We start from the raw sequence: 72,089 nt of genomic DNA on the forward strand, positions 1-72,089 counted from the left end.
GAGCAGTCATGCTATCACGATGTATACTAATAGCAGTAAAAGGTTTTCTAGGAAGCTTTTAAGCCATTCAACTTCTTCAAAAACTTTTTCTAAAGCAACAGACTGCTTCCATTATAGAACGAGTATTCACAGTTTTCATAGATGATTTCCAAGAGATAACAGCTCCAACAAGAGTGAACACATATCCACTTGTGGATTTTGCCTCAGAAGTATTGGAAATCCAATTTGCATCACAATACCATTTAAGAACAGGAGGATATCTCGTGTAATGCAACCCATAATTCATTGTACGCTTTAAATATCTAAGCACTCTCACTAATGCATACCAATGATCCTTCCCAGGATTGTGGGAGTAGCGGCTCAATTGTAACTGTAACACTTGAATTTGGTAAGTTTTGAATTTAACCTCTTTATTCTAAAAAGTTTGCAAATTTGGTCCTTAAGCTAGTACGTAGGGCGTACAGGGTGGTACGCTTAGCGTACTAGCCCGAAGTTGATTGCGGATTCAATCCATGTATGTTGGGCGTACGTGGAGTACGCATGACGTACATGAAGATTAATGAAACCCAAAATTTTAGGGTTTTCACCATATATAAAACTTATGATAGCCTCATTTGGTCATGTCTAGCCAGCCTCCACTCTCTTTTGTCCAAAAATCAAAACCCTAGTGTGTGTTTGTTAGTTTTGAACCTTGAAGAGTGTTTGTTGGTGATTTGTGAAGGAGAAGAAGAAGAGGACCATTTGGAGAAGTGTATTAAGCTTGAAGATCCGGGGTTAGCTAATCATTTGCAAGCTTTTTGAGGTAAAAAGCTCACATTTTGATTATCAATGATGCTAGATCTAGTTATGTTGTTATTTTATGCTTTTTGAGTCCTTAGAGTGGTTGATGAGCTTCTTGACTCACTCCAGAAGTTATGGTGTTAGATCTAGGCTTCTTTTGGTCCTCGTATTCAGAAAAATGCAAGCTTTTTGATGAATCTTGGACCATGCATGTGTTAAGACCTTGGTTAAGTCCTTTTTGAGATGTTGGGCCTCATTAAGACATGCATGTATGTAAAGTTTCCAACTTTACGTGAAAAGTCACCCTAAGGAATCAGATCTGAGAGTTTGACTTGAAGTCTCAATGGATTAAGTGCTTAATGAAGTAGGGTGGCCAACTGAGGAGTACGTCGGGCGTACCAAGTTGGTACGCTGTGCGTACTAGCCCTAGAGGGAGCACGCTAAGCGTACGAGCTGAGTACGCCCCGCGTACTCAGTAGGAGGGCTTCAGATTTTGGGCTTCTCGGTTTTGGGCCCATATTTGGACATTAGGAGATTAGGGCCTTGTTGGGCCATCAGATTTCTATTTTGGGCTGATGTCATTATGTTGGATTCTTTTGGTTGAAGGCCCACGAAAGGGTTTGGCCCCAATTTGGAAGATTGGGCCATATTTGGGCTTTGGGTTACCATTTTTAGAATTGGGTCTTTTTGAGTAGTTGGTTTGGGCTTTGGCCTTGGGCCAAGTTAGGTAAAGGGTAAAATGGTCTTTTACCCTAGTTTAGACTCTTAGTATGAGTCGGGATCCAATTATTAATTGGATATAATTTTATGATGATAACATTGGGATTTTCGGACCAACAGCCAAAGATTTATCTATGAGATTCAGCAGTCTGAGGTGAGTTTCGTCACTTTGTATTAGCGGGTCGAAGGCACCAATGTTGGCCCATGGTTTATTATGTTAGGATGCTAGATGTATGCTTGTATTCATTGGTATGTATACCGAGTGGGACTTGATGCCGGGCGAGGCCCGATGACTGTATTGTATGCTATTATCTTTGTGATTATCGCATGTGTTAGTATGATTATATGTTTATATTCTTATATGTGTATCGGGTGGGGCCTGGTAATTAACAGATCTGTAAACCGAGCGGGGCTCGATGTCGGGTGGGACTGGAGCCGGGCAGTTGGATGATCAGACGAGGGAGTTCATTTCGTCTGAGATTACACGTTGCATTCTCGAACAGACTCCTGTGGTCTTCGGTACGATCAAGGAGGGTATTGTGGAGCTGTTGGAGGAGCGTTTGGGCTCTTTCCGATCTGACATGGTGGTCTTGATAGGGGGTGTTCATTGACCTTCAAGGAGTTCCATGCATGTGGGGATCCGGTTTATGAAAGAACCCCTTTCTATACTTTCATATTTCTGAAAGACCCAAACTTTCATACTTGACAATATAGTTACTCCAAAACATGCTACATGCATATTTATAAAATAATATTTTTACATTGATAAAGTCATTACAAAAGATTGGATACAAACCGACTATGTTTTAAGATTTTACATAACTACCCAGGATATTGTAAATCTATACAAACCTAAACCAAAATACAAAAATAATATTACAACTATTCTAAGTCTTCCAAGTATACTGGGTGCTTATTGCCTGCATTATGTTAAAACATTGGGAGGGGTAAGCGATAACGCTTAGTGAGTTCAATAATAGATACAATATAACGTTATGCCATATATAAACCAATATGGCAGAAGCAAATAGGAGCAAGGAACAACAAAGGCATAATGTGATAAGCTTTCCCTAACAATCATTGATTCAAAGATATACAATCATTGAGACATAACAATTTCCATACTTGATATACATCAACAACGCTTTGGCCCAAATGGAACAGAAGACATACAACTTCGGATTAACCTTTTGGTAGATTTCAGGTTTTCACGCCCTGTCTAACCCTTTTTGCCAATATCATAGAATAGAAATCATTCTCTTACGGAGACATGTTCTACATGGCCAGAGGCTACATACTAGTACCAATATGAATCTAAGTCCTTTCACTGATCACATGGTCAAAGGTATTACCTTGCTATTAAACGTAGCGAATAAAAATTAACACGGGAAAATACTCAGGAATATCATTCTACCGAAGCCAAAGTGATGCCTATGTCATACACTTCATGGTCAACGGTTCATACCAATACCCAAGTGATGCCTATGTCATACACTTCAAGTCAGAGGTATAACCTTGCTATAAAAATAGCGGAAGCCTTGCTATAAAAATAGCCGAAACAACAACTCGAGATGATAACATGGAAAAGCAAATAGCACATATAACACATAACATACAATTGTTCCTATATATTAAACTCACCGTGAAATAACCAAGGGTCAAAATAGTAATTCGGGCAGCACTTCGGCTCTAAATATGACTTTCTTCGTTGAAAACCGGGCTCTGCAAAGGTAGAGTTTCGAAACCGAAAAGATAAATTTTTCGGGCTTCTCGGGAATCTCGGGGCGCGCTTCGGGGTTTGGAATAAGTACCGGGGCTTCGGGGGAAATCGGAATTTAAGAAAATGTTGAAAAGGGGTGAAAAAGACCAAAATTCAAACATCTAACCGGGAGGTGTCGCACCCCTTATATAGGTGCGAGCCTCGGATCCGAAGCGAGGAGAGGGGGGCATGTGTGCGAGGCTCGGAACACGCGGCAGCAGGGCGAAGCTTCGGTCGGAGAGCTGGCTGCTTCGGATTGGGCCTCCTACTCGGTTGAATCAGGAGCTTACACGCGGGTTGGATCACGTGGGTGCATGCGAGGATCACGTGGCTTCCTTCGGACACCTGTGCGACACGCGTCGCTTCTCGGACCTGCCACGCAGCAGCTTCGGACACGTGGCCAGCTCCGAGCGAGGGTGACGTGGCAATCACTATTCATGCGATTTTTCTCGAAAATTGTGCCAAATCTTCTAAAATCCATAACTTTCTCATACGAGCTCCGTTTTTGACGTTCTTTATATGCACGCGTAGAGAAAATTATGCTCTACAACTTTTGTTTAGACTTCATCGGAAAATTTTGAATTTATTTTTATATTATTATTTTTAACAGACCGGGACTGGTAAATCCGTTAAAAATTCATAACTTCTTCATCCGACGTCCGTTTTCGTCAGACTTTTTACCGTTGTACTACTAATGACGAGACCTTCGATTCTCGTTTAGGTTGTGTCGGCTAAAAATCACTCGATCTAAAATTCGAGTTTTTAGCTGTCTACTGTTAAGCTGAAACTTGTAAAAATCATAACTTCCTCATACGAAGTCAGAATTTGGCGTTCTTTTTATCGAACTTCTCGGTTTAACGAATACTACGACTTTCATTTATATCACTAAGGCTAAAAAGTAGTTTATCAAAAACTCACTTTTTACGTCATTCGGCACCGTGCCGGTTTTATCACGGATCTTCGATTGGTCATAACTTCTTCGTTACAACTCGGATTTCAATGAGGTTTTCGCCTATACGTTTATAATGAGATTATCTACAACTTTCAAAAATAAAATTTTACTGATTTCAAGTTTGTATTTTCGCTAAATTTCACTATTTAGCTTTTAATTGGAATCTCATATGACTTCCAATAATTTATGAGTGATTCTAAACATAGTTTTACCTTATTTCTAGTAAAAACTATCTGTTAGAACTCAATACTCAATATCACATAATATTTCATAATATTTTTAACTTTTTGAATTACATAACACGATTTCAAAACATGTATGTTACAAATACCTCCTCCTTTTGAGGATTTCGTCCCCGAAATCACAACGATTTGGACAAATGAGGATATTTCGCTCTTATCTCATTCTTATTTTCCCTAAGTATAAGTTTATTATCCCGTTTCACCTTGGATAATGGAACCGTTTCATCATATATGTTCAAGCATTTACGCAGATATCTTACATGAAATACATCATGAATACCTGCCAAATTTTTAGGCAATTCCAAGCGGTATACTTGTTAGATAATTTTGAAAAGTCTAATAAATCTAGGACTCAATCTCCTTTTTCTTCTCAAATTTCATAATACCTTTCCACGGGGTCACCTTCAGTATCACCCACTTGGAATTCTATGGATCGTCTCCTCCATTTCTACACAGGTCTTTTGTCGATCCTAGGCTACTTTCATTCTTTCTTGTATAATTTGAATCTTAACAGTGGTGTCTTGAATCATTTCAGGACCACCAAGGATTTTCTATCCTATATTATGCCAACATAATGGTGGTCACAGTTACTACCGAACTCTAAGACATATGCACGAAGCATATCTTCTACTGGTTGGATTGTTCTCTCCGTCTAACCATCTGTCTGGGGATGATAAGTTGTGTTGGGAGTAACTCGAGATCCCAATTCACTCTTCATACTCGCCCAAAAGTGAGAAGTGAAGCGAGTATCACGATCGGAAATAATCTTTAGTGGCACACCATGTCTCGCCACAATTTCGTCTAAGTAAACTTGTGCGTATTTCTCCATTAGAACCGTTGTACGTATGGCGAGAAAATATGCACTCTTAATCAGCCGGTCGATAATTATCCAAAGGCTATCATTCACAGTTTTCTTCTCCTCTTTCAAGGTATTAACTGTATAAGCCGGATAAGTATTCCCTTCGATATAAATTTACGAGTTTTTAAGAAAGAAATTTATTATTTTCACTATAGACATAAATAGAATCCCTCCTTTCGATAGGGATGCATATCATCTCTTCGTAGCACAAGAGATCTGCGTAGTTTTTTGACAATCGATTCATGTCGAGAATAATATCAAAGTTGGGAAAGAAGATAGGAATTAGGTTAGTAGGAAGATTATATCTTTCAATTCCTATGACACTATCTCTATAGACTTTATCAGCAAGTAATGATATATTTCCTATGTTACCTATATGAAATGATTGGACAATTGTGTAATAAGCAATTTGAAAAGAATGTGCGAATTTATAAGGCACGAAAGAATCTGAGGCATCACAATAAAATAAGATGTGAGCAGATCTAAAGTTTACAAGAAAATTACTAGTCACAACATTCGAGTCCTAACTTACTTCCTCTGTGGCAATCTAAATTGTACGATATTTAACTTTTGGTTTGCCAAACGATTGTCAAACTCTTCAAATTTCTTAATTACTAGCGGTGCTCAAACCTGCACCCACTCATCAACCTCTATTGGGCCTTCGATCCTAATCTTTGAGTTAAAACTCAATTCTCATTGCAGACTCCTGCTCCTTCTTAGTTTATAGACTAAACCCAAGATAAGGCCTTTACTTTTGCTATAACAACAACTCGAATGGTCTTATTCTTATGACCTTTAATTTTATAACGCACAAGACACATAACGAACCAAAATCTTGTATTAGAATCAGATCGAATAAATTAAGCTGATGGAATAAAGAAAACAAAAAGGGTTTGAACAACACGTGGATACTTCGGAATAGAAAGAATAGCACCACGTATCTCTAATTCCTGCTTTCGGACATACACATCTTTTAGCTTTTGGCACCTCCTCCTTTTTAGTTGGAGTACTCTTTGATTGTTGAACGGAAACTTGACTCCCTGCCATTTGACTAGTAAGAGTAGGGCGGAAACATTTCTTGTGGCCAGTAACACCACATAGCAAGTCACATCTCTGGCTAATGATTGCTCAATCCTTTAATGAAGATTGTTATATTTCTATCGACTACCTCGACCATTTACTTCTTCAGTATTCCTACTGAAGTTTCGTCACTATGTAAGACATGGTTCTCTTAACCAATCAACTCCTTTCGCGGATTTATACTAATCGGACTCGATTCTTTATGACATTAAGATTTGAACGATAATTATCTTCTTAGTCATTACCGAAACGAAGGTAACGACACACTTGAATAAAACGGAATCATTTACTAGCTTCTTGGTAACCTTGTGACTTTGCCTGATCCAAGTGTGAGTCCTGTGCTTCCAGTAGTATAGGCCTCTACTACTATTCACACCTACTCATACTCGTCCCAAGTATTGTCTCGCAGTTCCCAAGTCACCATTCAAAAGTTTTCACAAAGCAAATTTTTCACACCTAAGTGCATTCAAACAAGTACATACAACAGTTTCTCCTAGACTCAACTAGGGTTTTCACGTTTCTATCAAACATATATTGGATTACCTATACTTGCCTTCTAGGATTCTTCTCATGCATATGCTCGATTTAATATATCCTAATACTTTTCCATAGGTCGATAGAAATTTTACTTCCATTTCTTCATATAAATTCTTTCTCGGGTAGTGTCTACTCTGCAAGACATACTACACCCAAAATTTCCTCTAGCAGTGCAAAGACAAATAGCTTCCAACTACTTACATCATCTTCTAACTCATGCAAACCATCATGCACATTAGTTGGTTTCATTATCCTTTCATGACATCGTCATTCCTATATCCGAGTAAGTCTTCTTCTCGTGGTTGTATCTTTTAAGTCTACTTCATAGGAGTCTATCCTAAGAAGTCTGCATTATAGCTGCATCTCAGCAAGCTCTACTAGCTTCGACTTGATTCTCTGTCATTCCTAACTACCACATTTCTTCTCATACAATAATATGAGTGTATATCTTCTTCAACTAAATACTCTATCTTACTCTAACAAGCAAGCCACTCAGCCTTTTCACAACCAAATAACCTATTTCACTATCCCAATCTTGTATGTTAAAGTCGGCTTAACACACAATGGAACTTCCATAAAGAGGTGATAGAAGTCAATCATCACTCAGTATTATTAAATTCTAAGTCTGAGCATCTTGTATAGGGTTACTACTCGAACTACCTACTACATCACAAGGCCTTGGCCTATTGAGTCTAAAAACTTCATTAGCCTTTCCTTTGATCTTCGTTTAATTCTTCTAAATTTGGTACCACATAAATTTCGATACAGTCGAAGTATTTGTCAGCATCCTCGGTTCTTCCGACTCTATAAACTATCACTGCTTTAATCTGGACAGCGGTGGAACAACTTCATCGGTTATGCCAAAACATTTATCTCATCTAAATGTATTTTAAACGCACATATTTCTTCCAAAGATGTTATTATATTATCTTACATTTTTTAAATGTATAATACCACTCTATTGGTATTAATACACTATTTACGATTTCACTTCATATTTATTATTTTACGATTTCCCGCAATCGTTTATTTATAAACTTATCGATGCCAACTATCATAAGTCTCTTATCATTTAGGTTGGGTGTAGGTAATTTGTTTATGATATATGTTGTGGTTAATATGAAATCACCCTAAAATTCAATTAGTATTGAAGATTGGAAACATAATTCCCTCCCCATTTCTAATAAGTGTATGTGTTTTCTTTCAACCACACCATTTTCTTGTGGTGTATACGGGCACAAAGTTTCTAGAAGTATGCCTTTATCTTTGTAGAATTCAAGCATAAATAAAGATTGGAATTCAGACCCATTATCAGATCTTATTCTTTTGACATTCTTCTTAAATTGTGCTTCAACCATTATATAAATCATGATTAATAGTTGAGTTGTGTCAGACTTGTTTTTCATCAAATACACCCATACCCCACGACTATAGTCATCAACAATTGACAAAAAATAATAGGCACCATCAAGAGAAGCATGCTTGTAATGACCCCATATGTTAACATGAATCAGATCAAAACATTATATTGTTTTTGAAAAACTTATTGGAAATGGAAGTCTACTTTGCTTTGCCCGAACACAAGAATCACAAAATTGGTTACAAGTAACTATATTTCCTAATTTTTGTATCTTGCGCAGTACTCCCTCAGAAGTGTGCGCTAGTATGCCATACATCATACTTCCTTAGATCTGTCATTGCCACTTTCTTTCAATTGGCTCTAGATAATAAAGTCTATCATGCTCTTTACCCATTCCAATCAGGTTCTTCGAACGTAAGTCGTGTATATAACATAGATCAGCTAAAAAGGTTAGTGAACAACCCAAGTCACGAGTTATTTTGTTAATAGAAATCAAACTGCAATTAAAGTCTGGCACATTCAAGACATTTTTCAATTTAAGGTTTGATATTTCAATGTCACTAATGCCCTTAACAAATACTGATTTCCCATTGGGTATAATAATAGAGGTCGTGTTCTTGTCGATCATGGTCTTTGACCACTTCGTGAGATATGTAACATGATCACTAGCCCCTGAGTCAATGATCCAATCACTTTTTTTTTTCAATCTTTCCAATCATATTCATTGTGGGATTTGTCCTTTGTTTATTTGGCTTTGTTGATCTTAATAACTGGATCAATTTTCCATAGTCTTCTTTGGTAAGAGCAGGAGATTGTTGTGGAGAATCTCAACTAACATTAACATCACGTAAAGAGGTTGGATTCCCTTTGTTTGGCTAATTCTTGGCAGTGGTGAGCTTTATAGACCACCATTCAGGGTAACCAATGATTTTGAAGCACCCATCGATCGAATGCCCCGATTTCTGGCAATGAGAGCACCATCTGTCATCGCTCCTCTCGTTCTTGTTCCTTTCTTCTTTCTTGTTGGAGTAATTCGATAGATTGATTTTCGTAGTAGTCCTTGAACCCATCTTATTGGTGATCTGGATAGATGCAGCTTCTCCCATGGAATTCATAGATATGCCGATTTTTTTTGTTCATCTTGACTTAGGAGATGATATGCATTTCTTAGTGTGGCCACTGGGTCCGTGCTTAGAATCTAGGTTCTTAAAGCTTCATATTCTTCATTTAGCGCCATTAGAAAATCATACATACGTTCTTTCTCTCATAGCTTTGTAATTGCTTTCGTGATGTCACATGTGCAGCCCTGACATGAACACAATGGCGATAGGCTGACAGACTGCACTTCATAAGATATTGGGAAATTCTATCTTCCAAATCTTTCTTCTTCCAACCGTATATCTCGGGTTATGGCTATGTATTGAACACTGCTTTTGATTTCCTTTTTATAGCATTCATAAGCCAACCTCTCACAATAGCATTGCATCTTTTGCAATTCATCTAATCAGAAGCCTAAACAAGGTCTCAAAATTAGATAAACACTAGGCTATTTGAAACAAGATAAGTACGAAGATAATTATAATCTATAGGAATTCTTGAGTCAAGATGAACAACAATGCTTTCCTGCATGGAGATCTTCAGGAAGATGTTTACATGAATGTTCCTCAAGGTTTCTGCAAGAAGGATGAAAACAGGTTTGCAAGTTACACAAGTGAATTTATGGTCTTCATCAAGCATCAAGAATTGGTATCAAAATTTCACAAAAGCTGTTATACATATTGGTTTCAAAAAAGCAAAGTTGATCATTCCATGTTTATATTCAGAAGAAACTCGGTGCATCTCATTGCACTCATTTATGTTGATGTTATCTTACTTATGGGAAACGACATCAGCATAATTAACATAGTGAAAAATCATTTACAAAACCGATTTCATATCAAAGATTTGGGACCACTCAAATACGTTATCGGAATTGAAGTAGCTCGTTCAAATGAAGGCTTTATTATTAGTCAAAGAAAGTATACATTGGACATTCTTGAAGACTATTGTGTTACAGCAAGCAAACCCAATGCTTTTCCATTGGAGCAGAACATAAAATTGAGAAAAAATGATGAAACTCCAGAAGTTCATGCTTCACATTATAGATCATTGGGTGGCCGACTTCTTTACTTGGCAGTCACATGACCTGACGTAACATTTGTAGTAAATTAGTTAAGTCAGTTCTTAAGCAAACACTACAAGTCTCATATAGATGCAGCTCATAGAGTACTTTGCTATCTAAAAACTGATGGGTTTTGATACATAAAATAGAAAGTTTTTCATAAAAACCGGCAACAGAAGCTTTAAAAATTTCTAGTAAATTTCTAGTAAATTTCAAGTATATAACAAAATCAAAATCATCAAGGATCCTTTTAAAGATGTTAGACTAATGTAAAACAACCATATGGTGTTTTAGAAAGACAACCTTTGAAGCCTTTGGACCCTCTTGGATTTGGGGTGTTGAAGTAGATGGCAAGAACAAGAAGCTTGATCTTCTCTACAAGAAATCCACCAACAAGAATAAGATACCAAAAATGCTAGTTTTCTTCTTGTATTGATTTGTTCTTTAAGCCTTTAAGGGCTTAACAAATAAGTACTAAAAAAGAAAGACACAAAATCACCAAAATCAAAGAACCAACGTCAAAAGAGAGAGAACTCCAAACTCTTAGATGCTCATGGTTTTGGGAGAGAATGGGAAGAAATTAGAGACCAAAAAACTAGCAACTTTTTCATGCATAAGAGCCCCTTTTTATATCTCATGCAAAGTAAATCCTTTTAAATATAATACTCTAAAGTATTGGCTACTAATAGGAGAATGGGAAACAAGAGAGTGAAGGTTGACAAGCAACCTCCATTCTTCATCATACTTTGGCCATCATGCCCTAAAGAGGACAAAAAGTGTTTACTAGTCTTTTAACTATGGTAGAGTAAGTCATTGATTTAATCATGGTTAACCAAAAAATCCAAAACTTTGTGCATGACTTATTATATAATATCATCTCATATGATAACTAGTTTTTTACTTCTTATAATATTGTTTTCATAAAAAATAATTTTTCTCTAATTAAACACAAGAGTTAAATTTATTTATTAACAAAATATCAGTCAATAATGATTCTTGAGCATATAGATCCAATAATCTCTGACTTGCACAAGATTCATTAAAGACTGACATAGACAGTAGTTGGTATCTAGTAACGGGCTACTGCTCCTAACAACACACGAAGGGGTGCCACCAATCAAAATCCAATTACAGGAGCTCACTAGCTACAGTTGAAGTATGAGGTAAGTGTATCAATATTTTCTTTGTTTCAGGCATCATTTGGATATGAGACGTGGAACGAAATCATTCTCATTTGACATCCAACTTTAAGTAAGGCACCTTAGATGTCTAACTCACAACACATAAGTGGAACAAATCCCATCTTGACTACATACACACGCTCATATAGTTCATGTTATACCTAACGAAAGCTTTTAAGACTGCATAGTTACAAATAGTGTTTAACCATGTCAAAGTATAACAATCTCCATACTTGAGTTCTCTAATATGTATCTCATGTTGAAAGACATAAAGATATTTACCTGTGTTCAAGATTCACTTAAGATAAAGATCCGTGAAGTTACTCTTGATGCTGGTCATATCCAATAGTTGTTCTTTAACAAGTATATATGAATTTGGATGCAACACTTTGCTATTTCAACACTTTCGGCCATAAGGCCCTAAAGAGGACAAAAAAATTATTTACTAGTCTTTTAGCTATGGTAGAGTTAGTAATTTGATTTAATCATGACTTATAATATTTTTTTCATAAAACAATAATTTTTCTCTAATTAAATACAAGAGTTGAATTTATTTCTTAATAACCATTTACTTAATAAATATTTAATAAGTATCAACTTGATTAAGGTGTGACCTTATAGGATTATATGTCATTGGCAATATTAGTCAATAATGATTCTTGAGCATCTAGATCCAACAAAAACCACTCCTGGTTAAGGTTTATTCTTTCCTCAACTTGAACTTTAGATATCACTGTTTATTATGATGCCAGTTAGTTAACTTGCCCTACTACTAGAAGGTCATGCACATGGTACTTTATTAATCTTGGAGGTTCTCCGATTTCATGGAGAACGAAGAAAAAAACAGTGGTGTGTAGGTCCTCAACAGAAGTGTCACACCCCCGAACCGGAACGGCGGAAACGTTCAGGGGCGGAGGACGTCATGTCAAGTATCACAACACATGCATTATAGTAACCAAAGTACAACAACCATTGCATTAATAAGGTATACGTTTTTACATAAGTGTTTAAACATTACATATTCAAACATCAAAAGTAGATATAGTAAAAGAAAAAAGAGGCAGCACGGTACTAGGTTGTCTTATCAAAAGCTTCGGGAGTGTACCTGTCTACTGGATTCCTGAGAATACAAGTTATTTTGAAAGAGAGGATCAACATTTAAGCTGGTGAGCTCATAAGTATTTTTGTTATAAAAGTATACTCTAAGTTCTTTGGAAAAGTTTGCCTGTTCCTCTAGGAAATCCTATATTTTCTGATGTGATGAATGATAAGTAAAAATGACTCTTACAATTCTTTCTATGAGTACATAATGAATACAAGTTATATACAAACCGAATCAAACAGACAATCGATTGTGTGAATCTGCCCCAACCCCACAACCAGACAAGGAACAGGAAGTAAGGTGGAAATCACACATCCCATTGTTTGTTAGATTCACATCGTATATAGCCCTGACGTATTCACTAGGTGCTTACAGAGTTAACTGTAATAGTTCTATGACATTTGATGGAAATGTTCTTTTAAGAAATTCATATATTTTCTTTTGTAAATTGGTAACCACAATAGTTCTTACTATAATTGCTTAGTTTATACTAGCTACATATAATCTAATATCGAACGGATAGTTAATTGTGTGAATCTGCCTTATACCCACAACCAAACAAGGAACAGGAAGTAAGGCGGAAATCACACATTCCACTACCTATCGGATATTAATTATATATATCTCTAATGTATAAACTAAGGAATTATAGCATTAACCATTTAAGGTCCTATATGTTATACTAGTTTAATAAGAAGTATTAAACCTTTTATAAGTTCCTAGTTTCACTAACTCTATTGTAAAACTTTGTTTTCGGTAATAAATGCTATTGTTATCAAAAAGTTCTGTCGGAGACTGTTTACCTTAAGATAACGATATTTACCATAGGAAATCCTATATTTTCCGCTTTACCACTGAAAAGTAGTTTTAATCCCATAAAACCGTTCCGTTTAAGTGTTATTGTACTTATAACATAGTTGGACAAAATTTTAACTCACCATAAAATTATAAGGAGAATGTTTTCCATTTTGTTTGTGGAAAGTGATTGGTGGAGTAGTATTTCTTAAAAATACACTACTGGTGTAATAACAACCCCATTATTAAACTGGTTAATTAGAGTTTAAGATGTGATAAAGTTGTAACCATGCTGATAGACTAGAATAAACACAACGACTTTCTGATGTCGAAACTGAATATGTGACATTTGTCACCCGTAGACCGATAGGTCCCACTGTAGGTAGCAGCGAGGTGTGGGATTGTCAGTCCCGTATAGATCTATACACACAATGCCCGCTCTCCCTCCAGGAGACTCTGGTTACAAGAGTGTGACATAGCAAGTATATTGATATGTCCTGAAAACGTACCATCACATTTTGGTTTAAGTAAAGATCGAATTATATCCTTTTCTTGACAAAGTAGTTTAAACCTCGTATACTTATCTAGAAAATAGGTATCTCGTTTGTTTCATAAATTATACCTATTATAATTTATACGTTCTATCTGATTAGCATGATCTCTCATGAATGAACCCCTTTGCTCAGCGTGATACAAAGGTAATGATACTGACTGAAGTAACCTTTTATATTCGTATATGTATAATTTATATAATTAAGAAGGAAACGACCTTCGGACAAATAATCCCACCTTAAGCCCACATCCAAACAAGGAAAAGGATATAAGGCAACTCATTAGTCCTAAGCCCTTTAAATCTTATTTATATACTTATACATATATGAACATGATTTTGACAATTATAAATTTAAAGAGTTTAACAGTGTTTAAAAAGAGTCTACATAACTTTAAATCATTTTGGAAGTATTGGGTAATCTTTTATTGTTAACATAATATTTATAAACATAAGTAAACCTTTTGTGTGATTGTTATCACAGGTAAATATTAACACAATATTAATTGTGTTCAACTTGTATCCCCCCCCCCCTTAAAAGCATTTAAAATCATTAAAAAGATAGATTATAGGGAGTATGAACTCACCTTATGCTGGTGATTCGATTGAAGATATGATATAGGATGATTGGTATGCCAAGTGAAGTCCCGAGCACAAATGGATCCTATTTAGCATATATTAACATATATATATATATATATATATATATATATATATATATATATATATATATATATATATATATGAAATTAGGGCATATAACAGCTAATATGTACAGGAAACAACCTTAGGAACTAGGAAACACTTACAATGAAGTGTTAGAACCGAAAATGAAGGGCTGAAAGATTATCACGGCCACAAAAGAGGAGTTCACGACCCTTGAAGGGTTCACGGTCCAAGAACACTTGAAGTGTTCACGGCCCAAGTGATGAATATTTGAAGGGTTCACGGCCAATATGAAGGGTTCACGGCCAGAACTTCTTGAGGATCTTGATGATTTTGATGAAAAGTGAAGGATCAATAGATGAAAGCAAGTGGTTTCCAAGGAATAACAAGAAAGGGGTGTGATACTTACATTTTTGAGATGAAAGGAGACCCTTTTGTGGATGATACTTGAGAGATAAGGGGAGAGTTCATGGCTGGAAGATGAGAAATGAAGAGAAAAATGGCTAACACCCATATATATAGGGGAGGGTAGTTCACGGCCCAAGGATCTCTTGCTAACACTTCCTAACGCACAACCCTGACTTATACTTGGCTTAGAAACCTACAAATTTGACCTTTGGTTGCTATTTTCGACTTTACAAGAATAAAATTTTCGGGTTGTCACATCATCCCCCCGTTAGAGGGACTTTCGTCCTGAAATTAAGTCTAAGGTATACACATGGACGTAGGGAAAAGAGGTAGATACTTATGCTTCTGATGATCCTCATGCTCCCAAGTGAATTTGGGTCCTCGCTATGCAGTTAAGCGGACCCTCACTATCGGGATAGGGATTTGATTAGTCCTATTGACTTCACTGTCTAGGATTTCTAGGGATTCTTCCACAAAGTTGAGGTTCTAGATTACCTCGATCTAATCGAGTGGGATAACAAAAGTCTCGTCGGACAAACACTTTTCAAGTTAAAGACATGAAAGGTAAGGTGTATGTTATTGAATTTTCGGGGTAGTCGGGGTCTATAAGCTACTAGATCAAATCTAGTAAGAATCTTGAATGGTTTTTAAGAACCTTGGATTTAGTATTCCACGCTTTCCGAAGCGTATCATGCCCTTCCGAGGTGAGACCTTCGCATGACGAGGTCACCAACCTGGAATTCCAAGGGTTTTCTCTTATCGAAGGCATACCTTTTCTATCTGACCCTGGGAGCTTCACATCGTTCCTGGACTTGTACTCTTTTCTCGGTAGTTTCTCGTATGATTTCCGAACCAGTGAATGTGCTGTTTGGAAATTGGGTCTCTAGCTAGTTGCGTGTCACCTACTTTAGTCCAGTGCAGAGAGGGCCTGCACTTGTGACCACAGAAGGTTTTGATTGGATTAACTTTAGATGCTAGTATGGTAAAAGACTCGACTAGTTGATAAATGGGTATCCATGCTCTACCAAAGTCGATCACATATGCTCTTAGTATGGCTTCTAATGCTTGAATCGTTCTCTCATTTTGTCTGTTGGTTTAAGGATGGTAGGCTACGCATCATGACTAGCCTAGTTCCCAAGATTTCTGAAGTGACTGCCTGAACTGTGAGATGATTCTACTATCTCTAACAGAGATAACAGATATTGGAACACTGTGCAGTCTAACTAATCTCTCGGACATACATTCTAGTTAACTTCTCTATTTTGCTTGTTTCTTAAAACTGTAGGAAGTGCGCGGACTTGGCTAATCTGCCGATGATCACCCAAAATCGCATTAAGTCCACTTGTTGCCTTGGGTAACTTGATTATGAAGCCCATTGTAATCCGCTACCACTTCCACTCAGGTATCTCCGGTTTTTGTAGTAAGCCTGCGGGGTTTTTCTCTGAAGTTCATGATAAGACTCATACTTGGCTCTTCTACCATCACCTCGTGTATACGAGTCATATATAATTTAGATTGATAAAACGTTCGGATGGGTGGCTCTGCCCCAAGTCCCCAACCAGACAAGGAACAGGAGATAGGGTGGAATCACACATCCTAAATCTTGTTGAGTCTAAATTATATACCACTCTTGCATATACACTTAGCAGCGATAGATTAACCTAATCAGTTCTTAGTCTATATTCTTGAACTTAACCTGCGGTACAAGTGATCTTCCTATGAGATCTATTGGGGATACTTCGGTGGTTACTGACTTCTGAGACTTCTTTTGTGATTTTCGCTTCAAGTTTTCTATTTACTGAGCAGGCTAGAATGTGTGGTACCCCTCGCATGGGTACTTCTGATGTTTTAAAGTGAGAGATGATATAAGGGTTTGCGTTATGGATTGGAAGAATTTCATTTGACGGCTGATTAAGGAAAAAGTTCTTTTACACAACATAAGAATTTTGCATGGTAAGGACCAAGCCAAACCATGTCGGATGATGATGTCGGAACTTCTCGAAGAAATAGATATTAAGTCGATCTGGAAGAAATGATTACTAGGACGATGAACTATCCTATGTACATAAGTTTTCAGTGATTTCAGTTTTATTCTGTTATTATTGCTGTGAACCCCTTTTTGATTCGAAAATGGCGAGTAATTAACAATACGAGGGTTCTGATGATTTGAAATTATGAACTTTCATGAAAGATCCCTACTACGTCTCTATATCATCGCGTGGTGTACATAAGTCATGTATAATTAAGATTTGAAAGACAGTTGACTGAACGACCCTGCCCTAAATCCACAACCAAATAAGGAAAAGGAAATGAGGCGGAATCACCCACTCTAAATCTACAAATCTTAATTATAAATGACTCTAATGTATATACTAATCCATCATAGCTTACTTGCTAGGGTTCTCAGTTTTTTTTATATGAATGCTGCAATTTGGTTCGAATGAGAGAGTAATCGTAATTATAATTTATTATTGGGGTTTGGAAGCGTACCAAAAATATATCAGGGTTCTTTGATGCTTCCACATGTTCCGGGGTCAAACTCCTCCCGCTCCCCCGTCATTCTTCTCGGTTGGACAGTCCCTCTTGAAATGTCCCATTTCACCACAAAGATGACATATTGGACTGTTTCCAACATTGGTAGTTGGAGTGATGAAATCGACCGGAGTCCTACAGATTCGGGCGGTGTGCCCCTTCATGTTGCATCTATTGCAATGAAGCACTTGGCAGACTCCATGATGATGGTAGTTGCACTTGCTGCAGTGTGGGAGGTTTCCTAAGTACGGTGTGGTCGGTGTTGGGATAGCAGGGCTGATGGGGGTATTGACTGCCCCAATTTTTTGTCATTCTGTAGGTCCTTAAGTTGAACAACTCCCTTTCTCGTTCTCGAACTTTCATTTCAGGATATTAGGTTTGAGGTCCGGGGTGTCTTTACAAGTAGGCACTTATTGCTGAAATTGGTTATCACCACGATCAGGATTGCCGATTACATTTCCACTAACATTTGCTTTGTTAGCATTAAGGTGAGCCATGACAGCTGCTACGGCTGCTGTGACTGCACCTTGAAACGTAGCCGAATCTATCTGAAGGATTGGTGTTTTACCGGAGGGTTGGTTACGTTTCTTCGGAGGCATGATTATGTTACACGATGAGAAAACGAGCTCGTGAGCAACGATGATTGTCTCTAGATGTATTCTAATTATATATATATATATATATATATATATATATATATATATATATATATATACTTATAATTTTTTTGTTTTGTTATACGGTTCTCAATTATTCGACCTACATCCCTATGATGCAGTCCTGGTAAAGAGTAGAAGTAAGTTTCTAGAATGGTTATAAGACGAGTGTCATCCGAAATAAGTTATCTTTGGTTGGTGGATATCATGTTCCAACTTTCGAAAAGATTTGAAAGTATTTCATAATAGAGTCTACATAAAATATACTTATGAATTTGAGAAATAATTACTCTCAATTGAGATTTCGTGATCTGATTTATTGTTTTTAGCCGTGATAGGAAAAGACGATAAGCTCAATACCTAATGTGAGTAATGTAATCACTAACTCGCTAGGTTGCATTAATTTATTAGTTATTACTGTGACGAAAAGGCACTCAAACACTTAGCATGTAACACGCGTGGTTTTCCTCTGTTCTCCGTTCTATTCTGGGCGGTAATGATTTCTTATCTCCTAGTATCCATATGGTGTCCTTCTCCTCCGTAGGTATATTGAACTTTTATGCCGTCTTACTTCCGATTCTAACAAAGATCCCCATTACTTCATAATGCAGGGTTCGAATCCCAGAAGTTCATGCGAACCTCTCATTGGTGCCCTTAATAAGGTAAGGGCATTTGGTGGTTTCTATAGTTTCTTTACTCCTCATCTGTTTCTTTCTTAGAATTCTCCTAATGAAACTATGTTGGATCCTCGTTGATTCCTCTATTGGTTGTTGTGGTGAGGTGGTTACATCTATCTAAGTGTTTTACACGAGAATGAGAATGTCTAAAGAATCTATGAGATTAATAAAAATTAAATTTTTATGAAGATGATCCTTTCTGGTCTTTCTATAATCACGAAGTGTGTACAGATTATATATAATCCAGATCAAATAGACCTTCGAATAAGTGATTCTACTCTAAAACCACAACCAAACAAGGAACATGAAGTAGAGTGAAAATCACTTATTCTAAGTCTATAAAATCTCAACTATATATAACCTTAAAGTATACACTTAGTAATTATAGATCTACCACAAAAGGTATTTTTAACAATTCCCTAAAGTTATTTATGGTACCTAAAATACTTCTATGGTATTTTAATTATATGTTTGATTCTTGAACTTATAGATATATGAAGTTGATAAGTTTTCAGTTTTGTTGTTATAGCATCCTAAAATACTCCTATAGTATTTTAACATTTATGTTTGGTTCTAGAATTCTTCTAGTACCTAGGCAAGTTTTAGACTTGTTGCAACACTACAATCACTCCCAAACACATGTTGCTCATATCTCAAATAAATATAGTTGATCAAACTATATTGATCCAATATATGATTAGATAACCGTCCAGGTTTAACTATAATGTCCAACATCCAAATACTTTTGTTTTTGTTCTTCTTGTGATACTCGTTCTATTATATATATATATATATATATATATATATATATATATATATATATATATATATTCTACATGCACTTATACTTTTATAAAATATTGTTATATATTAAAGTATAACTCTTGGTTAGAGTGTTTTTATCCCAATGTGTTTATAGTTGTATATATTTTACGAATGAAATACTAAGTTCACTATAAACAATGTTCTGATACCAATGTGTCACACGCCCAAACCAGAACGGCGAAAACGTTCGGGGGCGGAGCACGTCATGTCAAGTATCACAACACATGCATTATAGTAACCAAAGAACAACAACCATTGCATTAATAAGGTATAAGTTTTTACATAAGTGTTTAAACATTACATATTCAAAGATCGAAAGTACATATAGTAAAAGACAAAAGACGCAGCACGGTACTAGGCTGTCTTCTCAAAAGCTCCGGAAGTGTACCTGTCCACTGGATTCCTGAGAATACAAGTTCTTTTGAAAGAGAGGATCAGCATTTAAGCTAGTGAGCTCATAAGTATTTTTGTTATAAAAGTATACTCTATGAGTACATAATGAATACAAGTTATATACAAACCGAATCAAACAAACAATCGATTGTGTGAATCTGCCCTAAGCCCACAACCAGAAAAGGAACAGGAAGTAAGGCGGAAATCACACATCCCATTGTTTGTTAGATTCTCATCGTATATAGCCCCGACGTATTCACTAGGTGCTTACGGAGTTAACTGTAATAGTTCTATTACATTTGATGGAAATGTTCTTTTAAGAAAGTCATATATTTTCTTTCGTAAATTGGTAACCACAATAGTTCTTACTATAATTGCTTAGTTTATACTAGCTACATATAATCTAATATCGAACGGACAGTTAATTGTGTGAATCTGCCGTAACCCCACAACCAAACAAGGAACAGGAAGTAAGGCGGAAATCACACATTCCACTACCTATCGGATATTAATTATATATATCTCTAATGTATAAACTAAGGAATTATAGCAATAACCATTTAAGGTCCTATATGTTATACTAGTTTAATAGGAAGTATTAAACCTTTTATAAGTTCCTAGTTTCACTAACTCTATTGTAAAACTTTGTTTTCGGTAATAAATGTTATTGTTTTCAGAAAGTTCTGTCGGAGACTGTTTACCTTAAGATAACGATATTTACCATAGAAAATCCTATATTTTCCGCTTTACCACTGAAAAGTAGTTTTAATCCCATAAAACCGTTACATTTAAGTGTTGTTGTACTTATAACATAATTTGACATAATTTTAACCCACCATAAATTATAAGGAGAATGTTTTCCATTTTGTTTGTGGAAAGTGATTGGTGGAGTAGTATTTCTTAAACATACACTACTGGTGTAATAACTACCCTATTATTAAACTTGTTAATTAGGGTTTAAAATGTGATAAAGTTGTAACCATGTTGATAGACTAGAATAAACACAACGACTTTCTGATGTCGAAACTGAATATGTGACATTTGTCACCCGTAGACCGATAGGTCCCACTGTAGCTAGTAGCGAGGTGTGGGATTGTCAGTCCCGTATAGATCTATACACACAATGCCCGATCTCCCTCCAGGAGACTCTGGTGACAAGAGTATGACATAACAAGTATATTGCTATGTCCTGAAAACGTACCATCACATTTTGGTTTAAGTAAAGATTGAATTATACCATTTTCTTGACAAAGTAGTTTAAACCTCGTATACTTATCTAGAAAATAGGTATCTCGTTTGTTTCATAAATTATACCTATTATAATTTATACGTTCTATCTGATTAGCATGATCTCTCATGAATGAACCCCTTTGCTCAGCGTGATACAAAGGTAATGATACTGACTGAAGTAACATTTTATATTCCTATATGTATAATTTATATAATTAAGAAGGAAACGACATTCGGGCAAATAATCCCACCTTAAGCCCACATCCAAACAAGGAAAAGGAAATAAGACAACTCATTAGTACTAAGCCCTTTAAATCTTATTTATATACTTATACATATATGAACATGATTTTGACAATTATAAATTTAAAGTGTTTAACAGTTTTCGAAGAGTTTAACAGTGTTTAAAAAGAGTCTACATAACTTTAAATCATTTTGGAAGTATTGGGTAATCATTTATTGTTAACACAATATTTATAAACACAAGAAAACCTTTTGTGTGATTGTTATCGCATGTAATCAATATTAATTGTGTTCAACTTGTATTCCCCCCCCCCCCATAAAAGCATTTAAAATCATTAAAAAGATAGATTATAGGGGGTATGAACTCACCTTATGCTGGTGATTCGATTGAAGATATGATATAGGATGATTGGTATGCCAAGTGAAGTCCCGAGCACAAATGGATCCTATTTAGCATATATTAACATATATATATGTATGAAATTAGGGCCTATAACAGCTAATATGTAAAGGAAACAACCTTAGGAACTAGGAAACACTTACAATGAAGTGTTAGAACCGAAAATGAAGGGCTGAAAGATGATCACGGCCACACAAGAGGAGTTCACGGCCCTTGAAGGGTTCACGGTCCAAGAACACTTGAAGTGTTCACGACCCAAATGATGAATGTTTGAAGGGTTCACGACCAATATGAAGGGTTCACGACCAGAACTTCTTGAAGATCTTGAAGATTTTGATGAAAAGTGAAGGATCAATAGATGAAAGCAAGTGGTTTCCAAGGAATAACAAGAAAAGGGTGTCATACTTACATTTTTTAGATGAAAGGAGACCCTTTTGTGGATGATACTTGAGAGAGAAGGGGAGAGTTCACGGCTGGAAGATGAGAAATGAAGAGAAAAATGGCTAACACCCATATATATAGAGGAGGGTAGTTCACGGCCCAAGGATGGGTTCACGACCGTGAACCTAGTTTGCGGCCGTGAACCTCTTTTGAAGGTGTTTCCGGCTAGAATGCAGTCCACTGATCTCTTGCTAACACTTCCTAACGCACAATCCTAACTTATACTAGGCTTAGAAACATATAAATTTGACCTTTAGTTGCTGTTTTTGACTTTACAAGAATAAAATTTTCGGGTTGTCACAAGAAGCATAATATAGATCCATGGCTAGCACTATATGTGAGGTTTTATGGCTAAGGTGGCTCCTTTAAGACTAGGATGCTGCTAAGTGGGTCCTACACCTCTAATGTATGACATTGAAGCTGCTAGAAACATTGCAGCAAATCCAGTCTATCATGAACGGACAAAATATGTTGAGATGGACTGTTATTTTGTCTGTAAAAGGGTCAATAGTAGGGAGATCAAAACGCTTACTATCCGGTCTGAACTTCAAACAGCCGGCATTTTTACTAAAGCACGTGATTTCAAGTTTCTTTGTGTCAAGTTGGGTGTTCGAGATCTACACACTCCAACTTGAGAGGGAATATTGAGATTATAATCATCTTCGTACTTATCTAGGATTCTGTTTTTCCTAGTATATAATCATCATCCCTGTTAAATTGGTTTTTAAATTCAATAACAAGAAAACTTTTATTAATCTCAAAACTTTTTAGAAAAAATGTGGTGTAAAAAAACAAAAAGTTAAGAATTTCTGTGCCATTTACCCATAAATATAAGCATAAACCTACAAATAAATATAAGTATAAACTTAGTATAAGCAAAATTAATGGCCTAAAAAAATCCTAGTTGGCCAAATCACATACGCACTTTCTAAAATTCTATAACAACAAAATTTAGATAAATTATATTACAAACTTTCATATAATAAATGGCGATTTTTCTTGATTTGGCACCAACGTTGAGTATCTGATAGCTCTACTTCGTTTTCTAGTGAATCGTGTTCGTTACCGAACAACGACTCGATTTGTTCCAATGATTTTCCTTTCGTCTCAGGAACAAATTTGTAAACGAAAATAACCGATAAACCAGATACCATGGTGAAAATAAAAAATGTCCCCGACATCGAAATGGCATGAGAAACACATAAAAACGACATTGCAACAATACCACTACAAACCCTATTCCCTACTGCCCCTAACGAGAATGCTTGTGCCCTTAACCGCAATGGAAATATCTCTGATGTCAAAACTCCGCAAATTGGTCCGATTCCGACCCAAAAGAACGCCACGTTCCCGCAAACCAATAGAATCACCAATTCCACTCCCATATATGTTCCACTAAAAAATGAAAGAACGATCGATAAACCGCACAAACAACAAGTCCTTCCAATGGTGCTCACATATAGTAACGGCTTTCTTCCGACTTTATCAATGACTAAGATTGCCACCATGATAAAGGCGGTTTTCGAGATTCCGACGGCTACGGTGGCGGCTAAAAGTCTTGACTTGTCTTGAAGTCCGGCGGTTTGTAGGATCTCAGGGCTGTAGTACATCGTCGCGTCAATTCCGGTGATCTGTTGGAAACATTGGATTCCGATTCCGGTGAATAGCATTCGCCGGACAGATGGCGTCGGAGAAAGCAATTCCCGCCAGACGGCGGTGTCTCCGGTTCTTGCTCCAGCGGATGCTAGTATCTCCGATAGCCGCTCCTCCGCCTCTGAGTCCATCTCATTTGTTTTCATCAAAACCGATCTTGCTTCATCGACTCGGTTTTTGCATCACTAACCACCTTGGTGATTCCGGGATTATGAATATTGCAAATGCTATGAAAACAGACGGAAGGATTCCAACTGCGAGCATGATTCGCCAATTTGTGTGGGAAGAAAATCCAGAAAACGCATAGTTGGATACATAACCTAGTAAAATCCCCAGGTTTATGAATATTTCGGGAAATGAGGTGAATGAACCTCGAGAGATAGTCGGAGAAATTTCGGCGATGTAGACAGGAGCTATCATGACACCGAATCCAATGCCCACTCCGGCAAGGAGTCGACCTATCATTAGAAATTTGAAAGTAGGAGCGAAGGTCATTATAGCTGCACCAATCTGGAAGATGATTGCAGCAAGACCCATGCTCCATTTCCGGCCAACGGCGTCGGAGACTCTTCCTCCGGCCAAACTACCCAATATGGAGATGACACTTAGGCTACCTATGAGAATCTCTTCCTGAAGCTCTGTGATGTTTAGGTCTTCTTGGATGAATATGATTGCTCCACTCATAACACCGACATCTGCATATCAAGAACATTTTGCATCAAGATTCCAAATCTGTATATTTATCTTAATAATACCAATGCATAGATGATGTATTTTTAGGTCAAAAATCAAATATATAAAAAATGGTTGCTTGCTGAAAATAGGCATTGTACCATAAGCTTTAAGCTTTAAAATTAGTACAAAGAGTCGTTTTGGGTTTTTACCATAGCCAAGAAGGACATTGTTGAGAGATGCGAAAACAGCACAAGCAAAAACGTACTTTCTGGTTCTCTTGCTTCTTTGTCGCTGTGTCTGATTGTATTGTACAACCTCTGGATCATTATTACCATAATCGGTAAGCTCAGAATCCATTCTTCTGTACTTGTTCTTTGTTCCTTTATTTTCATCATTCCCAGTTTCTTGGACACCCATGTTTCACTATCTCCCAAAGATACAACTAACTACGTTCCCCGAGGTACAACTGAACTCATCTAAAGATGATTCCTTCAAGGGTTCTTCAGTTCTGTGTTGATGGAGGAAACGTGTTTTGGAATTGGAATGATTTTCCCCTTTAGATCTGATTTGAGCGATAAAAACTAGTTGTTTATTTGTTTATGCAAGTGGGAGATTAGTTTATAACTTCATTTATTAATCCTTTAACCTTAAAAATTAAACAGTTACAAGTTGATAATAAAAAACACTTAATTAAGTTTTCGATGTGAGATCTAATTTTAAAGATGGAAACTTTTTGTAATCAAGACTCAAGAGTTTTAATTAAGTTTTTTGTATTTTTGTAAGATAATTTAAATTCGAGTAAATTATAATTTGGTCCTTACATTTTAACAAAAATCATAAGTTATGTTCAAATTTCAAATCATCCCAATGTGATGATGTCTTTAGATTTGTATTTTGTTGCGGGTCCATACCCAAATACCCAATAAATGACTTCGAAGTTTGGACTACATTTGCATTTGAGCAAAACACACGGTCATACAAAGTTAAGGACGATGTGGAGACAATTTCAAAATTTGGACCGAACTTTTAGTTTTATGTAAAGCTTAGTGACCAAATTTGATTTTTATTGTTTTATTATTATATTTTTATTTAAGAAGCAAGATGCATCTATAAAGATCTCCGTCTCTTTTGATAAAAATTCTTGATCGTAAACTAATAAGTTAGCAGTGTAAATGGTTACCATTCTCATTGCCCCTTTCAATACACATACACGACAATATATATACAGAACGAGAAAGGATATATATTGGGCCCGACTACACAATGGACTAACTGGTCTAATAGAATAAATACAATAATAAAATGTCGGCTAACATCCCCCCGCAGTTTGATCGGGAGGGTGCCGGACGTTCAAACTGTCTCGAAAGTCAAGACACAGAGTAGATGGCAGGCCTTTGGTGAAGATGTCGGCATACTGAGAGGACGAAGGTACATGAAGAACACGTATGGCCCCAGTAGCGCCATGATCGCGAACAAAATGTATGTCGATCTCTATGTGTTTTGTTCGTTGATGTTGCACCGGATTTGACGACATGTATACTGCACTAATGTTGTCACAATATATAATGGTGGCTTTGCGAGGAGGACAATGGAGTTCGCGAAGGAGATTGCGTATCCAACAAGATTCGACGACAACATTAGCCACTCCCCGATATTCAGATTCGGCACTCGATCGAGAGATGACACCTTGTCGTTTGGAAGACCATGAAACAAGGTTGTCGCCAAGAAACACACAATATCCAGATGTAGAGCGACGGGAGACAGGACATCCTCCCCAATCGGCGTCAGAGTAAGCCGTGAGGGAGGTATGTGGAGAGACATGTATATGAAGGCTGTGGTCAAGAGTGCCACGTATGTAGCGCAAGATACGCTTGAGAGCATTGAAGTGCGGTTCTCGGGAATCATGCATATATAAGCAGATTTGCTGAACAGCAAAGGTGATGTTCGGGCGAGTGAAGGTAAGATATTGGAGGGCACCTGCTAGACTGTGGTATAGAGAGGGATCGGTGACAGGGTTATCAGTGGAATCTAGCTTGTGAGTCGTCTCTACAGGAGTGTGGCATGGGTTACAATTGAGCATATTGGCATGTTGAAGAATGTCTCTGGCGTATTTTTGTTGAGATAAAAATAAGCCGTTGGGGCTTCGAGTAGCTGAAATGCCTAGAAAATAGCTAAGAGCACCCATGTCTGTCATAGAAAACTCCTTGCTCAGAAGGGTGATGATCTGTTGAAGAAAATCCGTAGAAGAGCTCGTCAGGATAATATCATCGACATATAATAACAGATACGCAATGTGGTGCCTCGAATGATAGAAAAAAAAAAGAACCGGGTCGGTGCGACTGTGCGTGAATTCGAGATGAGCAACATGCTCAACAAATCGGTGGTACCATGCACGGGGGCCTGCTTCAAGCCATATAAGGATTTCTGAAGGAGGCAAACGTGATTGGGTAAATGCACATCACGAAAGCCTGGGGGTTGATGCATATAGACTGTCTCCTGGAGGTTGCCGTGAATAAAGGCATTCTTCACGTCTAACTGGTGAATGGGCTAATGACGGGAGACGGCTAAGCTGAGGACCGTGCGGATGGTAGCCGGTTTAACAACCGGACTAAAGGTCTCATCACAATCTATGTAAGGCTGTTGGCTTCGACAATTGGCAACAAGTCGTGCTTTGTATCTTGAGAGAGAGCCGTCTGAATTAAACTTTTGTTTAAATAGCCACATGGATCGGACAATGTTAACCCCTGTCGGCCGAGGAAATAGCTTCCAAGTACTATTTGAAATAAGAGCATGATATTCCTCGTTCATAGCTTTATGCCAGTTTGGATCTTGCATTTCCTGTAAGTATGACTTAGGGATAGGGAGTGGGAAGAAGTGTGAAGATTTAGGCGTTGGATGGGTTTGTGAATGCCACTTTTGGCACGGGTTTGCATCGGATGAGTTGTAGGAGGAGGTTTGGTAGTGTTTAAGGAAGTGGGGATGGTAGAGGTGGTTTCAGTATTTGAGAGAGAGGAGGGGGAGAGTTGTGGATTGGGAGTATTGGGCTCTGGGGGGAGGTTGGGGGGTAGGTGGGTTTGCGTGAGAAATAGGAGGAGAAGGGACGAGATATTGGTGAAGAAGGGGTGAGGGATCAAGGTTTTCATGAAGGAAGTCATATGTGGGTGGTTCATCGGGGGTGACGGACCCATAAGGGAATGTGGTCTCATCGAAGGTGACATGTCGGGAGATTATAATTTTACGAGTACACAAATCGTAGCACCAATACCCGCTATGGAGAGAAGGGTATCCAAGGAAAATGCAAGGAGTGGTGCAAGGTTGAAGTTTATGTATGGTAGTGAGGTGAGGATAACATAGACAACCGAAGACCCAAAGATTAAAGTAGGTTGGATGTTTTTGATAGAGGCGAAAATGAGGGGTGTCATGATTAATGGTAGAAGATGGCAGGATATTTAGAAGGTATGAAGCCACGTGGAGAGCTTCAACCCAAAAATGTGGAGGGAGATGAGCTTGAAAGAGAAGGGTTTGAACGGTGTTGTTTATGGTGCGGAGCATACGTTCGGACTTCCCGTTTTGTTGGGAAGTATGAGGACATGAAAAACGAAAGGTAATACCATTTGAGGCAAAACATTCATGAAATGAATGATTGTCATATTCACCCCCATTGTCACATTGAAGAGCTTTGATGGAACATCCAAATTGAGTCTTGACAATGTTCATGAAATGTAGGAATTTGCTAAAAACATCGGATTTGCGTTTGAGAGGGTAAACCCAAAGATAGTGAGTGAAATGGTCAAGGATGATAACGTAGTATTGAATTCCACTCGTGCTTGCAATTGGTGATGTCCAAATATCAGAATGTATGATGTCAAATTTATTTGCAACACTTGAGTTGGAAGAGAAAAAAGGTAAGCGAGTAAATTTGCCAAATTAACAAGATTGACATAAAACACTAGTATCGTATTTATTACATGAAATAACATTATTTAAAATTAAAGACTTTAACACTTGGTCACCGGGATGACCGAGTCGTTGGTGCCAAAAAGAGCGACTTGACGATACCCAGCTGTGGAGGGATATACACCCACCCAAAACGCTGCTGTTGCATTTTCTGCTGTTGCTGTCGACGCTTGGAGGGTTGCCGACGATCGTCCCGACGGTCAGGACGTCTATCATTTCGGCGATCGTTACGACGAGGTTGATTTCCACCATTTGCAGCAGGATTTCTGGAGGTATATAGCACAGTAGATGAAGAGCTGTGGTTTGTGTGAGACGGAGAGGGGGTGACACGAGTGTGCTCCATGCCTTGTTCTTCAAGAAGAATGATGGACCAAGCCTCCGCGAATGTAGGAAATGGAGAGTGATGGCGCACAATGCTCGCTACATAATGGAACTTAGAGGATAGCCCATTGATGGCATACATAACGAGATTTTTATCCGGGACTGTTGTGCCAATATTCTGGAGGAGATTAGCAATGGTTTGAATTTTGGTGAAGTAGGCGATGGCTGTGAGATCTCCCATTGTCATGTTGCATAGTTGATTGTCTAGTTCCATAGCTTTTGCGTTTTTGTTGGTGTGGAATAGATTCTCGACTGCAACCCAAAGAGATCGGGCTGTAGAGTTGTATTTCGTGACCATGTGAAGGAGGTTTTGAGACATCGATCCGTATAGCCATAGTTTCACCATATTGTCAACTCTCTTCGATTCATCATCAGTTGGTTTGGGTTCAGAATCATCGACATGATCAATGACATCGAAGGCGATGCAGTGGGTGGAGAAAAGTTCTCTCCAAGTGTCGTAGTTCATCCGTTCGAGATCGAGAAGAAGAGGAACATAAGTCTTGATGTTAGTGATACCAAAAGCTTTGTTTGAAGGTGCATTGGGTATGGCATCTCCCATGGTGGTCGGCAGTAGGATAGAAAGGAGGTAGGGTTACTGGATTTTGGAAAAGGCAAGAGATCAGTTAATTGGAAAGAAGAAAGGAAATAGGAAGATTTTTAGGAGGAGATTGAGAGGACGATATTGAGCTCTGATACCATGTAAATGGTTACCATTCTCATTGCCCCTTTCAATACACATACACGACAATATATATACAGAACGAGAAAGGATATACATTGGGCCCGACTACACAATGGGCTAACTGGTCTAATAGAATAAATACAATAATACAATGTCGGCTAACAAGCTGTTGTTTGATAAACATCTTAATGGTTCAATTAAGATGTAACATCTTAACCGTTTAGGATCTATTTATCTCTTATAAATGAGATCATTCAAATGAATATGGTTTAAGATAGATCATCTATTTTGGACCATATTCATTTGAGACTCTCAAACTCTTCAACTTATTTCACTTAAATGATAATACAACTCAAAAGTTTTTAATTTACGATAGTTAATTAGTACTTATGACATATGATTGGTTGTTATATATATATATATATATATATATATATATATATATATATATATATATATATATATATATATATATATATATATATATATGCTTAAGTTATTTTATTTTTACTAACTATTGTGTGCCAGAATGCACGGATCTGGACCACCGGATGGAATAGAATCAAAGGTCATAATCTGAGGGTCTATGATATTACAATAGGGTAACATGTACCATATAATCACACAAATTTCAGCATAAGGGCATTTTAGTCAATTCAGACAAATTTAAAAAAGGAAAAATTGAGATTTATGGGATAATTAATGATTTTGATTTAAAAAATCTGATTTTCTTTCAAATTAATTCAATTTCAAACGTAATTTGTAAGCATAAACCGATTTTATTCTATCAGAATGTTATTTTGTTAGAATGATGTTCTGTAATTCTGTCAGAATGGTATACAACTATGAACATAATATTATAAACACATATCATCAAGACCAATAATTTTCAATGAATACAAATTTTATATAAGACGAAGTTTAATAGTTTAGAATCAATAATTACATTCATTCTTAAAGAATACAACTATGAACATAAATTACATTCATTTTTGAAATCTCTTGCAAAAAAAATATTGGCATTCTTGAAAGAATCCTCATTCACTTTCTTGTTTCATTCCTAATGTCTTGTGTATGTTTGACCGCTAAGCCACTTCAAAATATGCTAGCATTCTATGAGATTGACATTTTGTGAGATTGGCATTCTGTCAGAATTGTATTGCATGAGAATGATTTTATACAAGGATCTGCAAAAGGAGATAAACTCGAGGATGGTAAGTGATCCCTAGGTAAAACTTGAAACATCTGAAAAACATAAGAAACAAAAATCATGTTAAAACATCATCCAATTGCAATACAACCCTTGCAAAATCATTCTTATATGATTCTACCATAATCATTCTTATGCTGGAAATACAATTATGGTAGAATCATTCTTATGTGATTCTCCAAGATTATAATACTCTCTACACATTATTTAGATAGAAGAATACATTAGATACATAATATTCTTAAAGAATGAAACAATTGGAATAAGAATAAACACCCAATGATGAGGAAAGAAAGTCATTCTCACAGAATTAGCTTAATTAGCTTAAAGGGAATACACTATAGAATGCATTCAAATTTCACAAAAATAAGCCCATTTTAAAATACAAATTAATACTAGCAATAAGGAAAGAAAAGGCTAGAGCAGGGCCAAAATGTTCTCTAGAAGCTATACCTTCAAGAATGCAAACCCCAGCTCTAATCGTCCAACCAGCACCTGATATATTTCATAATCGAAAAATGATTTCCTCTCTTTTAATATTGAAAGAAAATGAGAGGAATTCTAAATTTAAAGTATGATAGAATAACATAATTATATGTTTTGATTTTGTTTACCTTTAGAGATGAGATGCACAACAATAAACATTCCATCACTAACCATGAATACAATCTGAGACTACCATATTTCTCTTTGGCATTTCATCAAACACTTTAAGGGCGCTCCCTAAATCACCACATTTTCTATGAATCATGAATGAAAAAAAATTCCAATTCAGAACCATCAACATCAAATTCATATGAACAACAAGATATTTCAACACCGTTATAAAAATCTAAAACTAAAAGTTGAAATTGTAGAAATTGGCTAGTTGGAAGAACGAAGAAAAAAACTTGTTTTCTATGGAATGGAATTGCAAGTATGGGAAATGTAAAGAAAAGATTAATAACACTCAAAATTGAACTGTTGGCGCTACTAACAGTTGACCTTTCAGAGTAAAGGCTCAAGATTTCATTAAAACATTCATCAATGATCAAGAAACACGTAAAAGATCGAAAATTCATAGTAAAATTGAGTATAAACTAACATAGAAAAAAGCAATCATTGTTACTTGCACAAAAATGCACATAAACGAGTGAATATAATAGCGAATTGATACTATAAAACAATTGGAACTTACAGGTTAATGACTGATATCCATTTGAGAGTGGAGTAGACAGATTCTGGATCACCCTTAGTGTACGATTCTTCCACGGCGACACAAAGCTTTTTAGTCGGGCCTTGATTGGATTTAATGGCGTCGATGTAGACACACCCGCGACCACCTTTGCCGATCTTTGCTGATCGGCTGAAGCCATTGGTGGCCGATTTGAGTTCGGGGAAAGTGAAGACTCGAAGATTACTTGGTCTCTGTGAAAAACTAGGAACATTAGACCTTCTGTCGATCTATGAAAAAGAATAAGTCTCGTTGATATAAGACAGGATATAAGAGAGAGACTAAGTCAAATATATTTATTTTATTTCCTTAATTGCAGGATTTCAATTAAATGATCCCTTAATTAAAAGTACAAAAGGTTCAAAATACCCTTAAATGATTTATTTAATTATTTATTATTTCTTGAATTCTCATTGGTGCATTTAGGAACACAATAGTTGCTAAAAACATTTGAACCTAACTATATATATATATATATATATATATATATATATATATATATATATATATATATATATATATATATACAGATAGATAGATAGATAGAGAGAGAGAGAGAGAGTTCAAATTGGTAAATGATCATATTGATAGGGTTTAGAGAATGATATGAAAAAAATATGATTTAAGAACACACAAAAATCTATTTGTGGTGCATGTAGTTATATTGAACGAGAAAGATGTATAAAGATGTCAATTTGTATAAACTAATTAATTGATTAGTAGTTTTCATTATGTTCATGTCGGTGTTCTTAAAAGCTATTGTCTATTCTCTTAGTTATATGAAAATGATATGATGAAGATGCTGAACGTAAGTAGATTGTAATTTGATTATTTCTTTTATTGTGTATATGTATTTTTTTTAGTTCCTATATGTATTGTTTCTTGAGAAAAAAAATGAAGTTGTATTTGTTTTTTTTTTCGTAGATAATCCATTTATTTTCAACCACATTAATTTGAGTTTTTAATATATTAAACTTTTTTATTGTATATTTTTTTGTTATATGAAAATGATATGATGAAGATATTTAATGTAGGTATATCGGTATATTTAAAGCCTATGCTATATTCTTTTTGTTATATGAAAATGATATGATGAAAATGTTGAATGTAAGTAAATAGGAGTTTAATCATTTCTTTTATTGTGTATATGTATTTTTTTAGTTCCTATATGTATTGTTTCTTGAGAAACAAAAATGTAGACGTTATATATATATATATATATATATATATATATATATATATATATATATATATATATATATATATATATATATATATATATATATTCAACCACATTAATTTGAGTTTTTAAAATATTAAACTTCTTTATTATTTTAATTTTAAAGATAACTATTTAACTTTAAGACAACTTACTTAATTTATTAGTTTATATATGTTGTTTTATGTACAATATTATCATTTTAATATCACAACTTTTAAACTATTAATATTATATACTTAATAATAACATTTTGCAATTAAATTATGTATTTATGTGATTGTTACAAACTAAAATTCTAAAATTTTAATTTTGTTAAGTAGTTATGGAATTGTTTTCTCAAATATATAACTTTGTATTATTTATTTGATTAACATGTTCATGGAGAAAAAATAACATACACTCTTATATAAATAAATGCACATAAAATATTAGAGACACATAATTAGTTTTTTAATAATTGGTTTGAACAATCTTGGTATAATATTTTGACTAAAATTAGTTGATTATATTATTCATTTAACTAAATAAACATAATTTTAATATTTTAATCTTATTTAATTAAGTTTCATCAGTATAATTAAGTATAATGAATGCAAAACCACTTTTATTTAGTTCAAAATAACATTTAATTTAAATTTGGAGAGTTGTAATATTTAAATAACACTTCAGTGCAATTAAGAAATTTTCATTATATTAATGTGCCAAAAGATATATATTTTGATTACTCTAAACAATAATTAGTCAAATAAAAACAATTTATATAATAACTTAGAGCCTTATACAATTAATATTATATGAATAATACACATAAGATATTGGACACACCTAAATAATTTTTTGATAATAGAATTAGAGGTTTTGGTACAATATTTAGTCTACACATTAGATAATCATATTATTCGTTTAATTGACTAAACACATTTTAAATATTTCCATCCCATTTAATTATTTATTATAAGTAGTAATTTAATTTTAAATAACATTTAGTTGAAATTTACAGGGTTGTCATATTAAAAAAATTCAATGTAAAATTAATCAATTTTAATTACATTATTGTGGTTGAAAGTATATATATATATATATATATATATATATATATATATATATATATATATATATATATATATATATATATATATATATATATATATATATATATATATATACATACAGAGAGAGAGAGAGTGAAACAGCCCAAAAATACGGTCTAAAAATTTCATTTTTCGGTCATTATAAAAATCATAAACCATCCAGTATCATAAGTAAAATCGTGGGTCATATATCATAATATATCATAAAATCTGTCTCATATATATATATATATATATATATATATATATATATATATATATATATATATATATATATATATATATCATAACAAAATATCAGAGTGAAACTCCCAGGCTGAAGACTGTGGTGTGTGCCATGCGATCACCCCGACCCTTCCCTTTGCTAGCTGAAATACCTGAAACCAAAATTGAAAATCGTAAGCACGAAGCTTAGCGAGCTCCCCCAAACTACCACCTACCATACAATAACACATATAACAGATATTGGGCCTTGCCCATTACATCGGGCCCCGCCCGGCATCGGACCAAAGTCCGACATAATTTGGGCCCCACCTACTGCATCGTGCCCCGCCTGGCATCGGACCGAAGTCCGGAATAATTTGGGCCCCGCCCACTACATCGGGCCCCGCCCGGCATCGGACCGAAGTCTGGAATAAACTGAACATAACATGAGCATAAACATATAACATATAACATAAACATATAACTGCTGCATCGGGCTTGCCCGACATCGGGCCGATGTCCGGAACACATAACACATAACATAAACAGGCATGAATCACAAAGACATCAAGCTTACATAACGACTTCTCGGGACCACCCCGGCATCGAACCGAAGTCAGGAAGCATATAAACTGCATCGGGCTAACCCCCGACATCAGACCAAAGTCCGGAACTACTAACATCTAAACGGGTCGGCATTGTGGCCGTAGACCCGTCCCTACTGGAAGGAAACTCACCTCTCAACTGACTGCTGAAAAACTCGTGCAAAGGTGACACCGTCTGCTACTCCAACTACTCCCCGACTATAATGACCAAATAAACCTTTAGTCAAAAAACTGATAACTCTCCCATGGGTAAAATGACCATTCTACCCCTCTGATCTATCTTGGGTCATGACCTAGTCCCAATCCTTTCTAGTCCTCTCTAAGGCCCATTAAGTCCCCAAATGGCCCAAATTTCTGAATTGGGCCCAACTCTTCATATGGGCTTTCCTTCCAAGCCCACTAACCCTTGGGCCCTTAACTGACTTCTAAAGGCCCATCACAGCCCATTACCATTATGTCCAAAACTTGGCCCAAACCAAGGCCCAATACCCAAAAGTCCACTGACTGAGCGTACGCTGAGCGTACTCTTCTGTACGTTGCGCGTACTGCTTGAATGGCTTGTACGCTGCGCGTACTGGCGTGTACGCCCAACGTACTCTCCTGTTAAGCCATCCTTTCCAAAACGACTTAATCTCTTAAGACAGAACGTCCAAACTACAGATCTGGGTCCCATACTTCATCCTAGCCCATAAAGTCGATCACTTGGTGGCTTGTAAGCCACCAAATGAGCCCAACACTAAAAAGTGACAAAGAATCACCATAGAAGTGGCTAGATCTCTTGCATGGCCTCATAAAAGCCTCAAAGCTTGCAACTTTACAGCTAAAGAGACACATTGAGCTTCAAGGGTGGCAACCCTAAGCTCAAAATCGAAGTTGCATGATCAAGATCCAAACTTTGGACCTAAAAAGGTCCAAATCTTCCTAAACCTAGATCTATGATTCAAGAAGGAAAGATGGGAGCTTTATACCTCCCTTTAGTGCCCAAAGGTGAACTTGTTCCAGATCCTTGAGCTCAAGATACTCAAGTGCTTCTTCCTTCCACCTTGCTTCACTTCTTCCGGGCCTTTCTTCATCAAAATGAACTTCAAAGGTCAAGCACACAAAGAAATGGATTAAGGGGACGAACTAGGGTTTTCTGAGAGTGAGGGACAGGTGAGGAGGCCAAAGGGGTGGCTATAATGGGGTTTATATATGTCTTAAACCCTAAAAATTAGGGTTTGGCATCTGCCCGCGTACGCTGGGCGTACCTCATGGTACGCTGCGCGTACGCCCCCGAGTCCCGCACATCCAAAGTGGCTACTACGCCCTGTGTACGCCGGGTTACGCCCCTTGTACGGCTTATAGGCTGCCCACTCCTAGGTCCAATCTTTTAGGGTCCATTCCAACAAGGGCCATTGCCCAAACTTTAATCCAAAACCCATATTAATTTGCATAATAAATCAATACCTCGAGAAACGAATGTTACAATTCACCCCCACTTGTTTCAGACTTCGTCCTCGAAGTCTGGTGCTGCTGAATCTGGAAACAACTCCGGGTAGTGCTTCCTCATCTCCTCCTCGGACTCCCACGTCCACTCCGAACCCTTCATGTGCTGCCACTGAACCTTTACTAACTCGACTTTCTTATTTCTCAGCTCCTTCGTCTTGCAATCAAGGATCGCCACTGGCTTCTCGATGTAGTTCAGGCTATCGTCAACCTGAATGTCCTCAATGGGTACCACTGCTGAATCATCCACTAGGCACTTCCGCAACTGAGAGACATGGAACATGCTGTGGATCTGGCTGAGCTCTGCTGGAAGGTCTAGCTAATAGGCAATCCGACCCACTCGGTTCAACACCCTAAATGGACCAATGAACCTGGGGTCCAACTTGCCCCGCTTCCGAAACCTGATAACACCCTTCCAGGGTGACACCCTCAGGAGGACCATATCGCCCACCTGAAACTCCAAGTCCGAACGCCGCTTGTCGGCATAACTCTTCTGCCGACTCTGAGCAGTCTGAAGCCTGCTCTGGACTTGCTGAATTCGCTCCGTGGTCTTGAGTACTACCTCCGTACTCCCCATGACTCTCTGACCGACCTCACCCCAGCCGATTGGGGTCCTGCACTTCCTCCCGTAGAGCATCTCGAAGGGAGGTCGGTCTATACTAGAGTGATAGCTGTTGTTATACGAAAATTCCGCTAATGGAAGATACGTATCCCAACTTCCACCAAAGTCTAGCACACATGCTCGAAGCATGTCCTCGAGAGTCTTAATCGTCCTCTCGCTCTGTCCGTCCGTCTGAGGGTGGAAAGAGGTGCTGAAATGGAGACGAGTGCCCATCTCGTCGTGAAACCGCTTCCAAAACCTGGAAGTAAACCGGACATCTCGGTCTGACACCACCGAGACAGGCACTCCATGACGTGTCAATACCTCTCGCACATAAATCTCGGCCAACTTCTCGGCCAAGATGCTCTCCTGGATTGGTATAAAATGGGCGCTCTTGGTCAACCGATCCACGATGACCCATATCGAATCAACCCCACGTGCGGTCCTGGGAAGCTTAGTAATGAGGTCCATCGTGATATCCTCCGATTTCCACACAGGAATGTCTAACGACTGCATCTTGTCGTGCGCACTCTGGTGCTCTTCCTTAACCTTCCTACAGGTCAGGCACCTCTCCACGTACCAAGCTACGTCCCGCTTCATGCAGGGCTACCAGTAATCGGGTCGAAGATCTCTGTACATCTTCGTCGCCCCTGGATGGATGGAGAACCGAGACTTGTGGGCCTCATCCATCAACACCTGCCGTACTCCTCCCCAATACGGTACCCAGACCCTCCCATGCAGGGTCAACAATCCTCGACTATCGAAATCAAACGAAGCCACTCGGCCAACTATCCTCTCACACTTCTGGCGCTCCTCCTTCAGGCCCTCAACCTGCGCCTCGCTAATCTTCTCCAATAATGGAATAACTACTGTCATCCTTAAACAGATATCTCGAATCGGAGCCGCTACCGCCTTGCAGCTCAGGGCGTCGGCCACTACTTTGGCCTTGCTCGGGTGGTAAAGGATCTGACAATCGTAATCCTTCACCACATCTAACCACCGATGTTGCCTTATGTTCAGATTCGGCTGATCCATGAGGTACCTCAAACTCTTATGGTCCTTGTAAATGGTACACCGGACCACATAAAGATAATGCCGCCAAATCTTGAGGGCGAACACCACGGCCCCCAACTCCAAATCATGCGTCGGATAATTAGCCTTGTGAGGCTTCAGCTATCTCGACGCGTAAGCTATCACATGACCTCGCTGCATCAATACCGCTCCCATACCTGTGATCGAAACGTCACAGTAGACTACAAAGTCATCTACTCCCTCCGGCAGGGTGAGAATCGGCGCCTCGCACAGTCGCTGCCTGAGCGTCTCAAAGGTTGTCTGCTGCTCAGGGCCCCAACAAAAAACCACCGACTTCTTGGTCAGTCGGGTCAGCGGAACTGCTATCTTGGAGAAATCCTGGATGAATCTCCTGTAGTACCCTGCCAATCCCAGGAAGCTCCGAATCTCAGATGGAGACCTCGGGACCTCTCACTGCATCACGGCCTCAATCTTGGCCGGATCTACTAATATACCCTTCTGGTTGACAAGGTGCCCCAGAAACTGCACCTCGCGCAACCAGAACTCGTACTTGGAGAATTTTGCGAAAAGTCTCTCCCTCCTCAAGGTCTCAAGCACCTCCCTCAGGTGTTCCTCGTGCTGCTCCTCAGTCTTGGAATAAACCAAGATATCATCAATGAATACTATCACAGACCGATCCAGCATCGGTCTGCACACATTGTTCATGAGATCCATGAACGCGGCTGGAGCATTGGTAAGCCCAAACGGCATCACCACAAACTCGTAATGACCATAGTGGGTCCTAAAAGCGGTCTTCTGCACGTCCTCATCTCTGACCCGCATCTGGTGATATCCGGACCGTAGAGCAATCTTGGAAAACCAAGATGCTCCCTGAAGCTGGTCGAACAAATCGTCTATCCTCGGGAGTGGGTAACGGTTCTTCACCGTTACCTTATTCAGCTCCCGGTAATCGATGCACATATGATGCGACCCGTCCTTCTTTTTCACAAACAGTAGCGGGGCTCCCCATGGTGAACTGCTCGGCCTGATAAAACCCGTGTCTAGCAGCTCCTGCAGCTGTGTAGACAACTCCTGCATCTCGGGAGGAGCCAATCAATATGGTGCCTTGGCTATCGGCGCCGCACCAGGAACCAGGTCAATCCGGAACTCAACCTGTCTCTCCGGAGGTATCCCAGGCAAATCCTCCGGGAATACGTCCGGGTACTCTCGCACTACTGGTACATCACCGACCGTCGCCTTACCCTTATCCCGGGTATCCATGACGTAAGCAACATATCCCGCGCAACTCTGCTATAAGTAACGTCTCGCTTTCGCTGTTGAGCATAGAATCGGTACGCGTTGTGGTCTCTCTTCCTGAATCACTAACTCTCCCCCACTAGGAGTACAAACCCTCACCAGCTGCAACTCGTAATCAATCATCGCCCCATTGGGGCTTAACCAATCCATACCTACTATAAACTTATTCCCTCGCAGGGGAATAGGGACCAAGTCCACCAAAAACTGCTCATCAAATAACAGAAGTGTGCATCCTCTATGAACTCTCGCGACCCTGACGGTCCTATCATCTGCTATCTCAACGTCAAGTGGACAATCCAACTCCCCCGAAGCTCTGCTAAATCGCTTGCTAAGTGCAAGCGACACAAACGATCGGCTAGCCCCCAAATCAAACAATACCATAGCTGAAATATCGTTCACTAGGAACGACCCTATAAACAACACATAAACATGAGTAATAATCAAAAGTAATAAAGAGAAGATGGAGAAACTACATACCAGCAACCACATCAGGAGTCGCTCGTGCCTCCTCTGCTGTCAACTGGAAGGCTCTGCTCTTTGCCACCGATGCCTCAGCACGACCCTGGCGGCCGTCGGTAATCCTCAAAGTAGCAGGGGCGGGTGCCGACACCTTCCCTGCTGCTGCTAAACTCAGACACTGGTAATAATCGTAACTTCTATGTTCCTTCGAATGAGTATCTAATTCTTGGACTTCTCGACTGCAGGCGGTGCTCGATCTTGCACTTGCTCCCTATCTCACGTTAGACTCCAAATTATGACCTTCAAGTCACAATCTCGATCCCCACTGGATACGAACTTAAGATAAGTTTTTTTTATTACTACAATGGAACGATGTGTCATATTCTAATGACCTATCATCGTATGTTGCAACGCTTAGACTCGGGTCTCTAGAGTCTTCCAGAACAAACTATACTTTCGTTCATGTTCTAATCTCATCTTAAAAGGTAGTATTTATAACTACAAGCAACTTTTCGCGATACCTCTACTGATCGCTTTTTATTTCAATCTTCCGTTTTAAGTCAGATGCTACATCGAACTTGATTCTCTGAACCACATAACATACTCAGCGTAGTCAGACTCAATTTGATATGACCACTAGGGTCGGAATAACAATCATCTTCTTAGTCATTACCGAAACGATGGTAACGACATACATGAATAAAACAAAATCAATTACTAGCTCCTTGGTAACTTTGTAACTTTCCCTGATCCAATCATGAGTCTTGTGCTTCCGGTAGTATAGGCCTCTACTACCATTCACACCTACTCATACTCGTCCCAAGTATTGTCTCGCAGTTTTCCAAGTCACCATACAAGAAAATCACATAACAGTTTAACACACCAGATAACAAAACGAAGGTTTTATTATTATTTCTTGAAACTATTACATAGGTGTTCAAGTTCACCCTAGACTATGCCTCTAACATGCTACATCATACGATACTATACGCATGGCTACTTCATAACTTGATCTTCGGATATGGAGTCCTCATCCTTGATTCCTCGCGTTGTTATCTACTTCGTCGAGGATCATGTGAAATGCCCTTGGCTTTGGCGGTGCATTTGGCCTTGCAGCTTCGTTTTTCTTTGTGCAGTCTCTAGAAATATGCCCTTCTTTGTTACATCCGAAACATAGCTTCTTGTTGAATGTGCACTCGTTGGCATAATGGCCACACTTTCCACACTTGAAACATATCACATCTTCGCCACATTTTCCTAAGTGTTTCTTCTCGCACTTATCACACCATCTTGCGTTGCCTCTTCCTCTTTCTCCAAACTTCGAGAATTTACTCTCGTTGTTGGGCCTTGAAGATCCTTCAAACTTCCTCTTTTCTCCTGCCTTATCTTTTTCTAGACCCATTTCTCTTATCTGTGTCTCTATATTCTTAGCTGCTCTAACGGCTGTTTTCAAAGTAGTTGCCCTTTTTACCGTTGGGCCAAAGTTTGCGGGCAGTCCGTTAGCGAACCTATCTATCTTGGAGAGTTCAGTAGGCACCAAGTAGGGAAATAGCTTCATATTCTCAGTGAATGCGGTGGCATACTCATCAACACTCATCTTCCCTTTCTTCAGGTTCTAAAACTCGTTGTTTAGGTCTATCAGATCTATCTCTGAGCAGTACTGCATTTTTAACTGCTCCGTGAATGCTTCCCAAGACATTCATATGGCTTCTCCTCATGGCATTGTATCTGCCAGCAACTTCCACCAACTTAACACTCCGGTCTTTAGTTGTCTGACTGCAAAGACGGTCTTTTGCTTATCGCTGCAGTCGCAGGTCTCAAATACCATCTCCATCTCGGAGATCCAGTCCATAATCTCCACTGGTTTTGGGCTTCCAGAGAGACTCGGTGGTTTTGCACCCAAGAAATTCTTATACATCCGCCCATCCTTGTCATTTCCCTTCTCCGGGCCATTCCTCCTTGCCCCTTGGGTTCCAACTTGACTCACAGTGCAACTATAATTTCCTTCCTCTGATTGTTCAGCGATCAACTCAAGTTGCACAATGGGCACCATAGGTTCATCCCTATTTTCGTTCAACATCTGCCTCATCTCTTCTCTTTGCTAAGCCAGCATAGCCCGAATAATGGCTTGTACTCCAGCCATTGTGATTGGCTCAGGAGTGGCTACTACAACAGGTATTTGCTCAATCACTGGTGGTTGAGGTGGTTGATTTCTATTTCCATTCGCGTTTCCACTTCAGGTTCTTGCCATTTCGTTCTATACAAAAAATCAGAAGTTCGGTGCGAAACGACGAGAATTAAGATAGGAAATATTTTATTTACGATCGATGGGTAAATCTCCCAATTACTCCGAAAAGTTACATGTCAGTTCTAATACCGTAATTAAACGTTTAGAATTCTGAACACGTAAAGTTTCCGGATCTGGTCTGTAACAGACCATAGATCCGATCATATAATGCACATCATAAATCATTTAGCACATAAAAGCATGTTAGGCATTTCCTAAATAAGCTAATGCTTTTGTCTATTAAGGTGTATTACCTAAATTTATTAGACACACTCCTCACGATCATCACTTAGCATTCTAAGTTTAAGTCTAGAAATAAATCCATATTCCTAGTTCGCTTAAACTAATGCTCTGATACCAACTGTGGCATCCCCATTTTCACGGCCAGAAAATACCGATTTTGTTTATGCTTTATAAAAATCAGAGTACCTCTTTTAATAAAAATGTTGCGGAATTTGTTCCCAGTAAAACATGATAAATACGTTATTATATTAAACCTGGTGAGTACATAGGGTTTTCAACCCACAATAATATAATTATTATATTAAACATCAAGCAATCAACCCAATTACCCATCCCCATTATCTTCTTTACTCTTAAGGATCTATCCTAAGATTCAGCTATTCCTCGTTCGTTCATTCCTAAGGAGTATCCTAAGGAATCGGCACTAAGTCTGCATAGTCGCCAGGGTTTATCTCGTTTATTGACAATATCGTTTTCGAGAGTCCACTCGTAATACCTGTCAATGGGTTTTTAGAGTACACCGGGTGAACACATCGTTCACAACACCTACAGGTTGCGAGCCTGCTAGTGTTCCACTGGACTGTCTAGAATAGTCCGTGGTTGTCATCCATACTCTGCTAGATGACGGGGCCATCGCTTGGGTCATCGTTTGGCTCATCGTTTTGGCTCATCGTTTTGGCTCATCGTTTTGGCTCATCGTTTTGGCTCATCGCTTTGGCTCATCGTTTTGGCTCATCGCTTTGGCTCATCGCTTCGCACCATATTTTATCACTCATATATCATCACTCATCATTCATCTCATCTTTCATCGCTCATCATTTATCTCATCTTTCAGCGCTCATCATTTATCTCACCTCTAATCTACCCATGTTTTACCCAACACATTTTGTAGATATAAAAATACATATACAGTTTAGATAATTTAAAACATGTATAAAACGTTTCATCCAGCATAGACAGCAAGTATTCAGACAGTATACACACATAGCACGTATTTTATATAAAATACTTCATATTTATATGTAAGATGAAAGTAACTATGCACTCACTTGAAAAGGTGGTGACTCGGCACTCTGACAGCAATTCGTTACTGTTAAAACAATTTCCCTTGGACAAAACCTAGTATCATTTCCACTAGAGTTTAGTCTAATGTTCAACGAGACTAATTAATAGTCTAACTATTATTACTATTATATAAGCGTTAAACAATACTCTTCACCCACTATGTACAGACAGGGGCCAGACATGAATCACCCGAGGGCAGGATCATTTTGGCATATAGCACTTCTGAAATCCAACAACCCAGACGGCCCTTCAAACCGGATTCCCCGTACCGCGAGTGGTTAAAAAGATATTATAACGACACTTATATAACCCGTAATAATAGCTCAAATAATTATTATAAGGTCCTAATAACGTTACTATATTTAAATAAAAGCTATATTAAAAATTCGGTAGGCGTATCTTACCTACGAGGGGGTTTGGATAGAAGTCGCGCTCTGCAGGGCAGAACTTCCGAGCCGAAAGCTCTTTTTCTCGAAGCCGTCGAGCGCTCCGGGGCTTTCTTTTAGCGCTAGGGGAGTTTTGGGAGGTTTAGAGAGAGAGTAGAGAGAGAAGGGTGGAGCTGTGAAGAAATGAGGGTGGAAGGGGTTGTATTTATAGGGTGAAATGTGGTTGAAATTAGTGTCACATGTCATCATCTAGTGGCAAGCCTTGGGGAGAAAGCAATGGCCAAGATTGTGCCACGTCACCCCTTTTGCAGCAGCACCCTGCCGACTTCTAAACCCCGTAACTTTCGCATACGAGCTCCGTTTTCGACGTTCTTTATATCCACGCATAGGTAAAAATAAGATCTACAACTTTCATTTTGACTCCGTTGGCTAATTCTCGGCCGATTTTAAATTTAACAGTACGAGGAGATTATACTGTTAAATGTCCGCGTAAAATTCATAACTTCTACATACGGACTCCGTTTTCGTCTGTCTTTTTACCGTTGAGTTCCTATTAATGAGATCTTCAATTCTCATTTAGGTCGCGTAGGCCAAAAACCGCTCGATCTAAATTACGAGTTTCGGGCCGTGCACTGCTATGTCAAATCTTAGAAAATTCATAACTTCCTCATACGAAGTCAGATTTGGGCGTTCTTTTTTTGTATGTTCTCGGCTTAACGTATACTACAACTTTTGTTTATATTTATAAGGCTAAAAAGTCATTTATCAAAAATTCACTATTCTCGTCTCCCGGTGTCGTGCCGGTTTTGCCGTAAAACTTCGACGGGCCATAACTTATTCGTTATAACTCGGATTTCGGCGTTCTTTATATGTACGGAATCCTTGTAACATATACTACAACATGGTTAAGATTAACCCTTCTAAATAATCTTCCATCAAAAACTCATTTTTGATGCTCATCGTCTCTAAATTGACTAGCCCGGATCTGCGGGCGTTACAATTATCTCCCCCTTAGAATGATTACGTCCCGGAATCATCAACGAAACAGGGCTGTATAATGACTACGTACGTTATCTCTTTATCCTAGGTAATAATCGTAACTTCTATGTTCCTTCGAATGAGTATCTAATTCTTGGACTTCTCGACTGCAGGCGGTGCTCGATCTTGCACTTGCTCCCTATCTCACGTTAGACTCCAAATTATGACCTTCAAGTCACAATCTCGATCCCCACTGGATACGAACTTAAGATAAGTTTTTTTTATTACTACAATGGAACGATGTGTCATATTCTAATGACCTATCATCGTATGTTGCAACGCTTAGACTCGGGTCTCTTAGAGTCTTCCAGAACAAACTATACTTTCGTTCATGTTCTAATCTCATCTTAAAAGGTAGTATTTATAACTACAAGCAACTTTTCGCGATACCTCTACTGATCGCTTTTTATTTCAATCTTCCGTTTTAAGTCAGATGCTACATCGAACTTGATTCTCTGAACCACATAACATACTCAGCGTAGTCGGACTCAATTTGATATGACCACTAGGGTCGGAATAACAATCATCTTCTTAGTCATTACCGAAACGATGGTAACGACATACATGAATAAAACAAAATCAATTACTAGCTCCTTGGTAACTTTGTAACTTTCCCTGATCCAATCGTGAGTCTTGTGCTTCCGGTAGTATAGGCCTCTACTACCATTCACACCTACTCATACTCGTCCCAAGTATTGTCTCGCAGTTTTCCAAGTCACCATACAAGAAAATCACATAACAGTTTAACACACCAGATAACAAAACGAAGGTTTTATTATTATTTCTTGAAACTATTACATAGGTGTTCAAGTTCACCCTAGACTATGCCTCTAACATGCTACATCATACGATACTATACGCATGACTACTTCATAACTTGATCTTCGGATATGGAGTCCTCATCCTTGATTCCTCGCGTTGTTATCTACTTCGTCGAGGATCATGTGAAATGCCCTTGGCTTTGGCGGTGCATTTGGCCTTGCAGCTTCGTTTTTCTTTGTGCAGTCTCTAGAAATATGCCCTTCTTTGTTACATCCGAAACATAGCTTCTTGTTGAATGTGCACTCGTTGGCATAATGGCCACACTTTCCACACTTGAAACATATCACATCTTCGCCACATTTTCCTAAGTGTTTCTTCTCGCACTTATCACACCATCTTGCGTTGCCTCTTCCTCTTTCTCCAAACTTCGAGAATTTACTCTCGTTGTTCGGCCTTGAAGATCCTTCAAACTTCCTCTTTTCTCCTGCCTTATCTTTTTCTAGACCCATTTCTCTTATCTGTGTCTCTATATTCTTAGCTGCTCTAACGGCTGTTTTCAAAGTAGTTGCCCTTTTTACCGTTGGGCCAAAGTTTGCGGGCAGTCCGTTAGCGAACCTATCTATCTTGGAGAGTTCAGTAGGCACCAAGTAGGGAAATAGCTTCATATTCTCAGTGAATGCGGTGGCATACTCATCAACACTCATCTTCCCTTTCTTTAGGTTCTAAAACTCGTTGTTTAGGTCTATCAGATCTATCTCTGAGCAGTACTGCATTTTTAACTGCTCCGTGAATGCTTCCCAAGACATTCATATGGCTTCTCCTCGTGGCATTGTATCTGCCAGCAACTTCCACCAACTTAACACTCCGGTCTTTAGTTGTCTGACTGCAAAGACGGTCTTTTGCTTATCGCTGCAGTCGCAGGTCTCAAATACCATCTCCATCTCGGAGATCCAGTCCATAATCTCCACTGGTTTTGGGCTTCCAGAGAGACTCGGTGGTTTTGCACCCAAGAAATTCTTATACATCCGCTCATCCTTGTCATTTCCCTTCTCCGGGCCATTCCCCTTGCCCCTTGGGTTCCAACTTGACTCACAGTGCGACTATAATTTCCTTCCTCCGATTGTTTAGCGATCAACTCAAGTTGCACAATGGGCACCGTAGGTTCATCCCTATTTTCGTTCAACATCTGCCTCATCTCTTCTCTTTGCTAAGCCAGCATAGCCCGAATAATGGCTTCCAGCCATTGTGATTGGCTCAGGAGTGGCTACTACAACAGGTATTTGCTCAATCACTGGTGGTTGAGGTGGTTGATTTCTATTTCCATTCGCGTTTCCACTTCGGGTTCTTGCCATTTCGTTCTATACACAAAATCAGACGTTCGGTGCGAAACGACGAGAATTAAGATAGGAAATATTTTATTTACGATCGATGTGTAAATCTCCCAATTACTCCGAAAAGTTATATGTCAGTTCTAATACCGTAATTAAACGTTTAGAATTCTGAACACGTAAAGTTTCCGGATATAAATAAACTGAGTGGGTCAGGTTAGGAAACTTGGTGAGTACATAGGGTTTTCAACCCACAATAATATAATTATTATGTTAAACATCAAGCAATCAACCCAATTACCCATCCCCATTATCTTCTTTACTCTTAAGGATCTACCCTAAGATTCAGCTATTCCTCGTTCGTTCATTCCTAAGGAGTATCCTAAGGAATTGGCACTAAGTCTGCACAGTCGCCAGGGTTTATCTCGTTTATTGACAATATCGTTTTCGAGAGTCCACTCGTAATACCTGTCAATGGGTTTTTAGAGTACACCGGGTGAACACATCGTTCACAACACCTACAGGTTGCGAGCCTGCTAGTGTTCCACTAGACTGTCTAGAATAGTCCGTGGTTGTCATCCATACTCTGCTAGATGACGGGGCCATCGCTTGGGTCATCGTTTGGCTCATCGCTTTGGCTCATCGTTTTGGCTCATCGCTTTGGCTCATCGCTTCGCACCATATTTTATCACTCATATATCATCGCTCATCATTCATCTCATCTTTCATCGCTCATCATTTATCTCATCTTTCAGCGCTCATCATTTATCTCACCTCTAATCTACCCATGTTTTACCCAACACATTTTGTAGATATAAAAATAAATATACAGTTTAGATAATTTAAAACATGTATAAAACGTTTCATCCAGCATAGACAGTAAGTATTCAGACAGTATACACACATAGCACGTATTTTATATAAAATATTTCATATTTATGTGTAAGATGAAAGTAACTATGCACTCACTTGAAAAGGTGGTGACTCGGCACTCGGACAGCGATTCGTTACTGTTAAAACAATTTCCCTTGGACAAAACCTAGTATCATTTCCACTAGAGTTTAGTCTAATGTTCAACGAGACTAATTAATAGTCTAACTATTATTACTATTATATAAGCGTTAAACAATACTCTTCACCCACTATGTACAGACAGGGGCCAGACATGAATCACCCGAGGGAAGGATCATTTTGGTATATAGCACTTCTGAAATCCAACAACCCAGGCGGCCCTTCAAACCGGATTCCCCGTACCGCGAGTGGTTAAAAAGATATTATAACGACACACTTATATAACTCGTAATAATAGCTCAAATAATTATTATAAGGTCCTAATAACGTTACTATATTTAAATAAGAGCTATATTAAAAATTAGGTAGGCGTATCTTGCCTACGAGGGGGTTTGGATAGAAGTCGCGCTCTGCAGGGGCAGAACTTTCGAGCCGAAAGCTCTTCTTCTCGAAGTCATCGAGCGCTCCGGGGCTTTCTTCTAGCGCTAGGGGAGTTTTGGGAGGTTTAGAGAGAGAGTAGAGAGAGAAGGGTGGATGTGTGAAGAAATAAGGGTGGAAGGGGTTGTATTCATAGGGTGAAATATGGCTGAAATTAGTGCCACATGTCACCATCTAGTGGCAAGCCTTGGGGAGAAAGGAATGACCAAGATTGTGTCACGTCACCCCTTTTGCAGCAGCACCCTGCCGACTTCTAAACCCCGTAACTTTCGCATACGAGCTCCGTTTTCGATGTTCTTTATATCCACTAATAGGTAAAAATAAGATCTACAACTTTTATTTTGACTCCGTCGGCTAATTCTCGGCCGATCTTAAATTTAACAGTACGAGGAGATTATACTGTTAAATGTCCGCGTAAAATTCATAACTTCTACATACGGACTCCGTTTTCGTCTGTCTATTTACCGTTGAGTTCCTATTAATGAGATCTTCAATTCTCATTTAGGTCGCGTAGGCCAAAAACCGCTCGATCTAAAATACGAGTTTCGGGTCGTGCACTGGTATGCCAAATCTTAGAAAATTCATAAGTTCCTCATACGAAGTCAGATTTGGGCGTTCTTTTTTTGTATGTTCTCGGCTTAACGTATACTACAACTTTTGTTTATATTTCTAAGGCTAAAAAGTCATTTATCAAAAATTCACTATTTACGTCTCCCGGTGTGGTGCCGGTTTTGCCGTAAAACTTCGATATCGGCGTTCTTTATATGTACGGAACCCTTGTAACATATACTACAACTTGGTTAAGATTAATCCTTCTAAATAATCTTCCATCAAAAACTCATTTTTGATGCTCATCGTCTCTAAATTGATTAGCCCGGAACTGCGGGCGTTACACTGCGTGTGACCTCCGAGGAGATAAACTCCCTTCTCTGCTCATTTAGCTGCCCGGCTCCAGAGCCTGAGCCCGATCCCTCTCCTGCATCTGAGCTACCCACTGCTGGTCTAGAGCGCAAAACCACCATTCTGAAACACATCATAACAAAGATCAAAATACTAATATAACTGGAGGGATCACATACACTACAAGTTCCATTGTCTAATCTCAGCCTTCCTTGATTTGAGTACAGATCCTCTTCTTTCAGTAGTATGGGCCCCTACTACCTTCCACATCTATCCGTACTTTCCTCAAGAATTGCGTCGACTCCACCAAGTCCCTTCTACTACTACTGTTGATCTCATGCTAATCTCATCCTAGGCTTACCCTAGGGTAATCACCAACCCACTTTCCGCCATCAGCTGCATAAGACGTCCCTGCTTTTTTCCCCTAGCTAACTCGCGAATACCATTACGTATTACTCAAACTAGATAATTCTTCGAATGAGAGATCCTACCCTACAACGGTTGGACTCAAACAAGAGCTGCGAAATAGAGCTAGACCTAACCTTCTGAAATTATTTAGTCCTTGCAATATGTAACTTAACATATTCGTTTACTAGTTAGTGAAAGACAACTAGAACTCCTAAAAGCACAAAGCAAGCAGCATTCGGTCATTGAGAACACATAATCAAACATTTACTACTCTGGCTATCATACTAACTAATCTGTACTAGTATGCAGTTCTCAATAAGCTGGTACACATATAACAGGCAAATAAGGCATCCTTCCTAGATCCTTAGTCCTAATGTAGCATGCTGTTCTCATAAAGCTGAAAGACATATCATAATATAAACTTGTATGGGTAATTTGGGAGTACTTACTTGAGCTCGGATGATTGCATGCACCACACCCTTTTCTCTTTTTCAAAATTCTTTTCGCTTTTTCTAAAACTCTTTTCTTTATACTTTTTCTAAAATTGTTTTCTTTTCTCAAAATCCTTTAGTAAACATAGTTTTTCTTTTGAAAAGAAACTTTATACCACTTCCTTAGTTTGAGTTCATACACACTCGAAAGTGTTCCCGAATCCCTCAAACCAAGGCTCTGATACCAACTTGAAACATCCCAAAAATACGGTCCAAAAATTTCATTTTTCAATCATTATAAAAATCATAAACCATCCAGTATCATAAGTAAAATCGTGGGTCATGTATCATAATATATCATAAAATCTGGCTCATATATATAAATCTCATAACAAAAGATTAGAGTGAAACTCCCAGGCTGAAGACTGTGGTGTGTGTCATACGATCACCCCGAGCTCTTCCCTTTGCTAGCTGAAGTACCTAAAACCAAAATTGAAAACCGTAAGCACGAAGCTTAGTGAGCTCCCCCAAACTACCACATACCATATAATAACACATATAACAGATACTGGGCCTTGCCTACTGCATCGGGCCCCGCCCGGTATCAGACCGAAGTCCGGCATAATTTGGGCCCCACCCACTGCATCGAGCCCTGCCCGGCATCGGACCGAAGTCCGGAATAATTTGGGCCCCGCCCACTGCATCGGGCCCCGCCCGGCATCGGACCGAAGTCCGGAATAAACTGAACATAACATGAGCATAAACATATAACATATAACATAAACATATAACTACTGCATCGGGCTTGCCCGGCATCGGACCGAAGTCTGGAACACATAACATATAACATAAACATGCATGAATCACAAAGACATCAAGCATACATAACTAATTCTCGGGACCACCCCGACATCAGACCGAAGTCCGGAAGCATATAAACTGCATCGGGCTAACCCGTGGCATCAGACCAAAGTCCAGAACTACTAACATCTAAACGGGCCGACATTGTGGCCGTAGACCCGTCCCTACTGTAAGGAAACTCGCCTCTCAACTGACTGTTGAAAAACTCGTGCAAAGGGGACACCGCCTGCTACTCCAACTACTCCCCGGCTATAATGACCAAATAAACCTTTAGTCAAAAACTGATAACTCTCCTATGGGTAAAATGACCATTCTACCCCTCTGATCTATCTTGGGCCATGACCTAGTCCCAATCCTTTCTAGTCCTCTCTAAGGCCCATTAAGTCCCCAAATGGCCCAAATTTATGAATTGGGCCCAACTCTTCAAATGGGCTTTCCTTCCAAGCCCACTAACCCTTGGGCCCTTAACTGACTTCTAAAGGCCCATCACAGCCTATTACCACTATGTCCAAAACTTGTCCCAAACCAAGGCCCAATACCCAAAAGTCCACTGACTGAGCGTACTCTTCTGCACGTTGCGCGTACTGCTTGAATGGCTTGTACGCTGCGCGTACTGGCGTGTACGCCCAGCGTACTCTCCTGTTAAGCCATCCTTTCCAAAATGACTTAATCTCTTAAGACAAAATGTCCAAACTACAGATCTGAGTCCCATACTTCATCCTAACCCATAAAGTTGATCACTTGGTGGCTTGCAAGCCACCAAATGAGCCCAACACTAAAAAGTGACAAAGAATCACCATAGAAGTGGCTAGATCTCTTGAATGGCTTCATAAAAGCCTCAAAGCTTGCAACTTTACAGCTAAAGGGACAAATTGAGATTCAAGGGTGGCAACCCTAAGCTCAAAATCGAAGTTGCATGATCAAGATCCAAACTTTGGACCTAAAAAGGTCCAAATCTTCCTAAACCTAGATCTATGATTCAAGAAGGAAAGATGGGAGCTTTATACCTCCTTTGAGTGCCCAAAGGTGAACTTGTTCCAGATCCTTGAGCTCAAGATACTCAAGTGCTTCTTCCTTCCACCTTGCTTCACTTCTTCGAATCCTTTCTTCACCAAAATGAACTTCAAAGGTCAAGCACACAAAGAAATGGATTAAGGGAACGAACTAGGGTTTTTGAGAGTAAGGGACAGGTGAGGAGGCCAAAGGGGTGGCTATAATGGGGTTTATATATGTCTTAAACCCTAAAAATTAGGGTTTGGCATCTACCCACGTACGCTGGGCGTACCTCATGGTACGCTGCGCGTATGCCCCCGAGTCCCGCACATCCAAAGTGGCTACTACGCCCCGCGTACGCCGGGTTATGCCCCGCGTACGGCTTATGGGCTGCCCACTCCTAGGTCCAATCTTTTAGGGTCCATTCCAACAAGGGCCATTTCCCAGACCTTAATCCAAAACCCATATTAATTTGCATAATAAATCAATACCTCGAGAAACGGATGTTACATAGAGAGAGAGAGAGAGAGAGAGAGAGAAAGAGAGTGTGTGTGTGTGTAAGATATCAAAACACTTTAATTTACTATCAATTTTTTTGCTTTCAAAATTGAAATGACATATGCAAAGATAAGTGAATTTAATTCATTTTTATATCATTTTTTCAATATACAAAGTTTGGTATATCGGAATATCGCTGAGACCATTTCATTTTTAATTTTTTTTATCAAACTTCAACTATGGACGTTTATTCCAATATGATAGAAACAAACAACATATTCAACAATTTTGAGTTTTACAATATTATTTTTTTTATTTTATTATGAAGTAAATTTTTTGTACATGTTCTCTATAACATATGTTTAATCTTCACCGTAATATTAATATAACATATTCATCATCATTTATAATCAAATAAATTACTAAAAATATTGTATCATTGTTGTTTGCTTATTTTATTGATAAAAAGTGTTCATAAATTTTATTGATAACGATATGGAAAATGACAAAAAAAAAACACATCGATAAAATGTAAATTCTAACATATTTTAACCACATAATTTGTTTCCTATGCAACACGTAGGGATTCACCTAGTTAAGAACAATTTGGGAAAAAAGTAACTTTAATTGGTGAGATGGGCTATAAACGAATTATGAAAGATATACCCCCCTTATTCGTATTTTTGTATATATTTTCTCATCTTCCCTTACAATCTAACCATGTCTTTTTTCTTTCTTTTTTTACATGTCACCTGTAACATACTTATTTTCAAAGAAATTAATTTTTTTATTAATTATATAATTTAAAATAATTAAAATATTAAAAATAAATAAATAAACTCGTTAAAATAATAAATAAATACTTATAAGTTAATTATAGAATTAATCTTGACTATAGAGTACACAATTAGAATGCGGGACTAAAATTTCATTTTAGCACAAAATATCATTGACTTGGCTAGTTGTGATCAATGTATAAAACGAATATGAATAGGACTGATTGTGTAAAATGGTAAAAGAAGAAACTTAAGCTCTTAGCCTATCCCATTTGAACAAAAATTGGAAAGAGAGTTAAGAGAGAAAGAGAGATGACAATTTGAGGTGGTGAAAAGAAGAAACTTGAGCTCTTCGCCTCTCCTATGAAGTAATTGGAAGTGCTGTGGAGAGAAAAGGCTCGAATCATCTCCATTAAGCATTGGAAGGTGCCATACTAGTGTTCTTCTCCTCCATTTTTTAGTTAGGGTTTGGGGATCTTCCCAATCAAATTCAGTAGCTAGTTGTAGTGTCGTGACTGTGTTTTTAGGTTAGTTTGAGTCATTAGTTCATAAATCCTTCGTCACTTTGTTTGTTCTAAGATTTCAACTTCAATTGTGAACTTGAGTTTTGGAACCTTACTTATGATGGATTATATTTTGAGGTGTAACTGTCACACCCCCAAACCAAGGATGGCGGAAACGTCCGGGGGTGGCGGACTTCATGTGTAGTATCATAACAACGAGTATAATAGTGCTCAAAGTAAATACAACCATCATAAATATAATTGAAAAAGTCACACCATAGTATGTGTTTACATGTTTCAAATCAATTACACTATGATGACAAAATGAACTGTTTGACGCCTTAGCATCCATTCCTCAAAAGCTGCGGATTACTTGTTTTACCGATTTCCTGAGAATACAAGTAGTTTCGAAAAAGTGTCAACAATTAAGTTTGTGAGTTCATAAGCTTTTGGATGTAGAATTTGAAAACCATTGTTTGCAACTGAATGTATACTCCAAGAAAATCCAATGTTTCTTTATAAAATGTTATGTAGTCTTAAATCCCAATACTGAATGTATGTGTGTGTTTTGTACTGGTAACGTGTTTGTAATTGTAATGTATACCCAAGAAAAATCTAATATTTTCCTTATATAATGTTATGTAGTCTTAAAACCCAAGACTGAATGTATGTGAGTTTGTAAGCAGTTTCAAAATAGATAAAACCTCTTTTCAAAGTAGAAATTCCCGTAAACTATATGTGTCGTTATCTTCCTATGTGAGTCGCTATAACCATACTATAACAGAGATGTCTGCTGCGACGTTCTTCAGGCGTCGGATTTGAAATGACACTTGTCACCCCCGATCGGACGATCGGACACTCTTAGCAGCATGGGTGTGGGTTGTCAACCCCAATATAGATCTATACACAATTATCACGCTCTCCCTACAAGAGACTCTGATTATAACTATTTCAGGAATTTTAACCAGTACTCTAAGAGTACAATGAAGACGTGTCTCATAATTTACGATAACGAGTTTACGTGTAGTATGATTGTAAAACCTTTTCTACGGTGGAATTGAAATCCTCTTTTGTGTAGTATGTTTGAAATGTGAAATCCATAAACTATACCTATTATAATTTATCGTGTGGTAAATGAAAACCCGTTTGTATTGAGAGTCAAACCTTTTCTGTGTAAGTAATATGTTTAGCAAAGCATAACTATACTACTTATGTTTCATCTTGTATGTTTGTAATGATAAAGGAATCTTACAATTCAGTGAGTAAATTTCTGTTATTTAAATGTAACTCAATAGAAAACATATGTAAAATACGAAGTCATCAAAGATAAGCACTTTGCTCAACATGTTACAAAGTGTTATGAAAGTTGTAAGCTGTTAACTAGTTTTTAACCTTTCTGCACTGTTTTGGAAAAATCATAGAAATATCATACGAGGTCGAAAACTAAATCTGTAAACTCTGAGAGTTTATAAAATGTGTCTAGTGTATTCATAATTTTTATTATGATTTTTAGAAGTCTCTAACTTGTGTGAAAATGTTCATTTTCACCGACTGGTCCGAATTCGTTTCTGAAATGATAGGCAGTTTTGTAAAACTCACCATAAATTGTAGAAAAATCGAATGGAGGTGTGAAAGTAGTCATTAGAAAGTTATAAACCTGAACTACTTGCATATTAAACAGTTTTGAAAGATACTAAGTTTAAGATGGTCAAAACAGTCCGTGAATAGGACTCAACTTTTCTGTGAAAAGCTAAAGTATGAGTTTGAGTTGTGTTATGGTGATTTAACTTGTATTCCCCCCCCCCCCCCCCTAAAACTTGAAGAAAACATGAAAATGTAGGGGTATGAACTCTCCTTTAGTGATTCCCTGAGATGAATGTGGAAGAAGAGAGGTTTCCAAATCAAGAACACTTGGGAGGTGCTTGAAGATTTGAAGATCCTAGGCAGAAATATGACGATATTTGTGTAAGAGATTCATGATTTGAGTGGAGAAGTATTGAGTATTCAAGTGTAGGATGAAGATACTTACCAAAACTAGAGGAGAATGCTCAAGAACAACCTTGAAATCTCGAATTTAGAGAGAGAAAGTAAGAGAGAGAAATGGGTTTGCTTTTTGGTGAAGAGTGAGTAAGGTGGGAGGAGAGATAAGGATTTTACAAATCTTTGATCAAGATAACTTGCTGGAAAAGAGTGTGAAAGGACAAATAATTGACTAGGTAGGGATAAATAGTGACTGAGGGTGGTCATAGAGTGGGTATGGGAGGCAGCTTGTGTCTTTGCTTTATGGAAAAGTCAACACTTCACCTCAATATCTTACCCAATAGATTTTATTCTTGGAAAAAGATTTCCCTCAAAATGTGATTAAATTATGAATATTTAGGGTCTTATATGCCAAAATATGAGTTTAGGTGAAAATCCCACGTTAAAATCATGAAGAACGGGCTTAAAACGCGAAAAGGATCGAAAACCGGGATAAGAAGGTGAACTTCCGAAGTCTGAGGTGAGGGTTCGGCCATTGGTTCTTAGAACCGAAGGTAGGTTCGGGTGTGATGAGAACCAAAAGGAGGGTTCGGTCCGAGCAGCATCGCATGCGAACACAGAGGAGGGATCGAAAGCGAGAGTAGGCGAAGGCGAAGGGTAGGCGTAGCGAAGGCGAAGCAGTCCGAACCGAAGGTGGGTTCGGTTCTTGGGTTCAGTTCGGCAGGGAGGTTTTGGTCTTTAGAGGCTTCGGTCCGAATGGGTACTTCAGCTTCGGTTCTTAGGGTTTCACTTCTTAGGGTTTCGCTTCTTAGGGTTTCGCTTCTAAGAGGCTCGGTTCCATTAGGGTTTCGGTCCTATAGGGTTGTTTTACCAATAAACTTCCCGTTTTGCGTTGTTATGAGCGTTATACACCCCCGAAGGGTAAGAAATAACATTTTATCGAGTAGTTCCATCACTTACCCTGATTAGGGTTTAGGTTTTTTGAACACGTGAAGACTCAAAGTGATACTTTGCATAAAGATAGTGTGTTGTACGATAGTAAACACGATGTAAACCCTAATATACAAGGGTTAATTGAGTTGACCGGTTTGACTTGTTGACTTTATTTGACTTTGACTTGACCGGAAATTGATGGTTGTCACATCATCCCCCCGTTGGAAAGAATTTCGTCCCGAAATTAGCACTTTGACCGGGACTTCGAGAGTTGGGGAAAGATGCGGGTATTTTTGTTTCATCTAATCTTCGCGTTCCCAGGTGAACTCGGGTCCTCGTTTTACGTTCCAACGGACCTTCACAACAGGGATGCGACTTTGATTTCGTTCTTTTGATCTTTCGATCCATGATTTCTATTGGTTTTTCCACGAAGTGGAGACTCTCGTCGAACAAGCACTTCTTTAGTTGGACACATGGAAGGTGGGGTGTACATTTTTGAGTTCTTGCGGTAATCGAAGTTTGTATGATACCGGGCCCATCCTATCGAGGATCCCGAACGGCCCGATATACCTTGGATTCAATTTCCTATGTTTACCGAAACATATCAAGCCTTTCCAGGGCAAGACTTTTAAAAGTACTCGATCTCCGACCTGGGATTTCAAAGGCTTTTGTCGGTTGTCCACATAACGCTTTTGTCTGTCTCTGGAAGCCTTTAGTTACCCTCGGATTTGGACAATCTTCTCTGTAGTTTATCTTATGATCTCCGGGCCAGTGGGGGTGCTGTTAGGGACTTGTCCCTTAGCTATCTGCGTGACACCCACTTCGGCCCAGCACAGAGGGGATCTGTACTTGCAGCTGTAGGGAGCTTCAAATGGAGTGTCCTCGATGTTAGGTTGATAGCTGTCGTTGTATGAAAATTCAATGAACGGTAAGTGGGTATCCCACTCTTTTACCGAAGTCAATCACACAAGCTCTTGGCACATTTCCAAGGTTTGAACAGCTCTTTCCCTCTGTCCGTTGGTTTGTAGGTGGTAGGCCGCACTCTTGTCTAGCCTAGTCCCCGTAAGGACTGCCAGACTCGCGAAATGAATCTAATATCTCTGTCAGAGATATTGGATATTGACACACCATGCAGTCGTACAATCTCTTTGATGTACGTTCTAGTCAATTTCTCCATCTTGTCGGTTTCTTTGCTTGGTAGGATCTGCGCGGTAACTTGGTTATGAAGTCCATGGTTATCCGCTCACACTTCCTTTCGGGTATCCCTGATCGTTGTAGGAAACTCGAAGGCTTCTGTCATTCTACCTTGATCTTGGCACAAGTCGGGTACTTGCCCACATATGTAGCGACGTCAGCTTTTCCATTCGGCCACCGATATCATCCTTTGAGGTCCAGATACCTCTTGTCTGAGCCTGGATGAACGGAGTAGCGAGTTCTTGTGTGCTTCGTTTGTGACCGCGTCTCTGGATCTACCAACTTCGGCGTCCAGATCCGGTTTATGGGATAACGTGCCCTGCTGCTCTTGCCTTCTAGGTTCTTATATTCGGTGAACATTGTACATTTCGTGTCATAGAGATAGCGCCTCCAAGTCTCTAGGGTGACAACTACTGCTCCTAATTCTAGGTTATGAGTGATCTAGTCGACCCCGTACGTCCTTAACTGTCCCGTGGTGTAGACGATGACCTTTACTCGTTGTATTAACACATATCCCAAGCCCTGGTTTGATGCGTCGCTACAGGCTACAAAGTCTTCGGTTCCTTCTGGTAGGGATAAAATCGGAGCTTTACACAAGGTCTTTGTTAGTTTTTCGGAACGCATTCCTTGTCTCTCTCTCTCTCTCTCTCTCTCTCTATGTGAATTTTTGGTCCCCGATTGTCGCTCCAACGGGTTTTCACCATTGCGTATGATGCTTAGATCGATAGAGAGTGTATGAGTTCGGTTTGCAAGACTAGGTTCTTTCGAATGGTAGAATGTTCATTTATAGTCCTGGGTAGCTCTGTCTCGGAGATCGTGGTAGGACTCATACCTGGTCCATCTGTCATTTACTCGTGCATACAGGTCGTATATAATTAAGATTTGTAGGACAGTTGGATGGGTGTCCCTGCCCCGAGTCCACAACCAGACAAGGAACGGGAAATAGGGCGGGAATACTCATCCAACGTTCATGGAATCTTAATTATATGCAACTCTCGCATATACACATAGTAGTGATAGGTTAAGCGCATTCGTCTCACGTCTCCGGGATTGATCTTGATATGCTATACGAGTGATATTCTCGAAGGGTCTACTAGGAATACTTTGAAAAGGTTTCGGAAGGTATAATACACCTCCAGAGAGTGCTTTGGGGTTTCGCAATGAAGGATGACCCGAGGGTCAGAGTCAGATTTAGGGTTATGAGAGACAAGGGTTTCGATATTCAGCTGGTTAGGTGGAGGGTCTTCTCGTAACATACGCAATTGATAAGGTGATGACCCAAACCAATCCATATCGAATGACGACATCGGATTTTCTCGATGGCACATGTATTAAGTTGTATTCGTAAGAGATATTCTTTAGAGTGATAGTGCATCCTGTGTTTCTGGTCAATGTGTCCCGTTTTGATCGATGTTATTGTTACTGCAAATGATTCATACCTCAGCAGCTAGTATTGGTAGTAAGTGTGTTCTGATAGCTAGTAATGATACTTTATATCATGATCCCCGACAGATCACTCTATGATCGATCAGTATATGCAATTTGTATGTCATTTGGTATTGATGAAACCGTCGAGTGAGTGGCTCTACCCTAACCCCACTACTAGACATGGAACATGAATTAGGACGGGATTATTCACTTTAAGTATGTAGTATTTAATTATGATTAACCCTGATGTATACACCAAGTTACCACAGCTCACCTGCAATGATCCTAAGTTCATATATAAGTGCTTTGATTTGATTGTACGAGAGAGTATTTTTAACTACTTTTTGAAAGACTGTAATTTTAGCAACCATACCAAAATCATACAAACGTACGTTACATAGCTATTCTTGTTTTTGAAACGATCCTAAAAGTCCTAATAAGGTTCCTTGTTGCTTCTGCTAGTTCAGTTGTCACACTCCTCCTGCTCCTCCGTTATTCCTCTCAGTTGGATAGTCCCTCTTGAAGTGTCCTGTTTCACCGCATAGGTAGCATGCTGAGCTTACACCGGTGTTGGTGATTGAGGCGATGTGTCGAGTCCGGGTTCTGCAGGATCGGGAAGTGTGTCCGTCCTTGTTGCAGTTTTTACAGTGCAACACCCGGCAAATCCCATTGTGGTGGTAGTTACACTTGTTACACTTTGGGAGTTTTCCAATATATCGTATGGCCGGTGCTTGAGTGACAGATGTTGTGGCTAATGTCGAGGCATGTGTCGTGATTGCTGTTGTAATTGTAGGGGCAGCCACAGATTGTTGTCTTTTAGCGAGTTTTTGAGATAGAATGCGCTTCTTTTTGTCCCAAAACTCTCGTTTCTTGCTCTTAGGCTCGTGGTCTGAGGCGTCTTCGTTGGTAGACACCCGCTGGTGACCTTGATTGTTATTGCGGTTAGTATTGTCGACACTGCCTCCTACTTCGCTGGCGTTGTTAGCATTGAGTTGCGCCATGACGGCTGACACGGCTGCCATGACTGCAACTTGGAAAGTAGCAGAGTCTATCTGCAGGATTGGTACCTTGCTTGTTGGCTGGTTACCTCCTGGTGATGACATAATCCTAGCGTATGACGAGAAATGATCTCATGAGTAATGATGGTCACTACTAGTGGTTTTCTTATAATTTATATATATATATATATATATATATATATATATATATATATATATATATATATATATATATATATAAATTTCGCCCCTTGCTATGCTATTCTCAATGTTTCTGCTAACACTCCTGAGATAGAGTTATGGTAGTAGGTAGAAGTAGGTTTCGTACGACTGTTAAGTTTGTACATCTTAGTACTATTCTTGTCCATTCACGCTTAACTATGGAGTTTTGATGGGATCTGGTGCATTAGTGCTGGTATGATCGCACCCTATAGGTCCACGAAAAAGGCACCTTTCAACCATGATGTTTAAAAGGTGAAATGATAATGAGTCTTTAGTAAAGGGCTTATACGTCGTGAGTGATCTAACTAAGTTATCTTAGTTCTGAGCGTATCATGTTCCAACTTTTGTAGTATTCTGAAAACGATTCATAACAGAGGTCTATGAAAAACAGACTTATGAATTTTTAGTAGTTACCTTCTTATGAACGTATGTGAACTGAATAAGTTGTTACTATTTGCCACAAAAGACAAAATAAGCCCAACGCATAGTGTGAGCAGAGCAGTTATTAACTCACGAGGTTGTATTAGTTTATTAATTATTAGTGTGGTGCATACAGTGCTCGGTCTCTTCGCGTATCTAGGGAGTTGGTTTATCTGTTTTATCCTTATGATATGATTATCTTAAGTTTGGCTGTAGAGATTTGTTGCCTTCGGGCATTCCCAAGGTGTTCTTGTCCGCTGTAGATGTGTTGAATCCTTGCTATATCATGCTTTAGTCTTTGTTACTTTTCTCCATTATTTCGTAATGGAGGGTCGGACCCGAATGTCCGAGCGAGTTTCTTATGTCTGATCATGCTATGGTAAGGCTCAGTAACATTTACTATGGTGTCTTACTAGGACTGATCCCTTCCCAGAATCCTCTTCACGAATCTCTTCTCGTCCTTCCTCGACTCCTCTAGTGGTTGTTGTGGTGGAGGGGCTATGCCTATCTATGTTGTTTTCGCGAGAATGGGAGTGGATAAAGAATCTATGGGATTAACTAAAACAATTTTTATCTTTTGGGTGACCCTTACTGAGTCTTCCCATAATTACGCAGTGTATACAAGTTGTATATATCTTAAGGTTAAATAGGCCTCTGAATGAGTGATCCCACTCTAAGACCATATCCAAACAAGGAAAAGGAAGTAGAGTGAATTTGCCAATTCTAGGCCTATAAAATCTCAATTATGTATATAACCTTAAGGTATACACTCGGCAATTATAAATCTACTAATAAGGGTTTGTTTAGTTCTCACATAAGTTATAGTACCACAAAATACTCCTATAATATTTTAAATGTTAGGTTTGGTTCTTAGCGATTTTCTTGTATGGGGAGTTTTTAGACTTGTTGCTCACCATGACCATTCCCCAGCATACATTAGTCACACCTCGGATAAATATAGTTGATCAGGCTACATTCATCCCAAGTCTGATTACATATCCCAAGGTCTACTCGTAATGTCCAACTCCTTATTTTAATTTTTGTATCGTCCTAGATATATCACTATACTAGTATGCATGCATGTACTCATACTTTTAATCAAGAAACTATTTCATTTCTAAAAGTATAGTTATTTGAAAAATGTTTAATCAAGGACTTTTAGTCCCAAAGCATTTATAGTTTGTATATCTTATGTGGTTAGATATACTTAGTTCACTATAAACAATGCTCTGATACCAATCTGTCACATCCCCAAACTAAGGATGGCGGAAACGTCCGGGGGTGGCGGACTTCATGTGTAGTATCATAACAACGAGTATAATAGTGCTCAAAGTAAATACAACCATCATAAATATAATTGAAAAAGTCACACTATAGTATGTGTTTACATGTTTCAAATCAATTACACTATGATGACAAAATGAACTGTTTGACGACTTAGTATCCCATCCTCAAAAGCTACGGATTACTTGTTTTACCGATTTCCTGAGAATACAAGTAGTTTCGAAAAAGTGTCAACAATTAAGTTGGTGAGTTCATAAGCTTTTGGATGTAGAATTTGAAAACCATTGTTTGCAACTGAATGTGTACTCCAAGAAAATCCAATGTTTCTTTATAAAATGTTATGTAATCTTAAATCCCAATACTGAATGTATGTGTGTGTTTTGTATTGGTAACGTGTTTGTAATTGTAATGTATACCCAAGAAAAATCTAATATTTTCCTTATATAATGTTATGTAGTCTTAAATCCCAAGACTGAATGTATGTGAGTTTGTAAGCAGTTTCAAAATAGATAAAACCTCTTTTCAAAATAGAAATTCCCGTAAACTATATGTGTCGTTATCTTCCTATGTGAGTCGCTATAACCATACTATAACAGAGATGCCTGCTGCGACGTTCTTCAGGCGTCGTAATTGAAATGACACTTGTCACCCCCGATCGGCCGATCGGACACTCTTAGCAGCATGGGTGTGGGTTGTCCACCCCAATATAGTTCTATACACAATTATCACACTCTCCCTACAAGAGACTCTGGTTATAACTATTTCAGGAATTTTAACCAGTACTCTAAGAGTACAATAAAGACGTATCTCACAATTTACGATAACGAGTTTACGTGTAGTATGACTGTAGAACCTTTTCTATGGTGGAATTTAAATCCTCTTTTGTGTAGTATGTTTGAAATGTGAAATCCATAAACTATACCTATTATAATTTATCGTGTGGTAAATGAAAACTCGTTTGTATTGAGAGTCAAACCTTTTCCGTGTAAGTAATATGTTTAGCAAAGCATAACTATACTACTTATGTTTCATCTTGTATGTTTGTAATGATAAAGGACTCTTACAATTCAGTGAGTAAATTTCTGTTATTTAAATGTAACTCAACAGAAAACATATGTAAAATATGAAGTCATCAAAGATAAGCACTTTGCTCAACATGTTACAAAGTGTTATGAAAGTTGTAAGCTGTTGACTAGTTTTTAACCTTTCTGCACTGTTTTGGAAAAATCATAGAAATATCATAAGAGGTCGAAAACTAAATCTGTAAACTCTGGGAGTTTAGAAAATGTGTCTAGTGTATTCATAATTTTTATTATGATTTTTAGAAGTCTCTAACTTGTGTGAAAATGTTCATATTCTCATACTGGTCCGAATTCGTTTCTGAAATGATAGGCAGTTTTGTAAAAATCACCATAAATTGTAGAAAAATCATATGGAGGTGTGAAAGTAGTCATTAGAAAGGTATAAACATGAACTACTTGCATATTAAACAGTTTTGAAAGATAGTAAGCTTAAGATGGGTAAAAAATAGTCCGTGAATAGGACTCAACTTTTCTGTGAAAAGCTAAAGTATGAGTTTGAGTTGTGTTATGGTGATTTAACTTGTATTCCCCCCCCCCCCTAAAACTTGAAGAAAACATGAAAATGTAGGGGTATGAACTCACCTTGAGTGATTCCCTGAAATGAATGTGGAAGAAGAGAGGTTTCCAAATCAAGAACACTTGGGAGGTGCTTGAAGATTTGAAGATCCTAGGTAGAAATATGACGATATTTGTGTAAGAGATTCATGATTTGAGTGGAGAAATATTGAGTATTCAAGTGTAGGATGAAGATACTTACCAAAACTGGAGGAGAATGCTCAAGAACAACCTTGAAATCTCGAATTTAGAGAGAGAAAGTAAGAGAGAGAAATGGGTTTGCTTTTTCTTGAAGAGTGAGTAAGGTGGGAGGAGAGATAAGGATTTATAGATCTTTGATCAAGATAAATTGTTGGAAAAGAGTGTGAAAGGACAAATAATTGACTAGGTAGGGATGAATAGTGATTGAGGGTGGTCATAGAGTGGGTATGGGAGGTAGCTTGTGTCTTTGCTTTATGGAAAAGTCAACACTCCACCTCAATATCTTACCCAATAGATTTTATTCTTGGACAAAGATTTCCCTAAATATGTGATTAAATTATGAATATTTAGGGTCTTATATGCCAAAATATGAGTTTAGGTGAAAATCTCACGTTAAAATCATGAAAAACGGGCTTAAAACGCGAAAAGGATCGAAAACCGGGAAAAGAAGGCGAAATTCCGAAGTCTGAGGTGAGGGTTCGGCCTTTGGTGCTTAGAACCGAAGGTAGGTTCGGGTGTGATGAGAACCGAAAGGTGGGTTCGGTCCAAGCAGCATCGCAGGCGAACACAGAGGAGGGACCGAAAGCGAGAGTAGGCGAAGGGTAGGCGTAGCGAAGGCGAAGAAGTCTGAATCGAAGGTGGGTTCGGTTCTTCATAGGGTTCGGTTCTTGGGTTCGGTTCGGCAGGGAGGTTTCGGTCTTTAGAGGCTTCGGTCTGAAAGGGTACTTCGGCTTCGGTTCTTAGGGTTTCGCTTCTTAGGGTTTCGCTTCTAAGAGGCTCGGTTCCATTAGGTTTTCGGTCCTATAAGGCTGTTTTACCAATAAACTTCCTGTTTTTGCGTTGCTATGAGCGTTATATGCCCCCGAAGGGTACGAAATAACGTTTTATCGAGTAGTTCCATCACTTACCCTGATTAGGGTTTAGATTTTCTGAACACGTGAAGACTCAAAGTGATACTTTGCATAAAGATAGTGTGTTGTACGATAGTAAACACGATGTAAACCCTAGTATACAAGGGTTAATTGAGTTGACCGGTTTGACTTGTTGACTTTATTTGACTTTGACTTGACCGGAAATTGACGGTTGTCACAGTAACGCCCGTGTTTCCTGTTAGATTAAGTCATAATCTATAATCACTTGGTTAACTATTGTAATATTTATATGAATGAATAAGAAATGATTATTAATATATTTGTACACTTACGTGTTTTATAGGATATTATGTGAGTATTTAATAATAAAATAAATAAAATTAAAATACGCGTTGAAGATAAAAGATTACTTAGGAGAAGTAACCTTAACCAAGTTATAGTATACATTGTAATGATTCCGGAGATATAATGAGCGTTCAAATCCGACTTCATATTAAGAAGTTATGCTTCTTCGAAGTTTCGCGATTAAACATGTACATCTCTGCGTATCGTAAAAAGTAAATTTTTGATAAATTACTTTTTAACCTAAGAGATCTAAACAAAAGTCGTAGCAGTCGTTAGACCGAGAGCGTGCATATAGAGAGCATTTAAATCTGACTTCTTGAGAGGAAGTTATGATTTTTCTAAGATTCGGCATAGCAGTATTCAGCTCAAAAATCGAATTTTAGATCAGTTGATTTTTAGACAAAATAATCACAACGATAATTGAAGATATCGTGAATAGAAGTCCAACGATATAAATTCTATCGAAAACAAACACCGGATGAGAGAGTTGTGTTTTTTATATGGGCTTTAACAGTCTAAGGCTATGTGAAAATATAAAGTCAAAATTAGAGGCGAAGTCTAAACGAAAGTTGAAGATCTCGCCGAGTGCTTTTCGGGGATATAAATAATGTCAAAAACAGAGTTCGTATGAATACATTATACATTGAAAATCCGTACGTGCGTGTGTGTGGTACGCATGCTTCTAGAAGTGCATTAGTTTAAGTGAACTAGGAATTTAGGAAAATTATAGACATAAACTTAGAAGCTAAGTATGATTGGTGAATATGCCTTAGTTGCCTTATAGACTAGCACTAACATAATATACAAAGATGCCTTAACTATTAGTTATGTGCTATGTGTGTGTGTGTGTGTGCGTCTATATATATATATATATATATATATATATATATATATATATATATATATATATATATATATATATATATATATATATATATCCTAAAACTTCTCGCCTCTTAGACTATAGAACGTCATGACAATCACTAGGAGCAGAAGAGTCGTCAACAATGAAGGAGGTCCAGCACCTCAGAATGTGGGAGCAGTTGTCGTTCAAATCCCGATGAATGAAGTTCGGACAATGATGCAAGAAATACTCGATCAACAACGACATGAGTTTAGGGAGCTCTTGGATCAAGAGCTAGCTAATGCTAGAGGAGGAGCGCCTGTGATTAACGAGCCAGTAGATGTTGAACAAGTCCACTACGAACCAATTCCTTCTCACCTAGAGACGGTCCATGAAGGAAATGATGACTCGAAAAGTCATCAAGGACCAGATGTCCAGAGAAATGATGAACCAAGAGGCTATTACAAGTATAAGGACTTCACAAACTGCAAGCCGTCATCATTTAAAGAAAAGAAAGATCATGTATGAGTAATGGATTGGAACTCGGAGATGGAAATGACATTTATCACATGCGGTTTCACGGGGAAGCTACAAACAACCTATGTTGTGAGGCAGTCAAGGGCACAACACTTCGTTGGTGGAACACGTTAGGGAAGATTGTGAGCCCCAACAAGACACTCTAGCATGGGACGAATTCTTGACCCGTTTCAAGAGGAAGTTTTGTTCAAATGATAAGATGTTGGAATTGGAGAATTAATTCTTTGCTTTGACAAAGGGAAGCATGTCGGTAGACGAGTACACCAATTCTTTCACTGTGAAATGGATTTTTTCCTGCGACTTGTTCCGCACGAATTGACCAAGATTGAGCGGTATGCAAAGGAATTGCCATGGGAGTACACTGTGACAGTAAAGCACGCACCTACTTTTGAGGCGGTTGTTTGGGCTGCAAATTCTATGGAAGGTATGATGAAGAAGAGAACTGCCGACATGACTCAGTTCGGTGAAAAGAGGAAGGTTGATGGAAGCAACAACAACAACAACAATAAATTTTCGAAGTCTGGGAACAGCCAAGAAGGGAAGTGGTGTGAACAGTGGAGGAAGAAGAATTTCGGTGATTGTGTCGTCAACTTCAAGTTCAAGAAGCCTGGGCATATTTCTACAAATTTCCCAATCAAAGGAAAAAAAATTGTTTCAGTTGTGGAGAGGAGGGGCAAATGAAGGCAGAGTGCCCAAAGGTTGAGAAACCTACCCCAAGGATCATGCCACCAAATCCCAAGGTTCAAAGCTATCAGATGACCCTCAACGAAGAAAAGGAAGAGACTGATGTTGCTTCAGGTACATTCTAAATTAATCAAATTCCTGCAAATATATTATTCGATTCTTGAGCAGACCATTCATTTATATCACATGAATTTGGTAGGAAACTTAATTTATCACCACTTAGGATAAGTACCCATATCTTAGTAGAAGTAGCTGGTGGTAGGAATGTATCTTTTGCAATAGGTTAGAGGCTGTAACTATAGACTTAAACGAAAACAAATTTTGTTGAGAGCTTTTTCCTTTTAAGTTGACTGAGTTCGACGTAATTCTCGGCATGGATTGGTTGGGAGCAAACCTCGCAGACATCATATATGGAAGGAAGATGGTGCGTATTAATCCTCCTGGAAGAGAACCATTTGTGGTTTACAGTGATAAGAATATAGTAAAGTCTGGAATCATCACAATGATGAAAGCCAGAAAATGCCTAGTCAAGGGATGCATGACATTTTTAGCATTCCTGATAGATGCGAAGAATGAGAAAAAGTCAATGACTGATATACCTGTGGTGCGAGATTTTCCTGAGGTGTTTACCAGGATTACCACCAGAGATAGGAAGCTTAGATCAGTTAAACCTATTTAAGCAACGAATCTTGTACACTATGACCTGCAACAAAAGATTGGATTTTGCTTAACTCTTCTTCAATAAACTCGTTGAGTGTGTCACTGGGAACAAGAATCCAACATATTTTCTTATCCTCATTGGCTTGCACTAATTCTAGCTAGTAATGGAGAAGATTATAATGTCAATCATGGAGTCTCCATACAAATTCTAGTTCTTTCATCAAAGATTATAAATGTTGGTCCCTCTTAGGGAGATATGCATCTTACCGGCAGTATAGAGAAGTGGGTTGGAAATCCCTATGTTTTTGAAACCTATAAGTTTGAGGAAGAGGATGATGATGGCAATAATGAAGATGATGAAGAAGACATTGATGATGACGAAGATGAATTAGACGTTGATATAGGAGAAGCCTCTCTTCAGGGAATGACTAACTCTCCTTCATGACTGAAGCAACATATTCACTTCTCCTCGACTTCAACTTCATCAACTCTTGCTACAGAAGATTTAGTACAACACAGATCAACCCTAACTCAAGTGGAAACTACGAATCCACTGATGCAAGATGTAAATTCTCCAAGATCAGCGTTTCCTTCCCGTCAAGTTACAACTGTTCCCCCAAACCAATTCCAATACAAACTTCCGCTGCCTTTAAGGGGGAGTCTAGTTCCAACTTTCAAACTATTATGCTCTCCCAGCTCTCCTTATTGGTTCAGATGACTCAATCTCTCGGAGAAAGACTGTAACAACCCAAAATCCAAATATAATTTTTCATTTTCAAAAAGGAGATTACATCCATAAATTGTTTCCAAAATCCGTTACACCTTAAACAGGTTCAATTATCAGAGTAACAATATCAGTGAGTGCAGAAAATAGTGGAGAGTAAATGTTGTGCCATCAAGTCGGGCCCTTCCCCTTAGTACCGGAAGTACCTGAAATCACAATTCAAACTGTAAGCAAAATCTTAGTGAGTTCCTAAAAATACCACATAACATACAATTACAAAATACCACACAACATACATATCATTTCCATGGGCTACCCCCACGGTCTTTCCCCTAGAATGCCATGGGCTACCCCCGTGGTCTGATATCCAAGTGCCATGGGCTACCCCCATGGTCTTTCATACAAGTGCCACGGGCTACCCCCGTGGTCTTCAAACAAGTAAACACATAGACAAGTATCGTTTCTACATGTCAAGTAATGGGTCGGCATTGGTGCCTTCGACCCATTGGTATAGTGAGAGACTCACCTTAAACTGCTGAATCACACTGAAAAATCTCTGGATGTTGGTCAAACAAATCCCCGAGCTATCAATACCAAATAATATCCCATATATAATTAGATTTTAAATCCATAACCAACAGTCCATAAATAGGGTAATAAGACCATTTTACCCCTTACCTAGTTTGGTCCAAGACTAAGGCCCTTACCTACGATCCATAGGCCCATTTACCAAAATAATCATATAAGGCCAAAACATGGCCCAATTTTCCTAATTGGACCCAAATCCCTTCCATGGGCCTTAATCCAAGGTCCAATAATGTTTCCAGCCCAAAACACTAGAATTCAGATGGCCCAACTAAGCGCTAACATCAAAGCCCAAAAGAATGGCCTAAACCGAAGATCCAAGTTCTGAAACCCAGTTGACTGAGTACATGGGGCGTACTCAACTATATGTTAAGTGTGCACATAATAGGGCTTGTACGCGGCGCATACAAACTTGTACACCCAACGTACTACCCAATTCAGCCATCTTCCAAATTTTAGCTCTTAATCCTTTAATACATTGCTCCAAAACGTAGATCTAAATTCGTTGAGCTGGTTAATCATGTATAATTGCTAACTTCATGTTCATTCATGGATAAATGAAGCTCTTAAAGCTCAAAAGGATAAACCCTTCAAATGACCTAACTCCATAACGTTTGCACCTTTATGCTTAAGAAACTCCTAATAAGCTCAGATCTAAAAGAATAAACCCTTCAAATGACCTAAATCATCAACCAACCCAAAAAGGGACCAAAAGCATAAAAACTGAAGAGATCTAAGCATGGAGAAGACACGGTTTGGACTTGATACCTCTAAAAGCTCGCAAAATGAGTGATGATTATGGATCTCTAAACTTCCCACCAAGCCAAGCACCTTCACCCTTCTTCAAATCCTTCAAGATGAGCAAAAATAAGCACCAACTTCTTCTCAAAAGCTCAAAGATGCAACAATGGAGGCTTATGGTCGATTTTAGGGTTTAGAATATATGGGGGCTGGTAAAGAGGCCATCCCTAGGCACTTAAGGTCTTTATATAGGGTACAACACCCCAAAATTAGGTTTTTCAAGTCTGATCATTACGCCATGCGTAATCCTCGTACGCCCAGCATAGGAGGCCTCGTACCCCCGATCAGCTCCACTTTAGTACTCTAAGCGTACTGGCTTTTCAGCTAGTACGCTAAGCGTACCATGTGGTACACCATGCGTACTACTCTAAGGACCAAAGATGCAACAATTAAATATAGAAGGGGCTAAAAGGAACATACCCAAAAATCTAAGTGTTACAAAGACTATCCAAAGTAGAGAAAGATGTGACTGACATCAAACGCACAATGACTTTGGATGATGCTTATGATATGATGATTGAAGACGCTCCTCCTATCTCTTCAGGTGATGATCAACCTTCTCCTCCTCCTCCTCCTCCTCCTCCTAGTAACAATCCTCACACATCACCATCTGGCGATAATCAGCCACCTCCACCGCTTCCCAGAAATAACCCTCCTCCACCTCCAACAAATCCTACTCCCCGTACTCCTTCTCCCCCCATGATACTCCTCCCCAAACTGATGATGCCAAAAATGGGGAGAATGGTCAAGAACAACTGTGATGACGACCTTAAATCCTTTACAACCTAATCTGTTTGAAGCAGGAAGAGATGATAGTCAAGGAAAAATGGCTGTCTTTCCGTCTGAAGCAACAAATGATGATCAGCCTATTCCAGACGTTGATGCAATGAATGAAAAACAACCTATTACAAACACTAATGATCAATCTGAGATTGATGAGTATAAAGGGTTTCTTGATTTGGATTTTATGGCACAAACTGCTATTCCTCTAAGTGCTGTTTACCCTGATATAAAATTTTGAGGGGGAGATTCCTCAAGGAACTCATAGCGACATATCCAATGATGATCAGCTCAATCCTACAAAAAGGAAGGCTTCCTTCTCTGGGGGAGAAAATGACGCTGAAGCTGGAAGTTTCTCAGCCGCCGGTGGTTCTTCAGTTCCTCCTCCCAATCAATGTAAGTTAACAGTTGATTTGGAAGATTTGGCTGAAGACTAGCAAATAACCGTTGAGAATGTCATAGAAAACATAATGATTTGGTTCGAAAAAGAAGATATGAACGTCGATCTATCAAACTTGCTCAGAACCTTGCATCAGCTGATACTCAAGTGACTAATATTCAGTGTTTCAATATTTATGTGGACAAACGAAACAAAGTCTCTGAGCTTAATGATCGAATTAATCGAAAGAAATTTGTCAATATTTTAGGTCGAAGATATCAACCTGATCCCATCATCAAAGTCAGATGCACCAAAATCTAGAGTGAATCTCTTAAGAT

At 38.5% G+C, this 72,089-nt stretch overlaps 1 protein-coding gene and 1 pseudogene across 2 annotated transcripts; both read right to left on the bottom strand.

Moving 5' to 3' along the window:
• Nucleotides 1–23,483: 23,483 nt before the first annotated feature.
• Nucleotides 23,484–25,444, bottom strand: LOC145128452 (putative polyol transporter 4; annotated as a pseudogene). Its single transcript, XR_013716911.1, has 2 exons — nt 25,087–25,444; nt 23,484–24,897 (listed from the first exon to the last, which is right to left on the bottom strand). The product of XR_013716911.1 is annotated as a putative polyol transporter 4 (transcript).
• Nucleotides 25,445–28,886: 3,442 nt separating this feature from the next.
• Nucleotides 28,887–29,774, bottom strand: LOC145131525 (uncharacterized). The gene has a single exon (XM_079066199.1). The coding sequence runs from the start codon at nt 29,772–29,774 to the stop codon at nt 28,887–28,889; it is 888 nt and encodes a 295-aa protein (XP_078922325.1).
• Between the last annotated feature and the right edge of the window lie 42,315 nt (nt 29,775–72,089).

This window comes from Lactuca virosa, chromosome 8 (genome assembly GCF_052849685.1).
Source record: "Lactuca virosa cultivar CGN04683 chromosome 8, Lactuca_virosa_CGN04683_v6, whole genome shotgun sequence".
In the NCBI taxonomy this organism is placed as follows: domain Eukaryota; kingdom Viridiplantae; phylum Streptophyta; class Magnoliopsida; order Asterales; family Asteraceae; genus Lactuca; species Lactuca virosa.

Coding starts and splice junctions, on each gene's coding strand:
- LOC145131525 (XM_079066199.1), bottom strand. CDS start 29,774: ATGGGAGATGCCATACCCAATGCACCTTCAAACAAAGCTTTTGGTATC.